This window comes from Schistocerca serialis, chromosome 2 (genome assembly GCF_023864345.2).
Source record: "Schistocerca serialis cubense isolate TAMUIC-IGC-003099 chromosome 2, iqSchSeri2.2, whole genome shotgun sequence".
NCBI classification, from domain to species: Eukaryota; Metazoa; Arthropoda; class Insecta; order Orthoptera; family Acrididae; genus Schistocerca; species Schistocerca serialis.
Genome location: NC_064639.1, coordinates 148,468,712 through 148,540,800, shown reverse-complemented (window position 1 = coordinate 148,540,800; position 72,089 = coordinate 148,468,712).

Sequence of the window (72,089 nt, the reverse complement as noted above, 5' to 3'; positions counted from 1 at the left end):
CACACGCACTGAAAAAATTCTTTAGCATTTTCAGAACAAATAAATAGAATGGCAAAAAATCATGTTGACAAGTGACATGAGTGCACATGCACTGCAGTTCAGAACATATCAGCAAATGAGGAAATGTATATACAATGAGTAACAAATGACATAAGTGCAAACGCACTGAAGTATTGAACATATCAGGAAATCACAAAAAGCATACAGAATGAGTACAAATCATAATGAAAAATGAGAAAAGTGCACAGGCACTGTAGTACAGAACACATCAGAAAACCACAAGATATATACGTAATGAGTACAAATGGCATGAAGTGCAATGCACTGAAAAACTCTCTAATATTTTGACGACAAATAAACCTAATGAGTACAAATTATATTGACAAATGACAAAAGTGCACATGGACTGTAGTACTCTCTAGTATTTTTCTACAACAAACAAACAAATCAAGGAGTGTAATAAAGTGCACATGCACTATAGAAGTCTTTAGCAATTTCAGGATAACTGATCTTATTAACAAAAGAAAGGAAGTGCACACGCACTGTATATGACTTTTTCATTTTACAAGAATTAGGGAAGGAATAGAAAGGATTGCATCATGGTTGTAGCACTTAGGTTGCGCGCAGCTGCACTTAAAGTCCATATCTATCCACAGAAATACAACACCAAGTGAGACAATTTGCAGTTCTTTTCCCAGAAGTATTTATCAGCGTATCCAAGACACTGAAATATCGTAGTAATGTTCCCTGTTATCATTTTGGCAGTACATCAGGTACACCAAACAGTGGGACCATAATAACGTCTCCATCGCTCATGGTGGTGGACAGCATGTCGTGTCAACACCACGCTCTTACAAGGCACACCAACGTAGAATTAGTGCAAAACCAAATATAGTGCTCCATGATTATGAGGATGACAAATGGATATTACAGTAGTTCCATGTAGTTAGGTCAGAAGGTGAAGGACATTAAGTCACAGACTAGTCTTGATTACATTAGTAGTTTGCGGCATTCATAGCCCAGTTATTGAACATTTCTGTACCATGTATTTAGTATTACAGAATAATGTTCATAAAATTAAATTATTGGCATCATGGGTAATTGTATTACAATAAACAGTGGCAGTCTTTGGCCAGTCACTAAGCATATTTAGTATGACAGAATAATGTTCATCAAAAGTCATCATTGAAAAGGAGAGTCAATTATTGGCATAGCATTAACATAATTCATTGAGTTATACAAATTATTGGCACTCATTGGCCAGTTACCAAAACATGAAAAGCCATCATTGAAAACAGGAGCTAATTAATGGCATAATTAATAACATAATTCATTTAGTTACATTAATTATTGGCACTCAGTGGCCAGTTACCAAAACATGAAAAGTCATCATTGAAAACAGTAGCTAATTAATGGCATAATTAATAACATAATTCATTTAGTTACATTAATTATTGGCACTCAGTGGCCAGTTACCAAAACATGAAAAGTCATCATTGAAAACAGGAGCTAATTAATGGCATAATTAATAACATAATTCATTTAGTTACATTAATTATTGGCACTCAGTGGCCAGTTACCAAAACATGAAAAGTCATCATTGAAAACAGGAGCTAATTAATGGCATAATTAATAACATAATTCATTTAGTTACATTAATTATTGGCACTCAGTGGCCAGTTACCAAAACATGAAAAGTCATCATTGAAAACAGGAGCTAATTGTCGGCATAATTAATAACATAATTCATTTAGTGACATTAATTATCGGCACTTAATGGCCAGCAAGTATTGAATAGTATAAAACATTGTTCATCATTCAGTATTATTCAGAACTCTCTTAAATGGGTAGCATTATTTGGAACTGGTGATTGTTTGTTAGCAATGCATTGCTTTGGGTAATTATAACGGAAAGCAAGAAGAGAAAAAGAAAAAAATTGCTTCTGGGTTGTTCCTGTAAATGAAAAATGTGTGAAGTCATTCGTCATGAGTCAGCTGCAGCAAAGTTATGTAACAAGGCAGTATATGTGATCACATTTATAAATGATAGACACAAATGGGTAAAAAATAAAAATGCAAGGACTAGTATAGGTTTAATAAGTAACAAGTTTAGTAAGTATCATGAAAGGCTTCTCCTGAAAAAAAAATACAAAATGGATTATTGAGCTGAAAGAGGAAACGCAGACTATGCTGAAAAGTAGTGAACTTCGAATTAACAGGTAGTGAAATGTGTATAAAAAATGTGTTCCACAGCTGTCCTTTCCAAAACGTTCAGTCATCATACCATACGCTATAAAACATACTGTCAAAACAAACTGCAACAAATAGTTAAATAACTACATAGCATAAATACATAAACTTCAACATCATCCTCATCTGTAAAGAAAAACTTCATTATCCATATTATCTTAACTTCATTATTATCATCACCTGTAAAGAAAAACTTCATTATTCATAGTAGCATATTCTTCACCATTACTCTTCATCAGCATTCATTATCATCTGCAAAAAAATCACTTCATTATTCATTACACAACTATTCCTTATCTCTAGCATATTTCATCACTAAAACTAAGATGTGTAGTTCTGTCTGACAGCCTGCATCAATCGCCTTGTATTCTGAAAGAAAAAATTAGTTAAGACTGCTATTCTACGATGTGCATAGTATATTCTTGTTAATGGTTGTTAAATCTGATCCATTTACTCTTCCTCATAAGGTTTTTTGCAACTTCTTTCGTTTATTCCGTATGTGAAATTCCCATTTCTGTTTAATTTATTTCCTTTACGTATCATTTCTTTCTGAAATTGATGAACAAAGATTAATGCCTTGCATTTAAATCATATACCCATTAAATAATGACTGGTTAATGGTGACACAATTAAGCATACAGCATATCATGACAGAAAACGTAATATGTCAAAAGCATAGACAGTGTCCAAAGGCAAAAATGTACAGAGAATATCACAATGCAGCAGCAAAAAAATGTAAAACAGTCACGATGTTGAGATATCATAGGGCAAAAAATGTCAAAATCAACCGGTGTGTTATACCTTAACTATTTCACAGTGCACACAAACAAAACATGAAAATAATCGTACATACATAAAAAAAAATGGAAAATGTGCACGGTCTGATGTGTAACGACAAGAAGAAGCGACCTGCTAACCTTACCTTGCCGGGCACTTGCCAAGAAAAATACGATGTTGTTGTTGTGGTCTTCAGTCCTGAGACTGGTTTGATGCAGCTCTCCATGCTACCTTATCCTGTGCAAGCTTCTTCATCTCCCAGTACCTACTGCAACCTACATCCTTCTGAATCTGCTTAGTGTATTGATCTCTTGGTCTCCCTCTACGATTTTTACCCTTCACGCTGCCCTCCAATGCTAAATTTGTGATCCCTTGATGCCTCAAAACATGTCCTACCAACCGATCCCTTCTTCTAGTCAAGTTGTGCCACAAACTTCTCTTCTCCCCAATCCTATTCAATAACCTCCTCATTAGTTACGTGATCTACCCACCTTATCTTCAGCATTCTTCTGTAGCACCACATTTCTAAAGCTTCTATTCTCTTCTTGTCCAAACTGGTTATCGTCCATGTTTCACTTCCATACATGGCTACACTCCATACAAATACTTTCAGAAACGACTTCCTGACACTTAAATCTATACTCGATGTTAACAAATTTCTCTTCTTCAGAAACAATTTCCTTGCCATTGCCAGTCTACATTTTATATCCTCTCTACTTCGACCATCATCAGTTATTTTACTCCCTAAATAGCAAAACTCTTTTACTACTTTAAGTGTCTCATTTCCTAATCTAATTCCCTCAGAATCACGCGATTTAATTTGACTACATTCCATTATCCTCGTTTTGCTTTTGTTGATATTCATCTTATATCCTCGTTTCAAGACAATGTCCATTCCGTTCAACTGCTCATCCAAGTCCTTTGCTGTCTCTGACAGAATTACAATGTCATCGGCGAACCTCAAAGTTTTTATTTCTTTTCCATGGATTTTAATACCTACTCCGAATTTTTCTTTTGTTTCCTTTACTGCTTGCTCAATATACAGATTGAATAACATCGGGGAGAGGCTACAACCCTGTATCACTCCTTTCCCAACCACTGCTTCCCTTTCATGCCCCTCGACTCTTATAACTGCCATCTGGTTTCTGTACAAATTGTAAATAGCCTTTCGCTCCCTGTATTTTACCCCTGCCACCTTCAGAATTTGAAAGAGAGTATTCCAGTTAACGTTGTCAAAAGCTTTCTCTAAGTCTACAAATGCTAGAAATGTAGGTTTGCCTTTCCTTAATCTTTCTTCTAAGGTAAGTCGTAAGGTTAATATTGCCTCACGTGTTCCAACATTTCTACGGAATCCAAACTGATCTTCCCCGAGGTTGGCTTCTACCAGTTTTTCCATTCGTCTGTAAAGAATTCGCGTTAGTATTTTGCAGCTGTGACTTATCAAACTGATAGTTCGGTAATTTTCACATCTTTCAACAGCTGCTTTCTTTGGGATTATTATATTCTTCTTGAAGTCTGTGGGTATTTCGCCTGTCTCATACATCTTGCTCACCAGATGGTAGAGTTTTGTCATGACTGGCTCTCCCAAGGCCATCAGTAGTTCTAATGGAATGTTGTCTACTCCCGGGGCCTTGTTTCGACTCAGGTCTTTCAGTGCTCTGTCAAACTCTTCACACAGTATCTTATCTCCCATTTCATCTTCATCTACATCCTCTTCCATTTCCATAATATTGTCCTCAAGTACATCGCCCTTGTATAAACCCTCTATATACTCCTTCCACCTTTCTGCCTTCCCTTCTTTGCTTAGAACTGGGTTGCCATCTGAGCTCTTGATATTCATACAAGTGGATCTCTTCTCTCCAAAGGTCTCTTTAATTTTCCTGTAGGCAGTATCTATCTTACCCCTAGTGAGACAAGCCTCTACATGCTTACATTTGTCCTCTAGCCATCCCTGCTTAGCCATTTTGCACTTCCTGTCGATCTCATTTTTGAGACGTTTGTATTCCTTTTTGCCTGCTTCATTTACTGCATTTTTATATTTTCTCCTTTCATCAATTAAATTCAATATTTCTTCTGTTACCCAAGGATTTCTATTAGCCCTCGTCTTTTTACCTACTTGATCCTCTGCTGCCTTCACTACTTCATCCTTCAGAGCTACCCATTCTTCTTCTACTGTATTTCTTTGCCCCATTCCTGTCAATTGTTCCCTTATGCTCTCCCTGAAACTCTGTACAACCTCTGGTTCTTTCAGTTTATCCGGGTCCCATCTCCTTAAATTCCCGCCTTTTTGCAGTTTCTTCAGTTTCAATCTGCAGTTCATAACCAATAGATTGTGGTCAGAGTCCACATCTGCCCCTGGAAATGTCTTACAGTTTAAAACCTGGTTCCTAAATCTCTGTCCTACCATTATGTAATCTATCTGATACCTTTTAGTATCTCCAGGATTCTTCCAGGTATACAACCTTCTTTCATGATTCTTGAACCAAGTGTTAGCTATGATTAAGTTACGCTCTGTGCAAAATTCTACAAGGCGGCTTCCTCTTTCATTTCTTCCCCCCAATCCATATTCACCTACTATGTTTCCTTCTCTCCCTTTTCCTACTGACGAATTCCAGTCACCCATGACTATTAAATTTTCGTCTCCCTTCACTACCTGAATAATTTCTTTTATCTCGTCATACATTTCATCAATTTCTTCATCATCTGCAGAGCTAGTTGGCATATAAACTTGTAGTACTGTAGTAGGCATGGGCTTTGTGTCTATCTTGGCCACAATAATACGTTCACTATGCTGTTTGTAGTAGCTAACCCGCACTCCTATTTTTTTATTCATTATTAAACCTACTCCTGCATTACCCCTATTTGATTTCGTATTTATAACCCTGTAATCACCTGACCAAAAGTCTTGTTCCTCCTGCCACCGAACTTCACTAATTCCCACTATATCTAACTTTAACCTATCCATTTCCCTTTTTAAATTTTCTAACCTACCTGCCCGATTAAGGGATCTGACATTCCACGCTCCGATCCGTAGAATGCCAGTTTTCTTTCTCCTGAATACGATATTCATCAGTAATTAGTCATATGAATGTAATTGCATAAGTGGTCATAAAGATTAGTAAATGGCATCATAGCATGTTACATCATAAAGTGGTTTCATTCAATAAAGGGTTTAATATTGGATAAGTGTTGGTTTCCTTTCGATTTTATGGTTCTCAGAGTTTCGACGTGCACAACATTGGGGTGAGGAATGCTGCGAATCCGATATGGACCTGCGTATAGAAGTTCAAATTTACTGCACTTACCTTTTATTCTGATGGATAAATGGTGTGTACGTACTAATATCTTCTGTCCCACGTGAAAGTCTCGGCGTGTACAAACCTGTTTTTGCTGTCTTCTCCGGCGCTCTGCGGCACGTTTGATGTTGTTCAGCGCAATGTCAATTATTTCACGGTGTCGTAGTTGACGAGATGTAGGAAAGTTTACTAATTCTTTAATTTTGTTTGGTGGTTCAACGTTTTTCAGTATAACAGACGGAGATAGAATAGTGGAATCGTTTGGAATGGAGTTAATTACATCTTGGAATGAGAATATGTGTGTGTCCCAATCAATATGTCTTTTGTGGCAGTATATTCTACACAGTTTACCAATTTCTTTCATTAATCGTTCACAGGGGTTCGAAGAAGCATGGTACTTGGATATATAGATCGGAGAAATGTTTCTAGCTCGTAACATGCGTGTCCATATAGCAGAACGAAATTGTGATCCATTATCGGAAATTACTCTCATCACATGCCCTACATGAAATAGAAAATGTTTTACAAATGCTTTCGAAACAGTTTTAGCAGTAGTTTTGCGTAACGGAGTGAAAGTAACAAATTTTGAAGTGAGTTCAACAGCGACAAAGATGTAGCAATAACCTCTATTAGTTCTCGGAATTGGACCAAAAATGTCTACTGCGGCCATATGTCTTAATTTAACAGGTATAATGGGATATAATGGAGGAATATGTGAAGTGTTGTCTGACTTAGCTTTCTGGCAAATTTTACATGACGCTAAAACTCGTCGTATACGTTTCTCCATGTTGGCAAAATAACAGTTCTGTCTCAGTATAAGAAAACATTTTCTGGTTCCGTAATGTGCATAACTTAAATGAGTATACCATATTAATTTGTTAACCAGTTCGTCAGGAATGCATAATAACCAATTGTTGCTGTCTGGATGAGAGCGGCGAAACAGAATGTCATTGCGTACAGTGTAGTGGTTCCTAATCGTAACATTATTCTTATCTTGCCAAAGGTGTTTAATTTCTTTCCACACATTGTCTTTGCTTTGCTCTCGTGCTATGTCCTGTAATGACGAGGAAATAAAATTTTCAAATGCTACTTGCTGAATGTACATAACGCTGAAATTTGCTTTGCAGAAGTTGGTTGCGACGTCTTGCTGATTGTTGCTGATAGAACGAAATAATGCGTCTGCTACAACATTTTGTGTTCCGGGAATGTGAACTATTGTAAAATTAAATTCCTGTAAATATAGCTTCCATCTGCTTAATCTGTCATGAGTGAATTTAGCCGAAAGTAAAAATTGTATCGCTCTGTGATCTGTGTAAACGGTGGTATGTCTGCCATAAAGAAAATGCCTGAATCTCATAAATGCCCAAACAACACACAATGTTTCAAGTTCTGTAACGGAATAATTTCGTTCAGCAGGTGACAAAATGCGACTTGCAAATGCGATGTTTTTAATTACTGTTGAGCCACCTTCTTCAATTTCCTGGAAAATATGTACGCCTAAAGCGGTGTTAGAACTGTCGGTGGCAGTGGAAAAATTTCTGGTAAGATCTGGGTGCGATAAAAGTGGAGCATTCAACAAGGCGTCTTTCAAGTTCACAAATTCCGAATGTGCTTGCTTATCCCATGACCAAATAGTGTTTTTACCTGTTAATTGGCATAATCTAGGTGTGTCTAAAGCAGAGTGATGAATAAATTTGCGAAAAAAGTTAATTAAGCCCAAAAAACAGCGTAATTGTTTCTTCGTCGTAGGAACAGTAATGTCACGTAGAGCTTGAAGTTTTTCCGGGTCAGGCGCAATCCCTTCTGCTGAAATTATGTGTCCAGGAAATTTTATAGAAGTTTTCCCAAAGTGCGATTTTCTGAGATTAACCGTGAGTCCTTGTGCATGAAAAGTTTGTAACAGTTGTTCAAGAATCAGATTGTGTTCAGTCCAGTTAGCTTCTGCGATAAGAATGTCGTCTACGTACGTCGTAATTCTGTCCTTAAGTTCTGTCGGAAGTATTGTGTTCAAACCGCGAATAAAAGCTGCAGAGGAAATAGTTAACCCGAATGGTAATTTGCAAAATTGATAACAGTCACCAAAACAGAGAAAAGCTGTATATTTTCTGCAATTCGGATGAAGTTGAACTTGCCAAAATCCCGATTTCAAATCTAATGTAGAATAAATAGCCGTACCATGAAATTTCTGTTGCAGTTCCTCTAATGTCTGTGGTCGATCTGTTTCATTAATAATAATGTCATTAATGTGACGTGAATCAAGTACGAGGCGAAGTGAGCCATCTTTTTTCTTAACAATATGTAGCGGGTTTATGTACGGACTAACTGCCGGTTCAATAATTCCTTGGTCGAGCATATCCTGCAATTCTTTTTTAACTTGTTCTCTATGAATATACGGAATAGGATAATGCTTAGCTTTAAATGTGTCGTGGTGTTTGACTTGAAATTCATACATAAATCCGGACATAGTACCAGGAATGTTGTCAAAAACTGGAGCATGCTGTAAAAGAATTTTGTGTAATTGCGTTCGTTCGTCGTCTGTATTTGCACTGCTTTGTTTAACTTTATCGGAAATCATCTGTATTACGTCGTAGTCAGCTTCGTCTGGAGTGTTATAGTTATGTATGTACGTGTCTGTGAACAATGTGGAATTACAGTCTATGTTACGTGTTGCGGAAATGACCTCTGTGCGATTAATTGTTGGTTCTTCTGCCGATAATGACTGCTGAAATTCTAAAGCCAATTGCACATTTTCATCCTTCAACATTAAATAGGAATTCTGAAAATCAACCACTGCGTCGTGTTGTACGAGAAAATTAGTACCTAAAATAACGTCTGTTGTCAATAAAGGAACAATCCAAAAATTTGAGTGAAAAGTATGACCTGCAATACAAAATGATAAATGCGTCTGTAATTTAACGTCTACTCCTTTACTCGATACTGCTCCTTTCACTTTCGTTTTGCCTAATGGTAATGTAGGATATGTATTCTCTTTGTTACACTCGTTAAAAGTTTCCTCATTTATAACTGACATAGGTGATCCAGAATCGATTACTGCTGAAAATTTCGATGAACCAATGTTAATTTCGATGACAGGATGTGAAATGGTTTTCTGAACAACTGGTCTTTCCTGTAAAATACTGTCTCTGATATCGTCAAAAGTAATTACATTTTCGTGAACAATATTCTGTCTGTCAAAGGTAGTGCTTGTGTTATTGAAAGACGCGACCTGTACAGTATCTAGTCAAATTCTATCTGACGTATTATTATTGTCAGGACGATTCTGTGCCATTTCGACTATTTGAACTGTTCTACTATTTCTTCCAGACGTATTACGTTCTGGATGATACCTACTGTCGGGTTCACTCATGAGAATATGTTGTTCCTGATCATTTTGCTGCTCGTAAGACCTACTGTTATTATATGTACGCTGATAATTGTGCTCATCGTTTTTACGTCTGTCGTGATAGTCATTCCTATACGGTGCATTGCGATAGGAATTGAAATACTGTCTTCTCTGTACGTAGTTATTTCCTTGCTGCCGTGCGTTACTATTTGTTGGATCTGGGACTATACGTGCACGCGGCGAAACATTAAAGTCTTGTCGACCTTGTGCATTACATTGTTGGTTAGGTATGCTAACCGGATGACTTTCATGCTGTTGCGGTGGAAAACGTCTATTGTTACCAAAATGTGATTCCTATTGCTCAAAATTTTGACGATATTGATAATTAGTATTTTGTCTGTTATTAAAGTTTTGGTGGTTGTCATTCCCAAAGCGTCTGTTGCCTTTCCTATTAAAATTACGTGTCTGATCATAATTGCTGTATGTTTGTTGGCCTTGGTTATTACACGAAAAATTTTCAAAGGAATAATCTGATTGCTGCACTTCTAAAAGCTGCAGCAGATCCCTAAATGCCGAAATGTTTTCTTTTTGCTGACCCGTCAGAAGTGACTCTTAATGACCGTGGTAATTTAGATATGCATAATTGTATGAGTGCAGATTCACTGTACGGTTCACTTAAGTACTGGTTTTGTTGCACCATGTGCTCAAAAAATTCCGTCACACTGGGAAAATTGGAGTTCTCATAATTTGGCAAACTAATTAATTGATCTTTAATTCCGCGCTGTGTCGTCTTCGACCAATACGCTGACAGAAAAGCATTCTGAAACTCTTCTACTGAATAGCATTGCCTCGCGATCGGTCTCATACGAGTTGCCGGTTCCCCTTCCAAAAAACTCCAAATAAATTCAAGTTTGTTTGTTACGGGCCAAGTCGGTGGAAAGGCAAAGCTAAATTGTTGTATCCAATCTAGCGAATGAATCTGTGTTCTGTCATTCCTAAACACTTTAAATTTTCTAACTGACAGAAAATGTTTGTAATCAAAATTATCGTCTCTGTGTGATGTAACAGGTTCAGGATTGTAAGAGAATCTGTTGAACTGTGGTTGTTCGGAATCTAAGTCCCGTACTCTCTGTAGATTACTCAAATTATACGCACTGCGTGAGTCTGACAAATGTTCGCAAAGTGGCGTCTGCTGTGATGTGCCATTAACTGAAATACTTTTTATCTCTGCTACCTCTTGCTGTAAACTTGATAATTTTCTATGCAAGGTGTTATTAGACGAATCGATCTCATTAATCGTCTGCTGTAGATTTTGATATTCAGGTGTTTGATTAAATGAAACCGGTGAAGTATCGTCTGATTTGCTGTCATTATTACTTTCAATAACGTCAATACGACTGGCCAGTTCATCACATTTTTCAGTCAGTATTTTTACCTGATCATCGGTTTTAGTGTCAGTAGTATTAATCTGTTTTTGTAATTTACGTGTGGTTTCGTTCAATTTTTTAACGTCAGCTTTCACGACATCGGAATCCTGTGTTAGTTCTAATTGTTCAAATCTGTCTGTCACTATCTGAATATCTGCTGTGTGTGTATCTGTTTTTGATTTAAGGTCAGAAATCTCATCACGTAATTCCGCGTTCAACTGTTCGATGGTATTAATTTTGTCCGATACCGTAGCAATATTGTTGTCTACATATGTTTTTGCCTTCGCAAACATTTTACGTTTGTCTTCCTGTCTCTGTGCTGTGATTGTTTCCATTACTTGTTTTACTTTATTTTGATCCTGTATGAATTTTGCGGAAACGCGTATCACTGTTTTGTATGTGAACACTAAGACGTTCGTTAATTTGAGAGTTCTGTTGGTCGAATTTCGCGTCAATCTTTTCATCCATTGTGCGCGAAAGTTCTGCTGTCATTGCTTTAAACTCGTCGCGTAATTGTGTAGCCTTTTCAGAGCATTGTTTAGCGACTCCGCTAATTTCGTTTCTAAGTGTTTCTGTTGTAGCTGTTTGCATTTCCCTTAATTCTTGAGCAACAGACCTAATTTCTTCGCTACTTTTTCTTGAACAAGCCTCAATTTCCTCGCGTAACTGTTCCTTAGTATCATGACACTGCGCGGCAACGGCTGTAATTTGCTCGCTAAGCTGTCTAGAATTGTTGTCTAATTTTTCATTTAACTGTTTGTTCTGTTCACTAAGTTCCTTGTGATTTTTGTCTTGTCTTTCATTCTGTTGTTTGAATTCTTCCCTAAATTGTAGCAGTATTGCCATAATTGGATTCGAGCCAAAATTAGCATTTCTATTATCTGTGCTGTTTGATGGTGTATCTGCAATTGTCACGTTTTGTGTATCCATTTGGATATTCTGTGACTCACAAAAAGGTCTGCTTATCGAATCTCCAATGTGCGTCGCTATTTCGGAATTAAATGTATCCTTCGTACTTTCAGTACACTGTCCATTTTCGTTAGAGAAATTTGTCTGTACGTTACTTGAATTTTTCAAACCGGTTGTGTTAAGCTGGGCAGCGCTCATTACAATAGGGCGCCCCGCGTCATCGATTGTCGTCAAATCAACAGAAGACATAACCGAGTTCGTTTGTTCATCATTAAGGTCTACATCATTATTAATGGTTGGAACGCACTGACTGTTAGTGAACGCAGGACTGTCATCATTACTCTGCGTGTCACAAGTATTATCGGTGAAGTTGTTTAAGTCGGTAATTTCATTCATAATACCTCGCGATATACTGTTCATAGTCTTTCGCGGCATTTTTGCAATAGTCACAATTATTCACAACAAATAAGCACAATGAAAAAGCAACACACAAATACAATAGAGCAACAATTTGCCGATGACCTGAGGAAAGAAAGCCACAAAATTAGTAAAAGCGTTGCGCCAAATGCTAGTTATATTAAATAAATAAGAGCAGATATCTGGCTACGTTTCAGAAGATTCTCAAGGAAATACGATCCTGGACTGGATGTCGCCAAGTGTAACCTCCCCGCAAATATTTGAAAAAGTCAAAAATTTAAATGTTAACGACAATACAACCTAGTGTAACCTCCCAGAAAAATAAAATAATTTATTGACAATGGCAATTAAACAAAAATTAGCAATCTGACCCAAATGTAAGCTGCCCACAAAAATGTAAGTCAATTCAATAAAAAAAATGAAATCTCAGTGACAATGAAAACGCAAATAGACCGAAATGTCGATCTTAGGCCCTGATTAAACTCAAATTCTTACCTCAGTGAAACTGCATCTGCTCTTATTTTTCGCCATAGCTTGGAGGAAATGCATCGCAAAATATTTTTTTTTTAAGTTAAAGGGAACTTTTCTTTATGGAAATGTAAGGCAAATATTCTTTCAAAAAAGGATTCTTTGTTAAAAATGGTTGGTTTAAAAAAGAAAATTATTATTGGGACGATTCTTGAACAAATTAGTTACAGTTAATTTACATTACATTATCAAATGTGCGCAATGCTGCTTCATTACCTTATTTAAAAATATACCTCGTCCCGAATCTTGACCAGAGTGCCATGTCGACGCCCGCCGACTCCTCACACAACAGCTAACTCCCTACATGCAACTGAACTCTACTGCGACTCGACCGCAACTGCCTCGCAACTGAACTCTCGCGCGGTCAAGCGCACACTAGGAACGACAAATAGCTCTCTGGTCAGAGACTCTGCATAGCCTCGCCATCGCCGCCACACAACATACGTGTTTCAAAATGTAGAAACTCGCCTACCGGCTTTCGTTTGTCACAGAACTCCTTCTAGCGATTTTTTTCCGTGTACAGACTCGCTAAATGCCACATAAAGTACCTCGAAAACTTTGGCCGTCGTTTTCTCATAAAGGGCCATGTATCCACGTATGAGGCGTGACACGTGTTCGGATATTTTGACCCCTCTTACATTGAGTGTTGTTAGGTGTGTGTGTGTGTGTGTGTGTGTGTGTGTGTGCGCACTACCTCGCTGAGTAGCGAACTGACTGCCGTTATGGCGCGTGTGTGAGTGGGAGTCGCCGGGCTTGTAGTGTGCTGACAGCTAGCACCCCTGGGAAAAGCGATCGGCTGATTCAGTTAGCGACGTCCAGCGGTTGCCTGGCATTCAGACGGCGTTCTGGCCCGAGGCAGAAGGGGAGCCAGCGCGGCCAAATGTCAGCCGTAATCCCGCGCAGCACGGCGCGGTCGAGCCGTCGCTACCCCAGCAGCAGTAGCTGCTGACCTTCAGGCCCGCCCCCGCCGCTACTCACTCACGGCCGTTCACGCAATCGGCTCTGGCACCTCTCCCAAAAGGCAACGCCAGCCGGTCGCCGCACTTCATTTCGGATGTCTGCACTCTGTGCCGTTAACGTCACACACTGCTGGTCTGCACCAAGAAGCACAGCATCTCTGTTTCCTGTTCACACAGCACGTTATTTGCTGCACTGTTCTTTAGGCACAACAGGCTTACAAAGCGTGGCCGTGGTTTTTGCTTTTTTGTTTGTTTGTTTTCATTCTCTAGGCCTAAAAGTAAAGTGGGATGTTCGAGCCCCATTTATTCAGGAGCGCTAGTCACACAGGGTCTGCAGAAGATCGATGAGTATGAAAGCTATGAGAGAGATACCGACGGAAGTAAATCTGTGTTGATGGGTCGTGAGTAGTGCCTGGACGGTTCAGTCATTGAAGCATTTGATCACGAAAAGCAAAGGTCGTTGGTTCGAGTCCGAGTCCGAGTCCGACTTTGGCACTTCCATCTTTACTTCTCATAATTGGTCTGGAATAATTCGTCTGCAGTAAAACAAGCATATTTTGCCCAAGTCAGTCAGCATATAATATGTACACAGTTTCCAGGAAATGTAGGATAGACCAGGGTGCTGTAAATGTTTGAGTGGGTGTGAGAGGGAGAGGTACACGTGAACGGTAATTAGCGTACAGCAGCGAAACTTGGTACTTACCCTAATGTGTTATTGTGGAACAGATTTATGCTGGAGAAAAGTTAGTTCCAATTTTGGCCACCAGTTGCAAATCTGGCTCTGTGAATGCAAAAAAGGCGTATTGAAAAGTTTCACATGTGATGGAATAGAAACAGAACATGGGCAGTAAAGGTCAAATAAATATAATACGTATATGGTCCTGGAGGGAGAGATGTTCATAATGAAAATCACTACCAATTTCTTTACAAAGTGAGATGCTCGCAGTGGTAAGACACTAGACATTGGGGACCTGGTGGTTAATATTCAATATTCCCATCTGGCCAACCCAGCAGTTTCCCGAAGACCCCTCTTGCTCCATCTCAACAATTTCACCTCCAGATCAGCACTACTTTGCACCAACTTTGTAAAAACTCCTGTAAGTAAAACCATTTGAACATTCCACGCCTGAGACCTCAATCTTAAAAACCAATCATCTCCTTCAAGTAACAAACACACTAAAATACCCAGGCCTCATATTTTAACGAAAAATAACATCGAATCTGCGTCTATTAACTATCCATAAATATAGACCAAAACTAAAAATCGGTCTAACAAAAGGACTAAAGCTCATCAACACCAACCATAAATACAAAATCTTTAACCAGCCCTCCATCCAACCTAATCAAATGTTTCATGGATTTCCTTCCCTCCCAAGTTTTATTGCTCCCTCGAAATCCTAGAATGGTATGCCCTCCACCTCGCTTTCCAGATCTATCATCTCCCTCTCACACCTACTCAAACGTTTACAGTACCTTCGTCTGTCCTAGAGTTCCTGTAAAGTTATGTCCTAACGCTGTACTATATCTTCTGTCCATGCGAGCTCTGGCCAGTTACCACACCTCTTTCAACATAGTTTGACGTAAACTACCAGGGGTTTCATTGTCTCTTATAAGTGGCAGCCTATTGCAATACAAATGGAGTTGCTTCGTGAGAACTGTACTCGGCATAACTGCGCAGCATTTTACATGATGTCGGAACCACTTCTCATGAGACTTGAAACTGAATGCGAGATAACCACGAAGTGATGTCGTAAATAATACAGGTGGTAATGTAACGAAACATGTTTTCCATGTCATATCAGCGGACACGTCGAACTGAATCGCTTGAGAGAGCGTCGCAAAATATGTAGTATTGGGAAACATGGAGTAAACCAATTTTTTCTACACTATTAATGATTACCACCGAGAATGCAGCACACAAGCTAGCTATTTAATATTGACCAGATGGAAAAGTTCAAGGGAAATACAGTAATGAGCCTCAACAACACAATCACTTACCACCTAGAGACTGAGTGTCGTCTGGTGGCGCCACAGGCGCTTGACGCGATGAGGAAAGTACCACTTGGTTATACACTCCTGGAAATGGAAAAAAGAACACATTGACACCGGTGTGTCAGACCCACCATACTTGCTCCGGACACTGCGAGAGGGCTGTACAAGCAATGATCACACGCACGGCACAGCGGACACACCAGGAACCGCGGTGTTGGCCGTCGAATGGCGCTAGCTGCGCAGCATTTGTGCACCGCCGCCGTCAGTGTCAGCCAGTTTGCCGTGGCATACGGAGCTCCATCGCAGTCTTTAACACTGGTAGCATGCCGCGACAGCGTGGACGTGAACCGTATGTGCAGCTGACGGACTTTGAGCGAGGGCGTATAGTGGGCATGCGGGAGGCCGGGTGGACGTACCGCCGAATTGCTCAACACGTGGGGCGTGAGGTCTCCACAGTACATCGATGTTGTCGCCAGTGGTCGGCGGAAGGTGCACGTGCCCGTCGACCTGGGACCGGACCGCAGCGACGCACGGATGCACGCCAAGACCGTAGGATCCTACGCAGTGCCGTAGGGGACCGCACCGCCACTTCCCAGCAAATTAGGGACACTGTTGCTCCTGGGGTATCGGCGAGGACCATTCGCAACCGTCTCCATGAAGCTGGGCTACGGTCCCGCACACCGTTAGGCCCGCTCACGCCCCAACGTCGTGCAGCCCGCCTCCAGTGGTGTCGCGACAGGCGTGAATGGAGGGACGAATGGAGACGTGTCGTCTTCAGCGATGAGAGTTGCTTCTGCCTTGGTGCCAATGATGGTCGTATGCGTGTTTGGCGCCGTGCAGGTGAGCGCCACAATCAGGACTGCATACGACCGAGGCACACAGGGCCAACACCCGGCATCATGGTGTGGGGAGCGATCTCCTACACTGGCCGTACACCACTGGTGATCGTCGAGGGGACACTGAATAGTGCACGGTACATCCAAACCGTCATCGAACCCATCGTTCTACCATTCCTAGACCGGCAAGGGAACTTGCTGTTCCAACAGGACAATGCACGTCCGCATGTATCCCGTGCCACCCAACGTGCTCTGGATGAAGCGTCGTCTCACGCGGTCTGCACGTCCAGCACGAACGCTGGTCCAACTGAGGCGCCAGGTGGAAATGGCATGGCAAGCCGTTCCACAGGACTACATGCAGCATCTCTACGATCGTCTCCATGGGAGAATAGCAGCCTGCATTGCTGCGAAAGGTGGATATACACTGTACTAGTGCCGACATTGTGCATGCTCTGTTGCCTGTGTCTATGTGCCTGTGGTTCTGTCAGTGTGATCATGTGATGTATCTGACCCCAGGAATGTGTCAATAAAGTTTCCCCTTCCTGGGACAATGAATTCACGGTGTTCTTATTTCAATTTCCAGGAGTGTAATTAAAGTACACGTACTCCCAGAGGTCCAACAGGAACTGTGATTATCGTATGGCAGCGAAACTTGTAGACATGCTAATGTGTTACTGTGGAGATGGTTTACACTGTAAAAATATTAGTTCCAATTTGGGCCACCAGGTGCATATCTGGCGCTTTGAATACAAAAAAAGGTATATAGAAACGTTTCCATACGTGATGGAGTAGGAATGGGACATGGGCAGCAAAGGTCAAACAAGTGAGAACGGCATAATGTTGGTAGGTTCATCGATTTGGGAGAGGGGACCAACAGCGAGGTCCAGAATGAGATTTTCACTCTGCAGCGGACTGTGCGCTGATATGAAACTTCCTGGCAGATTTCATATCAGCGCACACTCCGCTGCAGATTGAAAATCTCATTCTGGAAACATCCCCCAGGCTGTGGCTAAGCCATGTCTCCGCAATAGCCTTTCTTTCAGGAGTGCTAGTTCTGCGAGTTTCGCAGGAGAGCTTCTGTAAATTTTGGAAGGTAGGAGACGAGGCACTGGCAGAAGTAAAGCAGTGAGGACGGGGCGTGAGTCGTGTTTGGATAGCTCAGATGGTGGAGCACTTGCCCATGAAAGGCAAAGGTCCCGAGTTCGAGTCTCAGTCCGGCACACAGTTTTAATTTTCCAGGAAATTTCAATAGCAAGGTCATCGGTCCTATAGGATTAGGGAGGTATGGGGAAGAAAGTCGTCCTGCTCTCTCAAAAGAATCATCCCGGCATTTGCCTGAAGCGATTGAGAGAAATCACGGAACACCTAAACCAGGATGTCTGTAGGCGGGTTTGAACCGTCGTCCTGAATGCGAGTCCAGTGTGCTAACCACTGCGCCACCTCGTTCGGTGGCATAATGTTGATGTTTTCATTAACCGTCAGTTACAGAAATTGTTCAACATGGGCACCGATAATAATGAGATCCTGTACAGCGCCAGATTTGCACCTGTTGACCAAAATTGGACTAATTTTTTTCCAGCGTAAATCGATTCCGCATTGATGCATTGGAATATCTACCAAGTGTTGCTACCGTACAGTAATTATAACGCTCACTACACCTCTGTGAATAGCTACAGTTCTATTATAGCTGCCCATATAAACGGAGTGAAGACTAATGGGGAATTATCCCAGCAGGGATATGGGTCCCAGAGCCGGGAAATCCAATGACATTTGCGCTCTGACAAAGGGTAGACTGTTGCGTCCTGACGCTTGGGAATGAGCATCTCAGAAACAGCGAGGCTGGTCGGCTGTTCGTTGTATACTATAGGGAGCACTTACGAAAAATTCATCAGGTTACCTTCCATTCGGAACGTGGGTGCACTAAGCGACTGTTATGTGACTTATAAATTATAGAGTGCAGCAATCAGTCGTCCTTTTTTTTTAGATTTTATTACGCAAATCCAGATTTCGGCTAGTGGCTAGTGGCTCAATGCACTATTTCCTATTCTCAGCGCATGTAAGTCCCTGTTGTTCGGGCTTCAATCACAGTTCTTTGAATACTATTCAAATAACTGTGACTGACGCCGTTTCAAGAGTCGTTTAGCAGTGACTACAGTAATGTGTGCCTTATAAGGAGCTGCTCGGACATTGTACCCCATTCTTTTTAACTCCATATGCACGATCATTGAACTAGCTGGATCACTGGTAGCACTTTGGAACTCATAAATGAAACATTCTGCAGATTTCATGGGATTTTTACAATCAACCTTGACAATGCTTGATGGTCGGTGATCATCTTCGTTTAGCTGTGGTTGTTCCTTCGCGTTTTCACTTTACAATCACATCATCAATTTTCTACTTGGGCAGCTTTAAAAGGGGTCAAATGACCCTGGTGGATCTGGTACTCAAGTGACATCCAGTGACTACCGTACATGGTCAGGTCGATATCAGAAGCTCAGGTGGGTGTCTGAGGGTTTCTCCTGCACGAGAATGTTAGGATTCGGCCGAACATGGGTTTTATTCTCAAGAACTACCAAGAAGGGGTACAATATTTACAGGAACTAGCTACGGCCACGGAGTGAACAGTACATGGTCCAGAAAAGCATTTCACCCTCGGCAGGGACACGTCTACAAGGTAAGGAAGCTGGCAGGCAAGAGAGCAACTCGCTGTCGCGGCTGCTGCTTCGCCGACCCTCTTGCGTACATGACCGCACTCAGTCCTCCCATTGGCAGGTTTGTGGCAGAAAGCTGGCGTCCTTCGCTCAGCAACACCTTGGTGGCGTCCCGAGCTGAGCGTAATAGCGCGTGGGAGCCGGCCAAAAGTACTGGGCAGTAGTTTACTTACCTGCTCACGCCACCGCCTAAGGCTAAGATAAAATGATGGAAATAGAATACAACAAAAATTTGTAATATTACTACCTGTTTCCATGTACACGAGTCCATGTTCGTAGTCACAGAGCTCTCTCCACTTACCCATTCTAGACTGTTACACTGTGTCGGCGATTGCTGCACAAACACTGTCTCCACATATGCGTACACCATAGTTACTCTACCACGCCAAAATTTGGGGTTACACTCGTGTGGTATGAGATGTTCCCGGAACCGAACCGCACAATAACGGTAGGGTGAGTGGACTGCTATAGCCTGTTGTTGGATTGTGAACCACTGAGGGCTACGGCACTGACAAAGCCTCTCCGTCGTTTCTGGGTCCCCATGTCATTACACTATACACAATACACACCCATTCTAAACCTACTGCCTCTTTACTGACAAGACTCTTCGAGTCCCTTTGTACTGACGGTTACACCTCTCGCGTCATCTAATGGTCGACTGGGCATTATACAGGGTGAGTCACCTAACGTTACCGCTGGATGTATTTCGTAAGCCACATCCAATACTGACGAACCGATTCCACAGACCGAACGTGAGGAGAGGGGCTAGTGTAATTGTTTAATACAAACCATACAGAAATGCACGGAAGTATGTTTTTTAACTCAAACCTACGTTATTTAAATGGAACCACGTTAGTTTTGTTAGCACATCTGAACATATAAACAAATACGTGCCGTTTGTTGCATTGTAAAATGTTAATTACATCCGGAGATATCGTAACTTAAAGTTGACGCTTGAAACCTCCGACGTTCAGTTGCGTGTTGTAACAAACACGGGCCACGGAGGACGCATAAATTGGCCAGCCCGTTCTCCTGATCTTACACTTCCGGACTTCTTTCTGTGGGGTACGTTAAAGGAGAATGTGTACCGTGATGTGCCTACAACCCCAGAGGATATGAAACAACGTATTGTGGCAGCCTGCGGCGACATTACACCAGATGTACTGCGGCGTGTACGACATTCATTACGCCAGAGATTGCAATTGTGTGCAGCAAATGATGACCACCGCATTGAACATCTATTGGCCTGACATGTCGGGACACACTCTATTCCACTCCGTAATTGAAAACGGAAACCACGCGTGTACGTGTACCTCACCCCTCATTGTAATGTACATGTGCGTCAGTGAAAAAGACCAATAAAAAGGTGTTAGCATGTGGACGTAATGTGCTGTTCCAGTCTCTTCTGTACCTAAGGTCTATCACCGTTCCCTTTGGATCCCTACGTAATTCGGTGCTCTCCGATACACACGATCGAACAGCGGAGGAGTGCTGCTCAAGCGTCAACTTTAGGTTACAATATCTTCGGATGTAATTAACATTTTACAATGCAACAAACGGCACTGATTACGTATTTGTCTATATGTTCAGATGTGCTAACAAAACTAACGTGGTTCCATTTAAAAAAACGCAGGTTTGTGTTGAAAAACATACTTCCGTGCATTTTTTTATGGTTTGTATTAACCAATTACACTAGCCCCTCTCCTCACGTTCGGTCTGAGGATTCGATTCGTCAGTATTTGATGTGGTTTACGAAATATATCCAGCGGCAATGTTAGGTGACTCACCCTGTATAGTGGTATCCGGATACTTTTGATGAGGTAGTACAGTAGAAGTGAACAAGAATTTCAGGATCTGCTGAATGGAATGAACAGCCTAATTGAGACGTGGCCGGCTCGCGTTGATGCCGTTTCTTCTTTGCCAGTTTCTCACAAACCGGTGGCGTCTTATTGGTCCCTGAGTTACTACCGTAACGAGTTGCTGATTTGCCTCCGTCAGTGACAGCAGCAGCGCTTATTGATACTAGTACTGCTGTACAATCTTCGGTGTGACCGCTATATTTCCGTCTGGTGGTGTGGTGAGGCAGTCGGGTGGTTGCGACACAGCAGCGAGGAAGTCTCCGTGGCACCAGGTCAGGCCAGGGCCGTTGGCAGCGTGCACGCGCGGTCAGATTTGTGAGGCAGTAGCTGCGAGAGCTGCAGAGTTCGTCGCCCACCGAACCTGGATACTGGAGTTGAGCAATCAGTTAACCTTTTACGAAACCTCAACTGCCGTGACATCTCTTCGTTCATTGACGGTTGTTGCTTCCTGGGCCGTTCCCGCAAGCAGCAACTTCTGCTGTGCTGGAGTCAGCAAAATTTTTCACCCATCTTCCTTTTTGGTATTTAACTATTGAATTGACTGTAACTTATTAGTGAAGTGCACCAGCGGCATCTTCTGCCTTATGGCCGTTAACGTTCTGGTTACTTGAACTGTGTAGTTTTCTGGCGCCGTGTTTTCCTCGCCGTGTTGATGCTGTCCAGCACGGCATGTAGTTCGACAGCCTTGGTGTTGTTCTTTTTTTTTTTTTTTTGAGTGGTTATTGTGCCTTGATTGTACTTAGACGCCAATTCTCGAGACGTAGTGCTGCTGGTATCTTCGTCTTAGCTGATATTTTCGGTTGTCGTGCTGTTGGTTGGGTGGAAGGAAACTGATTAGGTTGTTGGTTGGTTCTTCAGCCGTCCCTAGGTCGTGTTGCCATCCGATTATTTAGTATTACGCTTTGCTGCCTGTCTCACCTAAACTTATGTTAGAGTTTCCTCCCCAGGCCGACCTTTAGAACACTTCTGAGTGCCACTGTTCTGTTGCTTTGGATTTTGATTTTCTTATAGTCTCAAGTATTGTGCGAGGCCTTGAGCCGTGTATTAATTTAGTTTGTTTTAATGTTCAGTAGGTGACCTTCAGCCGAACTGCTACGTGAACTATTTTAAGATAAGACCTTCAGCAGTCTTAAATTAAAATTTGAAAAATCATTTGAAAATTCAGCCTAACTTAATGTGAAATACTTTAAGGTAAGGCCTTCAGCCGTCTTAAATTAAAATTTGAAAGGTTATTCGTTTAAAACATTTTAAAATTTTCTTACTGAGATTCTTGTTATCCAGGCCTTAAGCCCTCAGTTCTTCTATTTTGTAACTAAGGCCTTCAGCCGAGTGTATTCCCTAAGGCAATTTTAATAACTTGTGATCTGGCCTTCAGGCGTATTGTTTCAAAAATGGTTCAAATGGCTCTGAGCACTATGGGACTTAACATCTGTGGTCATCAGTCCCCTAGAACTTAGAACTACTTAAACCTAACTACCCTACGGACACCACACACATCCATGCCCGAGGCAGGATTCGAACCTGCGACCGTAGCAGCCGCGCGGTGCGTATTGTTTCTGAATCCTTTTAAGGGCATGTGTGAATAAGTGTTTTAGCAAAATATAGTTTGTATGTTTGTGCAATTAACAGCAACTGATTTGGGCCATGATCCTCCCTGTCAGTGAAACCAGATTTCACTAATCATTATAGAATATGGACGAAGAATAAGCCGAAAAAAGGTAAAAGTAATGAGAGATAGCAGAGAAATGAACTTAACATCAAATTTGGTGAGTTTGAGTAGTTAAGGGATTCTCCTACGTTGAGACAAAGACAAAATAACACATGGTGGACGACGCAGGGAGGACATAAAAAGCAGACTAAATCAAACTGGGGAGGGCGGCGGGGGGGTATTCCTGGCCAACAGAATTCTGTTCTTCTCAAAAACAGGCATAATGTGAGGAATAAATTTCTCAGAACGTATATCTTGGTGCACAGCGTTGTACTGTACGTTAGTGAATGATGGACAGAAGAAAAACCGGAACTGAAAAGAATTGAAGCATTTGAGATGTGATGGTACAGAAGAATGTTGTACATTAGGAGGACTGATAAGGTAAGGAATGAGGAGGTTCTCTGTAGAATCGGAGGGCAACGTTGACAAGAAGACGTGACAGAATGATTGGACATTTGTTAAGACATTAGTGAATAACCTCCATGGTACTAGATGGAAATGTAGAGGGTAACAACTATAGAGTAAGAAAGATATTGGAGTACCTCCAACAAATAATTGAGCAGGTAGGTTGCAAGTGCTACTCTGAGATGAAAAGGTTGGCACAGGAGAGGACCTGGTGATGGGCAGCATCAAACCAATCAGAAGACTGATGACTCAAACAAAACAAAACAAAAAGGAAGAAAGGAAGACTATAGTAGCATACTGCATTGAACTGACAGTGATTTAAATCCAGAATGTGAAAGCGCTTAACTGTTATGCGAGGATTTTTAAAAGGAAAATTACACTACAGTTCAGATGTGCATACAACAGTCACAAACATCAGAGATAAAGAAAAAAAAATAGCCTTGCCGTCCCTATTACAGACAGTACGATCTCTCAAAAACAACTCTATGGAAAGGTTGAGTCATTGACGTACTGTCTCGGCACACAGCCTTTGCTCCCTGTGACGGCTTCCTCGTTAGGCGAGACACATAACAACACTCGCCGTGACGTGGAGGCGGGTTCGGCGCGGCTGGCACCTTTTCTCGGTCGGTGGGACCAATAAGACAGCGCCCTGACGCGGAGCCCCGCGCCTCCAGAAGCAATCTCCGCCCGCGACCGGCAAACAGTGGCGTCGCGGCCGCGACACAAAAAGGCGGACAAACATTTGCCGCGCCGCCAGTTCCGGGAAAATGGAATCCTTAAGACTGGCGCTGCGTCGCGGGAGCACCTCTCCGGAGCTCCGCTCGCGTCAAGTTCTCTCAGTGCCAGCTTAGTTTAGTTTAGCGGAGCGTTCGTCCGACTCGTCCTTATGATGTGGGACGAGTGCGCCTCCTATTCAGTACAATATAATACTCCAATTTTTTTGTTTTCTAACACAGGAAATGAACTGAACACCCTGTTCCTGGTTGTAGACTATACTTCGTGAGATTCCTCACATATGAAATGTTGCCATGACCAAGAAAACTAATTAAGAGTCAGATGCGCCTTTAAGATCTAAAGCATAATATAGTGTGTACAACGTTAATGGACACACGTTTACAAACACACACACACACACACACACACACACACACACACACATACACACAGTGTCCGAACAGGTCTTGAACGCCCAACGGTACCGACCAGCCGCCAGGTCATCCTCAGACCTTAGGCGTCACTGGATGTGGATACGGAACGGCATGTGGTCAGCACACCGCTCTCTCAGTCACTGTCATTTTTCGTGACCGATGCCACTACTTCTCAGTCAGGTAGCTCCTCAATTGGCCTCAGAAGGGCTGAGTGCACCCCACTTTCCAACAGCACTCGGCAGACCCAGACGGTGATCCATCCAAGTGCTAGCCGAACCTGACAGCGCTTAGCTACTGTGATGTGGGGAGAACTGGCGTTACCACTGTGGCAAGGTCGTTGGTCCACGTTAGTGAATAATGTGAATGCTTTGAGGCTCTAGCTGTGGTGTCACCGCCAGACACCACACTTGCTAGGTGGTAGCCTTTAAATCGGCCGCGGTCCGTTAGTATACGTCGGACCCGCGTGTCGCCACTATCAGTGATTGCAGACCGAGCGCCGCCACACGGCGGGTCTAGTCTAGAGAGACTCCCTAACACGCCCCCCAGTTGTACAGCCGACTTTGCTAGCGATGGTTCACTGCCTACATACGCTCTCATTTGCAGTCTCATTTGCAGAGACGACAGTTTGGCATAGCCTTCAGCTACGTCATTTGCTACGACCTAGCAAGGCGCCATATTTAGTTACTATCGATATTGATATTGTGAATCATGTGCCGTCAAGAGCGACGTTCATCATTAATGGATTAAAGTTAAGTATCAAACTAATTACGTCGGCTTTCTGAATTCTAATTCCTTGTCATGTTCCAGACCTCACGTCAGTATAGTCCTTCCCTCCTCACACCAGCCTGCGTGAGCTAAAACGCGTGTCTTTCGGCCTCCACTCGTAACACGGTGTTGGCTCTTCTGCCAACACTACACTAGTTATATGTCCTGAAGTGGAGGTTTGCAAAGAGAAAATATTTAATGAATGTTTTGACTAACACAGTAATTTATTCAATTAACACATACTTATTCTAAGCAAACCATGAATGTACGAAGGTTGAATGAAAAGTATTACTTCCACCTTCGTTAATTGGGTTTGGATGGGAATATTTTAATAAATCAAACGCAGAAATAATACTTAGATGTGATCTTTAATTACCGATATTCACTTTTCCACATAATCACCAGCCAATTGGATACATTTCTTCCAAAGATGAACAAGTTTTCTGAAGCCGTCACGGAAGAAGTCGACACTCTGTGTCCGCAACCATAGTCTCACAGTTCTCTCAACGTCTTCATCAGAAGCGTAACGATGTCCCCGCAGATCGTCACCTTCATTCTTATAACGCGAGAGGAGTTCCTGGCAAATTTCATTTCAGGAATCAGCATCCGGCGTACATATCGTGCACAGATCTTCCGATAGCCAAGCAAAGCAATAATGTGACCCACACGTTCTTGTGAAATGCCGATTGTGTTTGCAATTTCTCTCTGAGTGATACGACGATCGTCCTGAATCAGTCTATCAACATTTTGCTTGTGAAACTCGGTGGTTGCTGTCACGGGACTTCCAAATCTTTGTTTGTCATGCATGTCAGATGTTCCCGCCTCAGCATCTTTAAACTTACTTGCCGAACGACGCACGATACTCACATCAACACAATCACCATAAACTGCTTTCATTCTCTGATGAATCTCCTTTGGGTTGACACCTTCTGTCGTCAAGAATTCAGTGACTTCAGTTGCTTAAATCGCATTGATCGACCGTCTGCGCAGGGGTCCGTACTTCACATTATAATGACACAACCGTCTAAAGCTAGGGCTTCCCGCCAACAGGAGCTGTAGAGAAGACGCTACGGAACAAGCCAGTGCCTGCCGCATACCAATGCTGCCAACTGTTCAAGAGTTACGAAGGTGGAGGCACTACTTTTCAATCAACCCTCGTATAAGAAATGTTTCATTAACTCTATTGCAAACTCTAACTAGTGGATTTGTTGATTTAAAGCGTTAATTTAACGAACCAAAAATATGCGCTTCTGAAGCTAATGTCGGACTGGAAATTGTCCTCGAATCTCGTTATACCCAACAAAACCCAGTAATTCTGCCCCTGATAGTTTAGGAGAAACTCATACATTCACTACAGCTATGCTGTGATTGTACTCATTTCTGCAAGTACAGATCAAGAACAGCCCTATCACACCGATGCTGCTAAATTTGCTCACCTATTTTTTCACCTACTACTGTGCAGAATGGCGTTGTCATGTGAATGGGCCGGCCGGAGTGGCCGAGCGGTTCTAGACGCTACAGTCTGGCACCGCGCCGCCGCTACGGTCGCAGGTTCGAATCCTGCCTCGGGCATGGATGTGTGTGATGTCCTGAGGTTAGTTAGGTTTAAGTAGTTCTAAGTTCTAGGGGACTGATGACCTCAGAAGTCTCATAGCGCTCACAAGGGAACCTCCCCATCGCACCCCCCTCAGATTTAGTTATAAATTGACACAGTGGATAGGCCTTCAAAAACTGAACGCAGATAAATCGAGAAAACAGGAAGAAGTAGTGTGGAACTATGAAAAAATAAGCAAAATATGCAAACTGAGTAGTCCATGTCTAAGATATGCAACATCAAGGAGACTGAGAGCCGAGGAGCGCTGTGGTCCCGTGGTTAGAGTGAGCAGCTGCGGAACGAGACGTTATTGGTTCGAGTCTTCCCTCAAGTGAAAATTTTACTTTCTTTATTTTCGCAAAGTTACGACCTGTCCGTTCATTCATTGACGTCTCTGTTCACTGTAGTAAGTTTAGTGTCTGTGTTTTGCGACCGCACCGCAAAACCGTGCGATTAGTAGACGAAAGTACGTGCCTCTCCAGTAGGAACCGAAAATAATTGATGGCAAGGTCATAGGTCAACACAGGAAAACACGTCTGATATATTCTATACGACACTGGTGACGGCATGTGCGTCTCATGACAGGAATATGTTGTCGACCAACCTAACTTGCACACCTGGCGAATGGGTAAAAAAATCCTTCTACCGTGCCCAATTTAGGTTTTCTTGTGGATGTGATAATCACTCCCAAAAAAGTGATGAAAACATAAGAGTTTGTCACATAAACTGCAACAAATTAATGCAAGAGTTTCGCAGTCGCACAGTTTTCCCTGTGCTCTGTCAAAACATACGTTTTTTTACGTTTTCAAATGTTTCCGTGTGTAGACCGTCAAATCCTGCATATGTCCAAGCAAATCTGAACATGTCCTGGAATTTTGGAGAGCAAAGTTGATTATGTGTGAGTGCCTGAACTTCGATAATTGTCTGCAAATAAAAAATTAGATTTTTTACTCGAGGGAAGACTTGAACCAAGGACCTCTCGTTCCGCAGCTGCTCGCGCTAACCAAGGGACCACGGGGCTTATAAGCCCACATTCTCCTTGATGTTGCGTACATTGCGCATGGACTACTCAGTTTGTATATTTTGCTTGTTTTTTTCATAGTTCCACGCAACTTCATCCTGTTTTCTCTATTGATCTGTGTTCAGTTTTTCAAGGCCTATCCCTGTACCAACTTATAACTAAATCTGAGGGGGGTGCGATGCGGAGGTTCCCTTGTCAGAGCCATTTGAACCACGTGAATGGCCCTGGGGTAGAGGACGAGAGCCATGCTGTCATCGTAACAACTGTGGACACCTCTCGTCTACCAAGATCTACACCATTGTCCATCTCCATAACATACACTTCACTTGCACAAGATGTATATAGCTTTGCGTCTAGCCACCCAATCTGATAATCAGATATGCACAAGATGCACAGTCCTCCACGTCTCTCTGGCATTATGCCCGGCTATTTCTTCCCACGATACAGGACTTGCCGGCTAGCGGCCAGTAGTGCAAAACAAATTCACGACAACCCAATTGCGAGGTTCCTTCAAGCACACGAAATCCCACCAAGATAATGTGTCATAATAAAACGCAAACCACGTTACGATGTGCCCTTTTGCTTCTAAAAAAAACTGTCACTTCAACTCTATCTTCGTGACACCACTCAGACATTCAACAATGGCACGTTTTCGGGCCCAGTAACTAGCATCGCATCAGAGGTCCTTTAAAATTAGAAAGCTGTTCGCAAGGCTAGGCCATTATTTTCTGCAAGCCTTGTTTCTTTTGAAAAGTGTACGATTGTTAGCTTCAAAGGACTCACTCCAAAACATGAGGAAACGCCACTCTTCTGGTGCTTGCGTTGCCTCCCAGTCTCTTTTCGGCTACTGAGGAGGGCTGAGTTGTAAAACTGGACAATAGCCTATTGCCCTCCATGGCTATCTTCGATGTCGCAGCTTCCATAGAGGCAGCACCCGGAGCTCCAGTGTAGGCTGATGGCAAGGCGCTACATTTTCCGCTGCATTCTCTACCCTGACTGTCCCAAATCCAGTACGCTGAGCCTTTCCACACACACACACACACACACACACACACACACACAGATATCATCCAGGAACCAAGGGAGTCCAGCACTATGCAAAATGTAAAGAAACAAAGCTAGAGAGAGCTCAGTATTTACAGTCACTGTAATCCAATAAACTTTAATAAAAACACTGAAACATTGACACTGAAATCTGCACAGTTATCACGCTCAGATTGCTGAATCACTTTCATTTCAAATAAAAACGCCTGCAAAATTGATTACCAAGTTTCAATTTATACCACGGCTTTCAGTGCATCACTTGTTTTCGTTTCTGCACATTCCCAGTGTGTTTTGCAGCATCTGGATAAAAAAGAGTTGTTCATTGCTGTCTCAGCATGTCTTTGAGAAATAAAAGTAGTTTCTTTGTTTTTGATTATTTTGCACAAGAATGTGTTTAGAACGTGCTGTAATTTGCTAATGTACCTTACACTGTCGAATAAGTGATTGTTTATTACATTACAACAAAACAGCGATATAATTTTTTCGATGTAGCACGCTGACTACATTTGGCAACAACCAGTGGCATTGTTTTCATAATCTTTCACTGTTTAATATTGAGTTTTCTGAGTACTGCATATATTTCAGTTATTTTTTTGCACAAATAATATTCACTTTGAACATGTTCCAAAAATTTTGGTTACTTTTTTTTTAAATCCAGTATTTTGATCTTATTTTTTTCCTGAACAATGCATTGGTAACCCATACAAACTTTTCGTTCATAAAATCAAAGCTCAGGACCGATGAGGATATACAATAGCATTACCACACTGTTAAAACGCCACATCTAACCAGAAGCACCAAGAAGACAGAGCCATCTACAGCACAGCCATAAAACACACTTATACACATTTGTTCGTGGAGATGACACAGGTACGACTGTGTGCGATAACATTGCATCTGTCAGTCAGAGTAAAGGTACGAACAGTCTTTAATATTGATGGGATTTCGGAGTATATCTTTGTCTTGTACTAATAGGCATATGGAAGGCACGAGAACGTATCATCTTAATATCTAAGAATCGGTGCCGCATCTATGTCTTTCCATTCTGGCCATCAGAGACAACTTAAAAATTACTAAAAGCAAGCTTTTTTCCATCTTTGTCTAAGTCCCATGTCGTTTTCGTACAGGGCATCGATCATTTGCTCTAGTATTCTATCTGCTTTTCTTCATTCAGAAGTTGTTTTCCGTTTTTTTTCTTCTTGAAACCATTTAGATTGTATATCTAGTTTCTAAACGTATTTTTTCTATCATTGCATTGTGTCTTTCTTAACTCCTGGTATCCACTGGATCTCACTTTTACTCTTGCAAACATTATCTAATTTCGTTTGGTGAATATATTGTTGTTCGTTCTTACTGGACAGCTAGTAACATTAGTGCATTCGATATTGATTAACGTCCTTTGTTCATCAAGAGTCCGGAATTTTACTTATGTCTAATTTCACCTTCCTCGGTCATTACAGGCTCCAGATTTTACTATAAAATTGCGTTTCTCTTTTTTATATTTCTCCTTGTGTTAATAATACATTAGATACCACAAAAATACATTGTTGTGTATATGGCAATGTAGGAAGTATTGTTTGTCAATTGATCGAGATTATTTATATTGTAGGTATCTTCAGTTCATTTTCAATTCACATAAAAATTGGTTTTCTTGTCTAAAATACTGATTTCTGTGATTTCACTTAAACATTTAAAGACATAAACTTTATCTTTTTTTTTACTTTTTCTCTTGTTGATAATTTAGGTGTTTGAGGAAGGTAACTGAAGTTAAGCTATCTGTGTGATTTGTACGAAAATGAATTCTTGCTACTTAAAAAGGTAAAAATGTGAAAGCAAAACTGAAGCGGTTTATACCCATACCCTTGATTTAGACCCTAATTTATGCTCACAATTGTATATGTTATCACGTTCCACACTTTCTTTACTCCTGTAGATGTTTTAACCTTCTTTGTGACTTAATTTCTGTCGTTCTGTTCTTATTGGCTCCCAAGTTTCCCTTCCCAGACTCTTCCTTGTTTCTCTAGATGATAATGACAGAGAATGAAAACAGTCCACATCTATGTAACACCCACCCCGTTTTCCAAATAAAACGTTGCGAGTGTATATGGCAACGAGAAAAAATTAAATATTGTTGATAGGGCAAAAAAAAAACATCAAAAAAAATTTCTTAGATACCACACATCGTCGACGAATTACCGACTACTTTAAACTCTAAGAGATCCGAATACCGAAGCCTGTAACAGTCATGATTATAATGAGAGGGATAAGTTATTTTGGAGAGTGTTTATCAAATTGTTCTCCGACAAGTTACTTCCGTCAGCAGGTCTTCTAACAAATGATATATCTGCTTCTTCCAAGTTTCCCGTAAATTGTTATTAGATTTTCGATATCTTCGTTTTGCGTAGCTCTTCATGAAACTGTTCCATAGAAATAATCATGGCACATCGCTTTTGCTCTTTTGCCCCATGTTATCGTTATTTTTTTCGTTCGACAAATTAAGGCCTATGTTTGGTACTAGTAGACTTCTCTCGGCCAGTGATGATCTTTCTGCTAGTCTGCTTTTTAAGTCCTCCTTGCTCCGAGGGTGACGGGTTAATTTGCTGTCCAGTTATCAGAATTCCTTGACTTCGTGCTCACCAATCCTGATGTTTAGCTTCTCGCTGTTCTCATTTCTGCTACCTCTCATTACTTTCGTCTTTCTTCGTTGCTGGTAGTTGGGAGCTCCAACATTAGGCGCGTAATGGGTCCCCTTAGGTACATGGCTGCCAAGGAGGGAAGGAAGCCAGTGTGTACTCCGTGTGCATAACGGGGGGGGGGGGGGGGGGGAGGGAGGAGTCAGTCCGTATGTGGAAAGGGTGCTTCCGGATGCCATGGAGAGTACAAGTTGCAGCAAACTGCAGATGGTGGCTCATGTCGGTACCGATGACGTGTGTCGCTTTGGATCGGAGGAGGTTCTCTCTGGTTTCGGGCAGCTAGCGGAAATGGTAAAAACTGCCAGTCTTGCTTGCGAGATTAAGGCGGAGCTCACCATCTGCAGCATCGTCGACAGAACCGACTGTGGTCCTTTGGTGCACAGCCAAGTGGAGGGTCTGAATCAGAGGCTCAGGCGGTTCTGTGATCGCGTAAGCTGCTGATTCCTTGATTTGTGCCATCGGGTGGTGGGTTTCGGGGTTCCTCTTAATAGGTCAGGAGTCCATTACACACAGGAAGCGACAACACAGGTAGCGGGGGCTGTGTGGAAGGGACTGGGCGATCTTTTAAGTTAGAAGGTCTCAGGAAACCACAGAAAGGGCGCCAGTATAAAAGGGGGCAGGTGAAACACAATAAGGTAGTTGTAGAAACGATCTGTATTGCAGTTGTAAATTGTCGTATCTGTGTTGGGAAAGAACCACGGCTCCAAGCCCTAATAGAAAAAATTGAAGCTCAAATAGTTATAGGTACGGAAAGATGGATAAAACCGGAAATAAGTCATCAGAATTTTTTTCAAACGACCTAACAGTGTTCAGAAACGATAGATTAAATACAGTTGGTGGTGGAGTATTTATTGCTGTCAGAAGTAGTTTACCTTGCAGTAAAGTTGAATTAGATAGTTCCTGCGAAATAGTAGAGGTAGAGGTTATACTTGACAATCGGACTAAGCTATTAATTGGATGGTTTTGTCGACTCCCCGACTCAGAAGATATAGTTTCTGAACAGTTCAAAGAAAACTTGAGTCTAGTTCCAAATAGGTACCCCACTCACAATTATAGTCGGTGGCGTCTTCAGTTTACCCTCGGTATGGTGGAAAAATTATACGTTTAAAGCCGGCGGCAGGCATAAAACGTCATCCGAAATTGTACTGGATGCGTTCTCAAAATGGTTCAAATGGCTCTGAGCACTATGGGACTCAACTGCTGAGGTCATTAGTCCCCTAGAACTTAGAACTAGTTAAACCTAACTAACCTAAGGACATCACAAACATCCATGCCCGAGGCAGGATTCGAACCTGCGACCGTAGCGGTCTTGCGGTTCCAGACTGCAGCGCCTTTAACCGAACGGCCACTTCGGCCGGCGATGCGTTCTCAGAAAATTATTTTGAACAGTTATTTCATGAGCCCACTCGAAACGTAAATGGTTGCGAAAGCATACTTGACCTCTTAGAAACAAATAATCCTGGACAAATAGGGTCTCCACTCCTTCCGATCTGATCACGTAAGCGTAGAAAAGATGTGGAATGATTTCAAAGAGATAGTATCGACGGCACTTGAGAGATATATACCACATAAATTAATAAGTGATGGTACTGATCCCACACGGTACACAAAACTGGTCAGATCGCTGTTGCAGAAGCAACGATAAAAGCGAGTCAAATTTGAAAGAACGCTAAGTCCCCAAGATTGGCAAAGTTTCTGAGAAGTTCGAATTATAGCGCGTGCTCCAATGCGAGATGCTTTTAATACCTTCCGCAGCGAAACTCTGTCTCGGAATCTGGCAGAGAAACCAAAGAGATTCTGGTCATACAAAAAGGACACCAGTGGCAAGACGCAATCAATACCTTCACTGCGCGATAACAACGGTGAAGTCACTAATGACAGTGCCACTAAAGCAGAGTTATTAAACACAATTTTCCGAAACTCCTTCACCGAAGAAGACGATGTAAATATTCCTGAATTCCAATTAAGAACAACTGCCAAGAACAGAAACATAGAACTAGATATCCTCGGTGTAGCAAAGCATCTTAAATCACTTAATAAAGGAAAGGCCTCCGGTCCATATTTTATACCAGTCAAGTTCCTTTCAGAGTATGCCGATGCAATACCTCCATATTTAGCAATTATATGCAACCGATCGCTCACAGAAACTTCCGTACCTAAAGACTGGAAAATTGCTCAAGTCAGACCAATACCCAAAAAGGGAAACAGGAGTAATCCGCTGAATTACAGGCCCATATCACTAAAGTCGATTTGCAATAGGGTTTTGGAACGTATACTGTAATCGAACATCATGAATTACCTCGATGAAAATGATTTTTTGACACGTAGTCAGCACGGATTCAGAAAATATCGTTCTTGGGATCCACAACTAGCTCTTTATACTCATGAAGTAATGAGTGCTATCGACAGAGGATGTCAAATTGATTCCACATTTCTAGATTTCCAGAAGGCTTTCGACACCGTTCCTCACAAGCGTCTTCTAACCAAACAGCGTGCCTATAGAATATCGCCTCAGTTGTGCGACTGGATTCGTGACTTCCTGTCAGAATGATCACAGTTGGTAGTAATAGACGGAAAATCATTGAGTAAAACAGAAGTTCCCCAACGAAGTGTTATAGGCCCTCTATTGTTCCTTATATATATTAACAACATAGGAAACATTCTGAGTAACTCTCTTACATTATTTGCAGATGATGCTGTCATTTACCGTCTTGTAAAGTCATCAGATGACCAAAACGAATTGCAAAATCATTTAGATATCTGTGTGGCGTTAAAAGTGGCAATTGACCCTGTATAAAGAAAAGTGTGAAGTTATTCACATGAGTACTAAAAGAAATCCGCTAAATTTCCATTGCACGATGTCACACAAATCGGAAGGTTGTAAATTCAGCTAAATAATTAGGAACTACAATTTGAAGTAACCTAAATTGGAACTATCACATAAATAATGTTGAGGGTAGAGCAAATCAAGGACTGCGATTCATTGGCAGAATATTTAAAAGGTGCAACAGATGTACTAAAGAGACTGCTTACACCACACTTGTCCGCCCTATTCTGGAGTATTTGCTGTGCGGTGTGGGTGCATGAGCTGTTAAGCTGATTGTGCGATACTTCCCGCACTTGTCAGCTCTTGCTATCTTCGGAACTGTGACGATGATGTTTTTTACCAAAAGTAAGACGGTATTCGTCACACCAACATGGACCGTCGTTTCGTTGGTACTTCCCTCAATGGTTTTAGAAATTCAGATCGAATGTTAGCAATTACTTCTGCCATATTTGATCTTCAGGCGTCCAAAGTTCTTTTAAATTCTGATTCTAATACTGGATCCCCTATCTCTTACCTGTCGACTCCTGTTTCTTCTATCACGTTGACAAGTCATTCCCCTCATAGAGGTCTTCGATGTACTCTCTCCATCTGTCCGCCAACGCCTCTGCATTTAACAGTGAGATTTCCAATGCGCTCTTAATGTTACTGTTCTTGCTTTTAATTTGGTGGAAATTTTTTTAACTTTTCTGTGTGTTCATTCTTTCCGACAACCATTTATATTTGAACTTCTTCACATTTTTCTTCCACCCATTTCATCTTAGCTTCCCTGGACTTCCTACTTATTTCACTCCTGATTTATTTGTATTTCTGTCTTTCCCTGAACATTTTTGTATTTCCTTCTTTTGTAGATAAACTGGAGTATTTTTGTGTTACCCATGGTTTCTTCACAGCTACCTTCCTTGTACCTGTATTTTTCTTCACAACTTCTACGACTGGCCTTTCTAGAGATGCCCATTCCTCCTTAAGTGAAGTGCCTACTGAGCTAGTCATTATCGCAGTATCTACCGCCTCAGAGAACTTCAAGAGAACCTCTCAGTTCCTTAGCGATTCCGTATCCCAGATCTTCGCTCACTGATTCTTCCTGACTAGTCCCTGAAACTTCAGCCTGCTCTTTATAATTACTACATTGTGATGTGAATTTAATTGCTGCACCTGGGTACGCCGTACAATCCAATATCTGATTGCGGAATCTCTGCCTGAGCATGATGTAATTTAGCTGGAGTCCTCCCGTATTCCCCTGCCTTTTTGCTCCGCTTGTGATTCTTGAACAGAATATTCGCTATTACTGACTGATATGTATTTCAGACCTCAGTCTATCTCCTCTCTCATTTCTCCTATCAATCTCATGTTCTCCTGTGACCCTTTCTTCTACTCCCTCCCCTATACCTGCACTCCAAACCCATATTATACAATAATTACCGGTATGCGGTGCCACGATACACATGCCAATGCTCCCACATCTCAGCCGCCTGCAAACTCGCTACTGGTGGTAGCAGATTATGACTGCTGACTCACTGCTGTCTCACACGCACTGTGCGAGCGACAAAGATGAATCACCAAACATTGTCGCGCGCTAAGGTAACAGCCTATCTCTGGGCGTAGTTTGGCCAGCTGTGCCGCTTGGTTACCTATTCATCTCGATACACATAACTCTACAAAATAATCCAGAAATCAACTAATATACGTGTGATAATGAAAGATTCTCACGTTTTGCTGTCGAATACTGACCACCCCTCTCTTTTTATATAATCATTAGCCGTACTGGCAGATTATTTCTGCGTTACGGCTTTATATAAAAGTATACATTTATGTACAGCGGTTAGTCCCAATGTTTATAATTATTAATATCATGACAACCATCTATCAGTGATGCGTTGCGAGCTTCTAGCGCTCATCATCAGACATCAAGGAACACAAATTACTAACGTTTTATGTATGGTACTAATACTGTTAACTAAGATCTGGGGCACAGCTACTTCAGCTGCTATTTTACATTTTGAGAAAGAACGTCGGAAACTGGAAAATGAGAAACGTCAGGAATACAAACTTCACGAGGCCCAGCCACACCCACCGCCCTCTATCATATACAATCTGTGTGGCTGTATGTTTCATGCCAGGATTGGTCCGATAAGCCAGCAAAGGCGTCTCCAGACCAGAAATGTGATATAATAAAGGAAATGAAACTCAAAACTGAAAACTTGGATGCGACTTTCAGCCGACCAGTATTAACTAGATTATCGGTAATTTCTCCAGTCGCCGGATCCATATGGGTCATGCATCTATGTACATTGACCACTGCAGTGGTCGAGTATCGTTCATCGTTTCTGTGTCATGTTTTGCAGACGCTTTTCATCTTCCTCGGTGTTTTTGAAATGGGACTAACACAGCACACCGTACCAAAGTGCCTCCTAGGCCGCCGTTAATAGCACAGTATTTCGTACTGTGCAATATTATTGACTGTCTAGGGATTATATTGTTGTGCTGTATATTGCACGCTATATTGACGGGTTTATTGCAATTAGATTTTTACTGCACAAACTAGTTATAGCGTACAGTCTCCGGCTGATACCGCGTTCTTTGCCAGGTCAGTCCCATATGCCAAACTGTTTATTTTGCGTGACCTGTTGTGTTGTGTAAACCTAATTGTGGAAATGGCTTCGAAATCTGCGCAACACACATTCAAGTTAGATTAATGGGAAGTCTATAGTTGTTCTGCCAGCCTTATGTTGTTTAAAATCATGCGAGTATATTTGAAGCAATAGGGAATTCGTTGGTGAGTGGAAAACTACCGGGAGCACAAAATAAAATTTACTAGAACAGCAATTTATTACACCTTTTACAATACGAAAGAAGTACAGTTAAACACAACCCTTGAAATGTGAGATCAGAGAGTAAGATGATACACACTAATAGGCGCCGGCCAGTGTGGCCGAGCGCTTTTAGGCGCTTCAGTCTGGAACCGCGCGACCGCTACGATCGCAGGTTCGAATCCTGCCTCGGGCATGGATGTGTGTGAGGTCCTTAGGTTAGTTGGGTTTAAGTAGTTCTAAGCTCTAGGGGACTGATGACCTCAGATGTTAAGTCCCATAGTGCTCAGAGCCATTTGAACACTGATAAGCGAAAACATTAAGACCACTGCCGACGTCGAAGTTGGATGCCGCCTGGTGCCTTTGCGGACACGTGACGCGGTAACAAAAGTGTGTAGGAGGAGCAGACACGGTCGGGTGAATAACCTAGAGAAGATATGGGCTACAAATGGGGAAATTCATTGAGATAAGAGATCGTTTCAAATTGCATCGAGCGGATGGACGTGTACGGGTATGGAGACAACCTCATGAATCCATGGACACTGCATCTCAGCAGGGGACTGTACAACCTGGTGGAGGCTCTTTAATGGTGTGGGGCGTGTGCAGTTGATGTGATATGGGATCCCTGATACGTTTACATACATCTCGGACAAGTGACACCTATGTAATCATCCTGTTTGATCACTTGCATCCATTCATGTCCATTGTGCCTCATGACGGACTTTGGCAATTCAGCCGGACAATGCGACACCCCACACGTCCAGAATTGCTACAGCGTGCCTCCAGGAACACTGTTCTGAGTTGGAACACTTCCGCCGGCCACCTACCTCCCCAGACATGTACATTATCGAGCATCTCTGGAATGCTTTGCGACGCGCTGTTCAGAAGTCATCTGCACCCCCTCGTACTGTTACAGATTTATGGACAGTTCTGCAGGATTCATGGTGTCAATTCCCTCCACTACTATTTCAGATATTAGTCGAATCCATTCCACGTCGTGCTGCGGCACTTCTGCGTGCTCGAGGGGGTCCTACATGCCATTAGGCAGGTGCACCAGTTTTTTTGACTCTTCAGTGCAGAATAAGGGACTAGATATTCTTCGCGTCACCGTAGGGGTCACGCAAAAGTGTTTTGATTTGAAAACGTAAGTTAACGTAAAACTTATTATGGTTGCATGTCTGAGTCTGTAAAAACAGAACTCATGGAGGATCGTTTTGTTGTCCGTCCGTCTATCAGTCTGTCTGTCCGACTGTTAAGAAACCTTTTTCTCAGGAACGGGTAACGTATCAAGTTCAAATTTATGTCTCATACTACGGTGAAAAGGTATAAAAATTTTAAGCTTCATAGTCATTTCAATCAAAAATACGGCCATTTATTTCACATACTCTTGTACTTGAAAACTTACTCATCGAAACCTGTAGGTGCTTACCGTTGATCTAGAATCACGAAATTTGGAAATAAGCTAGGTTTCACAGTACAAGTGAAGCAAAAAGTCGGAATTAGTCGACACGAAAAAATATTTTTGTCATTTTTTAACCATCGGTTTGTCTGTTCGTCTGCTAACGCGCTTATTCTCTGGAACAGTGTGCGGTATCAGGTTCAAATGACACATGCTAAGGTCTATGGTCCTTTGGCGGTATAAAAATTGTAAGCTTTTAAGTCAATGCAAGCAAAACATGCGGCCACTTCTGTCACATATTTTGACGCTCGCAAACTTCGTCATAAAAACCCATAGAGTTGACTAGAAACATGAAATTCACAGTACCAGTAAAGGGAAAACATCTGCTAACTGACCATTTTTTATTATTTTCTTTTATTTTTAGTCATCAGTTTTCTGGCTGGTTTGATGCGGCCCGCCAGGAATTCCTCTCCTGTGCCAATCTCTTCATCTCTGAGTAGAACTTGCAACCTACGTCCTCAACTATTTGCTGGGTGTATTCCAATCTCTGTCTTCCCCTACAGCTCCCTCTAGTACCATGGAAGTTATTCTCTGGTGTCTTAACATATGTCCTCTTATCCTTTCTCTTCTTGTCAGTGTTTTCCACATATTCCTTTGCTCTCCGATTCTACGCAGGACCTCCTCATTCCTTATGAGTCGTCCTACTTTTCAGCATTCGATTGCAGCACGTCTCAAATGCTTCGATTCTCCTCTGTTGCAGTTTACCCACGGTGTTGTTATTACTCGTATAACACATGAAAAAAAAGTTTTTTGTCTTTTGTTGTCCACCTGCTGTCTATCCGTCCGTTAAGACAATTTTTCTTGTCAACAGTTAGGCGTATCAGCTTCAAATTCATCTAACATACTAATGTCTATGATCCCTTGACGGTGTAAAAAATGTAAGCTTCTACGTCAGTGGAATCTAAAGATTCGGTCATTTGTGTGATATATTTTGATACTCTCAAATTCATTCATCAAAGCCTATAGGATGCTTCCCTTTGACGCAGAGCAATGAAATTCGGTAGAAAGCAAGGTTTGACAATACAAGTTAAGAAAAACAGCTGGAAATTGTTAATTAGTAATTATATCAGACACAAAAAAAAATTGTCACTTTCTTCCGTTTATCTGTCTAGCCGTCTCTTAAGACCCTTTTTTCTCTGGAACAGGTTGGTGTCACTGGCGATGTACAAATTAGAAGCTTCTAAGTCAATGGAATGGAAGGATTCGGCCACTTATGGCTTATATTTTGATACTCGCAAACTCATTCATCAAAACCCATAGGGTACTTCACGTTGACCTAGAATCATTAAATTCGGCAGGTTGCAAGGTTTCACTCTACAAGTAAATTTAAAAAATTCGAAAACTGTTACGCTCTAATTATATCAGATACAAACTTTTTTTTTTTTTTTTTACATCGCATTCATCGTCCGTCAGAAGTATAATAGACGAGCATTATCCGTGCAAACATATAGTGTAAGTTGTTGTCTTGTTTTAGTAAGCAAATAAAAAATATTTTGTTAAGATTTTTGTTTGTACACATATAAACAGAAGTCCGCTACTCGCTTCTTTTTGTATGTCCAGGCTAGTGAGACGAACTACTTAGTGATTCTGATATGGCCTTGGAACTCTCGGAACCGCTGTCTTGCCAGTATGTATATCGATAACAGACAAAGATCGTTGAGATTCTTGATTCCCATTGAGGCGTGGCGCCTTATATGGCTCCTGTCTAGCGCCTGTGTATCGGGAGAATGACTCATACCTACTCAGTGACAGATGGTCTGAAGCGCGTTCAGTCGAGGACCTATTTCTAATTTTCATCTGGTAGAGGACAGTAGTACGCAGAGACATTCAAGAAACAGGTCAAGAGAATGTTTTTTTGAATTGTTCTGTTTATTTCTTGAAGGCTATTTTGTTTATTTATGTTTTTACATTTTCGTATATGCTTTTAGTAGAGTGAATGATGCGTGAATGTGGTCTAAAGTAAATACGTAGATCATTGTTCTACTGATGAATCTTGTACGATGGGGAATTTTGTATCATAATATGTTAAGTAAGTTTATGGTAAAAGGAAAGCTAATTCGAGTGCAAATGAAAATGGTTAATAACGTAATGTATAAACAAAATATTAGTATGTTATATATTTATTTCGGGAAAAGGTACAGTTCGAAAGTGTGTTATTTGTTGATTGGTTAGCCATGAAAAGCGCGGACTAACGCGGGAGAATAATGTTTTCCTATTGGCCTTAAAGAAAACTGACCAATCAGAACGGAATATTCTTCTCGTGTCTTTTCTCTTGGAGATACAGAACGCTTACAACAACGTAAGAAGTCGGAGCCCAGCCTTTCAATGGTACGGTCGTGTGTAGTACGAGCTGCTAAGGAAGTTATAACTTGGCGGTTCAGTTGTGCTACATGTTTCAGAAGTGTTTTAAAGTGAAGGCATATTTATTCCGGTGTGTTTTTTAGAAAGTACGGATTTTTAAGTAATTTTGTGTGTGAGAAAAGATAGTAATTCAGCGTGGCATATTGAACAGATCGGTGGCTAAAAACTTGAGCGCATTAGATACTGATAAACTTAATAGTATTGCGAGCATTTTCATTTAAGAACAATCCGTACTTAGTAGCTGTTCATATTTCGGGAAATACGTTGCCACAATCACGCTAACGTGAATGAATGGGTTTGTGCATGACTGTTTTAAGATTAGTACAACTTGGCAGTGAACGTGTACATTATCAAGGTTCATAATATACCGAGGTTTTGCCAGCAATTCCATCTTTCATTCAAAATTAAGACCTTTTCCCGATTCTTAGAATAGTTAAGTTGTATGCAGCCTGGTGCGAGTTGCATGCAGTACGGTAGGTTTCTGCTCGGCTTTCCGACCGGCAAGCATCGCGGGGTAGCCGAGCGACCGATGACCTCAGCAGTTTGGTCCCATTAGACCTCACCACAAATTTCCAAAAAAAAATTTCCTACATGCGATCTGCTGCAACGAGTTCAGAGGTAGGTACAGGTAAAGGACGAAAGTAACCACCCCGCCGCACCAGGATGGATGAGCTATACATATACATGATTAAGTCCTATTTGCACACGGCCTTTTCTATTTCATTCAATTTTTTTGGGAGGGGGGTGCTAACAAACTTGAAATAACGCATTTCGGGATAGACACCCTTTATAGAAATGAAATGATCGTGTGGTTCGGTCGGCCGCTGCGTGCAAGTCTTGTTTCACGTGACGCCACACTGGACGACTTTCGCGTTGTTGATGGTGGAGTGATTATGAGGACAACATAACTTGCGCTAAGGTTGGGAATCGAACCCGAGTCTCCTGCTCACAAGGCTGGTCCGTTACCCACTAAGCCACCTTTTCACAGCGGTTCACACAACTGCACAGATTACCCTCGATCCAAATTCTCACTGCCGTTCCAGACTTAAATTCCCCACAGAACTAAATTGCAAACAGAATTGCCGAGGCTCTCCATGTTGTGGAATAGCACCTCAGCATCGAATGCAAATGAGGAAGGAGGCGTACCAGGGTAATCGGTGCAGTTGTGTGAACCTCTGTGTCAAGGTGGTATAGTGGCTAGCGCACCTGCCTAGTAAACAGGAGACCTGGTTCAATTCCTGACTTTAGCACAAATTTTCACTCTCCGCTTCAGTCTACATACATAAAATCATATCTGTATAAAACCAGTGAAGTCTCTGAAACTATGTCACTTCACCTTATGGAAGTGTCCAACATAAATGACAGTCCTGTGGCCGTTGACTACATAATTACTCGATGTACGCAAGTTCACTGTGGGCGATTAAAGCGCTACCACAGTATCTGACGGTTGCTCCGTCGGGTCTATCGAACGCCTCGCTGTCCTTCCCCCCGCACTTTGCACTCATTTCTCGCGTAATTGCTTATTCCGCTACCGGCCTACGTGGCTCTCCGACCGGGCCAACACACAGAGGTAGCGCCGGCAAAATACGGGCTGACCACCAGCGGGCCGGAAGCGGGCGAGTGCAGCGCGCCGCATTATACCACACATTACGCTGAGACAGGGATTAATACAACAACAACAAAGTTCCGCCGGGCCGGCCAAACAAACAGAAACTGCGCGCCGACCGTTTCCGGACCGCAGTGTCTACGTGCGCCTGCGCCCTACCTCTCCGTTCCTCTGCGAAATGCGGGCTGACGGTAGCCGGTGGCTAGTAGTCCACTGAGCGACCGCTGGCCAGCGCTTCACTGTCGGCTTTATTATCATCAGCGGCAGCTTGTTCCGAAATCTTCAAATTGATACGGTTACCACAAAGCAACGTCGAGGTTCTGCTGTAAATACGGTCAAGTTCATAAAAAACAGAGCAGAGTGGTCGACTAGAGATAGGACGTTCAATATTAGTATGTTCTGCAGAAATGGTTAGCATTTCAGCCACCTCGGTTGAGCATCCGTCCTGCTGCCTAGTAGGCACAGTGTCCGCTATGGGCCCTGATAACTTTTGATAGCATCGACGCGTATAAGGCGTGAATGTACTCCTGTGTTAATAGCCATCCATATTGCATTTACCTGGTTCCGAAGTTCATCTGTGGTGGTTAGCATTGGGTCACGGCGATGCACCTGTCGTTTCACGATATATCTCCCACATTTTCGACTTGCGACAAGTCTGGTGATGTGGCGGGCCAGGGCAAATGGCTGACATCCTGTGACACGAAGTAGGCACGTGTTCGTGCAGCAACGTGTGGTCGTGCATTGTTTTGCTGAAAAATGGCGTCTGGGGTGTTGTGCAGAAATGGTGGGGTTGTAGGTGACGTAGATCACACTGGTCTCACAAGGGGAGGCCGCGACGTTTGGAACACGGATTTACTGCAAACTTCGTACAATCATAGTACTCCATGAGGACAACAAAATGCGTAAGCCGTAGCGCGTACTTCTCAAGCGTTACCGAGAAAATCGCAAGATAATTTCGGTCATCGAATATACATATCTGTGCGTGGCCATTTCAACCATGAAGCGGCGGCAGCCAAGTGGTGCCGGCACGATGGTTCGGCGCCGGCACGGTAGCGCAGCGTGTTCGGTCAGAGGGTTAGCTGCCCTCTGTAATAAAAAAACTGAGTTAATGGATCAACGACGAACTGAAACGGGTGTCTTGCGACGTCCGCCACGAGCAGATGAAACGAAGAAAAAAAAAAAAAGCCCGCCCCCTGTAGCTCAGTGGTCAGCGCGACAGAATGTCAATCTTAAGGGCCCCGGTTCGATTCCCGGCTGGGTCGGAGATTTTAAAATAGCCGGCACGGTAGCTCAGCGTGCTCGGTCAGAGGGTTAGCCGCCCTCTGTAATAAAAAACCTGAGGTAACAAATCAACAACGAACTTAAAAGGGTGTCTTACGACGTCCGCCCCGATTATATACAACGAAAGAAAACGAACAAAATGAAATTTAAAAAAAGAAGCTTGTTCTGTCAGAGCGTTAGTTACCCTTTATAATAAAAACACTGAGCGAACGGACCATCGAACAAACTGAATGGGTGTCATCGGACGTCCGCCCTGAAGAAATTCAACGACCAATATAGAACTTTTTTTTTTTTTAAGTGTTTAGCGTTCAAGCCTCTGGATCGCTGGATCGCTGGATCGAGTTCCGTTCGTCAGTTTTTATTTTTATTTTCAACACAGTCATTTTCTTTGTTATTTATATTACAATTGATATAATGGGGAAAATACGTGTAATCGGATGAAATTTTATTAAAGTTACAATGTTATTTGGCAGTCTATTAATTTTTATTATCACAAATAATGTAATAATCATAACTATCGACTAGCAAACGACCAAATGCATAAAGTCATACTGAAAATGTATGGTTGTCCGTGATTTGAGAAATCCCTTATACCTGGAAGGAGTCCGAAACGGCTTGTTACCTCCAAGTTCTGACCGGCACAGACGGGTTTCGAAAGATGTACAATTAATCGTCGCTTTCGACATTGCGAGTACAAGTTGCAGGATGGTATTTTTCGTAAAAACATGGAAAATATAAAGTTAAACGACACCGCATACGCAAGGTCTTTTTTTTACGTTTTCTGTAGAAAAACAAACCTTGTTAACATTTTCAAAAACCTCTCTTTCAGACGATAGTTTGGAAGCAAACCATGCACAACGCAGTATTTCCTTAAAAATCGGCGCTGATGATTTGTTATGCAGTATAGAGTGTATTTTAATATGGTCTTCCGAGAAGCAATTTCTCGTTCTCTTTCGATTAAATACGAACAGTTTTGAAGACACGGACAAGCATACATTTTCAGTATCACTTTATGCGTTTGGTCGTTTACTAGTCGATAGTTATGAATATTATATTATTTGTGATAGTAAAAATTAGTAGACTGTCAAATAACATTGTAAATTTAATAAAAGTTACACATATATTTCCCATTATATCAATTGTAACATAAATAGTAAAGAAAATGACTGTGTTGAAAATAAAAAAAAAAACACTGACGAACGGAACTCGATCCAGCGATCCAGCGGCTTGAACGCCAAAAACATTTTTTTTTTTTTTAAATGTACTTTGTTCTATATTATTCGCTGAATTTGTTCAGGGCGGAGTCCGATTACACCCGTTCAGTTTATTCGTTCATCCGTTCGCTCAGTTTTTTTTTTATTAGAAAGGGAAGCTAACGCGCTGACTGAAAACGCTTTTTTTTTTTATCTCATTTTGTTCTATTTGGTCGTTGTATATGTTCGGGGCGGACGTCTCATGACACCCGTTCAGGTTGTTCGTTGATCGGTTCACTCAGTTTTTTTATTACAGAGGGTAGCTAACCCAATGACCGAACACGCTGAGCTACCGTGCCGGCTTTTTTCATTTTGTTCGTTTTCGTTCGCTATATCTGATCAGGGCGGACGTCGTAAGACACCCTTTTAAGTTCGTTGTTGATCTATTAACTCATTTTTTTTATTACAGAGGGCGGCTAACCCTCTGACCGAGCACGAACACGCTGAGCTACCGTGCCCTCACCACTGGCCTACAGCCGCTTCGTGGTTAAAATGGCCACGCGCAAATATACGAGGGCAGTTCAATAAGTAATGCAACACGTTTTTTTTCTCGGCCAATTTTGGTTGAAAAAACCGGAAATTTCTTGTGGAATATTTTCAAACATTCCCGCTTCGTCTCGTATAGTTTCATTGACTTCCGACAGGTGGCAGCGCTGTACGGAGCTGTTAAAATGGCGTCTGTAACGGATGTGCGTTGCAAACAACGAGTTTCTTTTGGCGGAAAACCAGGGCATCTCAGATATTCATAGGCGCTTGCAGACTGTCTACGGTGATCTGGCAGTGGACAAAAGCACGGTGAGTCGTTGGGCAAAGCGTGTGTCATCATCGCCGCAAGGTCAAGCAAGACTGTCTGATCTCCCGCGTGCGGGCCGGCCGTGCACGGCTGTGACTCCTGCAATGGCGAAGCGTGCGAACACACTTGTTCGAGATGATCGATGGATCACCATCAAACAACTCAGTGCTCAACTTGACATCTCTGTTGGTAGTGCTGTCACAATTGTTCACCAGTTGGGATATTCAAAGGTTTGTTCCTGCTGGGTCCCTCGTTGTCTAACCGAACACCATAAAGAGCAAAGGAGAACCATCTGTGCGGAATTGCTTGCTCGTCATGTGGCTGAGGGTGACAATTTCTTGCCAAAGATTGTTACAAGCGATGAAACATGGGTTCATCACTTCGAACTTGAAACAAAACGGCAATCAATGGAGTGGCGCCACACCCACTCCCCTACCAAGAAAAAGTTTAAAGCCATACCCTCAGCCGGTAAAGTCATGGTTACAGTCTTCTGGGACGCTGAAGGGGTTATTCTGTTCGATGTCCTTCCCCATGATCAAACGATCAACTCTGAAGTGTATTGTGCTACTCTTCAGAAATTGAAGAAACGACTTCAGCGTGTTCGTAGGCACAAAAGTCTGAACGAACTTCTCCTTCTTCATGACAAAGCAAGACCTCACACAAGTCTTCGCACCCGAGAGGAGCTCACAAAACTTCGGTGGACTGTTCTTCCTCATGCACCCTACAGCCCCGATCTCGCACCGTCGGATTTCCATAAGTTTGGCCCAATGAAGGACGCAATCCGTGGGAGGCACTACGCGGATGATAAAGAAGTTATTGATGCAGTACGACGTTGGCTCCGACATCGACCAGTGGAATGGTACCGTGCAGGCATACAGGCCCTCATTTCAAGGTGGCGTAAGGCCGTAGCATTGAATGGAGATTACGTTGAAAAATAGTGTTGTGTAACTAAAAGATTGGGGGATAACCTGGTGTATTTCAATGCCGAATAAAACAACACCTGTTTCAGAAAAAAAATGTGTTGCATTACTTATTGAACTGCCCTCGTATATTCGACGACCGAAATTATCTTGCGATTTTCTCAGTAACGCTTGAGAAGTACGCGCTACTGCTTACACATTTTGTTGTCCCCGTGGAGTACCACGAGTGTACGAAGTTTGTAGCAAATCCGAGTTCCAAACGTCGTGGCCTTCCCTTGTCAGTGCCTGGACACGCACCAACTGTGGTTCGTGGTTGTACTCAAAAGCAGCCCACATCATAAGGCCTTGAGTTGGCGAATGAAGTCGCTGTGATGCCGCTTCCCCTGTGTGCGGCGAAGCAAAATGTGGCCATTCTTTTCAAAAAACGGAACCTGTATCAGTCCGGAAACACTATCCGGTGCCATTCCTGCCCCAGTGACGTCGTTCCATACACTTTTGCCGTCTAGCATGTTTCTGCAGATTCGTCAAACATAGAAGGAGAAGTGGACGACGCGCTAGTAACCTTTTTCCATAATAAACGGCTATGGCTGTCAACCCTGATAGTGTAGATGTATTACACTATTCCACTGTTGCACCAGAGCCGAGGAGGAAGCAGATCTGTCAGCAATGTCATTCGGATGAGATGTCGATCTTCTCGGGGAGGGGGCGGGGGGGGGGGGTGTCGTCCGCATGGGGCGACCTGACCAATCTCGTCGTTTTTTCAGCATTCCGTGAACCATTCTGCACCTGTTGCACTGCCGAAACACTTGGTCCTACACGAGAGCAGCAATTTCCCGGATGCTTGCACCACGTTCTCTCATGCCAATAATGCGCCCTGTTTCAATCTCACTGATTTGACGGTACGGTTCGCGCATACGTGTCTAAGTCATCCTGAACGTCACACGCATCCATTACCTTCGATTTATAGCGACAACCGGAGTCGCAGCTGCATTTTACCGGTAGGTGGTGTCGTGACGCTATATTGATGTTGACCTTGAACCCGCGGGCCGACTTGGCTCAAATTCTAATCATTTCTGCAGTACATACTAGTGTACATGTCCAGTGAATAAGAGCGTCCTATCTCTAGTCGTTCAAGATGTTTTCTTCTAGCCGGCCGCCGTGGCCGAGCGGTTATAGGCTCTTCAATCCGGAACCGCGCTGCTGCTACGATCGCAGGTTCGAATTCTGCCTCGGGAATGGATGTGTGTGATGTCTTTAAGTTAGTTAGGTTTAAGTAGTTCTAAGTCTAGGGGACTGATGACCTCAGATTTTAAGTCTCATAGAGCTTAAGGGGCTCCGGAACGCCCTATACTTGCAATGTTAAAATAACGCTTATAAATTACATCTTTCCTCACAAAGTATTTGAGGTAGGAAGTTGAACTTTTTACAGATTATTTATTGGAATATGGGCTACAACTTAAAACAGGGATTTTACAAAATTTTAGTTCAGTTATTAAAGATGATTTTTTTTCAATTGTAATGAAAATTCACAACATTTTTTTTTGCAATTTTTTATTTATATATTCAAAAATATACAGTTTTTTGGAAAAAGGCTGTGTTAAATTATGCAGTAGCTACTGTGTAACATTTACTGAAAGTTTGAAACAAATATGTTTGGAAGATGCTTAGAAAACGTGTAATTAGTATGAGAAAATAAAAGTTTTGGGAATCGAGCGACAAAGATTGGATTAACTTTTTAGTGCATTCCAGGTCCATAGGATGGATTATCTTCATCCTCTGCAAACTCCTCCTCCAGCTTCCTCTTGTTCCTCCTCCTGTTTACTCTTGCTTGTATTTCTAGACTCTTTACAGCCCTGTCTGCAGCCCGAAGGCGTTCCTTGTCTAAAGCAAGCATCGCTCGTTGTTGTGTTCGTAGATTTTGCTACCATTTTCTTCAGTTGCAGTTACTGCAACACTGTTACAAAAGGTGGTCATGTATGAACACTTATCACATTTCAGTTGTATTTCACTAGCAAGTCCTACGTGCTTTATTATGGACAGTTCCAGACCAACTTCACTACAATGAATACATCTCACACAGTTTGAAAAAATTCCTTTGAGAACCGACATATCAAATATTTCATTCACATCTGATTCGCCCATAAAACATTCATAGTTTTCACTCATTGAACCAAGCTTCTTCTGTGAAGTATTTTCTTCCCCACTTTGACTGCTATGGGCAGGTGTACTTGAGAGGTTAGGTTCACTCACTTGGTTATCGTCTTTATTGTTTACAGTAATAACACATACCTTTGGCTTTCCAACATTTCTCCTTTTCTTAAAAGCCTTCAGAGGATTTCTAACAACTTTACTTTTACTCATTATTATACTTCAACAAAACAGAGACTCAAGAAACAGAATTAATTACGAATATTTTCGAGATAACGACAGAGTAAATAAACATGAAACAATCGACAATCACACCAGCGATATATATTGAACCATCACAGGTTAGCCACAACACATACTTTATCTCACATCACTAAAATGTACCTGATGAACACGGACATTAATAATAACACCATTTGACAGCAGTTTAACAGCGCCACAGTGGGTCACGCCCATGTAGAACACATTTCAAAAAAAAATTAAAAATAGTTGTAGTCTTCGGAATTGAATAAATTATATATCTATTAAAAGGTAATAGTCTGCAGATTCAGAAAACGCAAAAAAGTAAAAATTGAACTTTTCATGATTTTGAGCCTTTCCGGAGCCTCTTAAAGCCGTTTGAACCATTTTGTTTTCTTCTAAACATGAGCGTAATTTCGAGATACGTAAGTCAGTTACTACCGTAACTGTGGAGCGGTGCGTATACATGACACCAGAGGATACCACATTCACACAACCTCACTGCCTGCGACTGCCATTGGCCGATGCGCCCTTTTTAAGCAGCCACACTCAAGAGTGTCGCCCGTACACAGTGCAGCTTCAGACTTATATCAAGTCTAATGCAGAAGACTGCAGTGAAAAATTTCATCGATATAGTACGACACTACAGCGCGTTACTACTTGTCAACGACTTGCTGATTGAATCAGCATACAAGACTGTTTGTTACTGTCAGGAACACAACTCTTATTGTACAATGGTGGAAAAAAATCTCATCACCAAGAAAGAGTTGTGCGTCATAAACGAAAGCTGGTATGCGTGTTTCTACATCTGAAAAATAGTGTCTGCTCAAATGTCGCACCAGTCGCATTAGAGTGGCGCTTGTATGGCTCCTATGAGAATGCAAATCAGGTTGGCTTCAGATACACGCTATAATGGTCGTGAGATCTAGTTATCTTTGAGACTGGATGTACTGAGCTGCTGATAGTCTAGAATGACTTTAAGGAGAGGTTTACTATCTTTGGCCCGAAAAAAGTATTTTCTTTGAGAATTTTTTTCTCGGGATGTCTTCTAGATATCAATGTCAAATTTGGTGAAAATGTTTATTGAAATTTCCTCTACAAACAGGAATTTTTTCGACCGGAAATGTCGAGGAGCAAAGGCGGAAGTGCCGTCGGAACGAAACAAAATTTCGATGTAGACCTCCAAGCACGGTATGTCACAGGTCAGCCGGCTTGTCTGAAATAAAAACTGAGTTAACGTTAGCGAAGTATGTAAGATTCTTTAGGAGTTGTACCTTGCTTAAGTTATTTGCACCATAGGAAACAAAATGGGGGCTATTTGAAAAAATCAGAATAAAAGTGGTGCAACTCCTAGACAATTTATTTAGCTTCTTCGGAAACAAAGAATCATGCCAATCGGTTCAGTAGATTTGAAATTACTATACCATGCGATAAAACAAACCTCATTTCGAGAAAAACGCGTTTGAAGTTTTGACTACATATAAATACAATATTATGCAACGTACGTTCAATGTGATATTCCGGGTCCATAAACTAGTCCTTCCTCTTCCTCACAGAGGGCGTTTTGCTCGATTTGGGCAATCCTGCGCTGCTCCAAAGCAGCTCGTACGGCCGGTGACAAGCGGTTTTCGGCCGCTTGAATCCGGTGGTCGTCCGAATGATTGGCAAACTGCGTCGATTAGAGTCCCAGGGTGACGTCCATCGTTGTCATGGTCTTCATAATTGCTGAATACCCTTCGTTGAAGCTACTCACTGCCAGGAAAGTCGCAATCTCCACAGTCTTCGCACCAGAATGCAAATGCTTGAGTGCTAACTTCCGAACACACGCGTTCAAACTTTCATTTGAATTGTGTGTGTTTCCTCCCAAGCAGCGGTACAATAACAAGTCCTCCGAAAGAAAAAAAAACTGGTGCGTGAAAAAGGCCGATTTCAGGCAAGTGCATTTTTTTGTTCAACCGCGAATGACAAACATTTCCGTTCCGTATTCGGAAAAACCGTTTCAGGGGTGGATTCTGGACACTTTTATGGATCCAAAAATGCAATTTTAAAAAAATCGATTTTTTTGAACCAAAAGATAGTAAACTTCCCCTTAAGGCGACAAAAACGCCATCATCACACTCGACTCGCATTCGGGAGGACGACGGTTCAATCCCGCGTCCGGCCATACTTTTAGGTTTTCCGTGATTTCCCTAAATCGCTCCAGTCAAATGCCGGGATGGTTCCTTTGAAAGGGCACGGCCGACTTCCTTCCCCGTCCTTCCCTAATCCGATGAGGCCGATGACCTCGCTGTTTGGTCTCTTCCCCCAAACAACCCAACCCAACCCAACGCCATCATCAACAGCTCAACGAGATCGTATAATAGGGCTACGAGAAACTGGATGTTCCTTCTGCAATATTAGAGAAACACTTGACACGAATGTAGCAGTTGTACATGATTGCTGGCAGCTGTGGTCACGGGAACGTACCGTCGCAAGACGACAGACTCCTGAAGGCCACGTGACACTACCGAGAGGGAAGACCATCGTGTTCGGTATTGGGCTCTGGCGCAACTTACTGCATCTGTGGCAACAATTTGAACAACAGTTGGCACCACTGTAACACAACGAGCTATTACAAACCGATTACTTCGAGAAGACGTCCGAGCCAGGCACCCTGTAGCTTGCATTCCACTGGCCCCAAACCACTCCCATTTGCGACTTAAGTGGTTTCAAACCAGAGCTCATTGGAGGACAGAGTAGAGGTCTCTTGTGTTTTTCTTATGAAAGCTGGTTCTACCTCGGTAGCAGTGACGCCCGTGTGTTGGTTAGAAGGAGGTCAGTTGAGGGCCTGCAAGCAACCTATCTGCGTCCTAGGCACACTGGATCTACCTGGAGTTAGGTCTGTGGTGCGATTCCGTATGACAGCAGGAGCATTGTCTTGATTGTCTCACGCATCCTGACTGCAAATCTGTACGTCAATCTGCTGATACGAACTGCTGTGGTGCCATTCGTGAAAAGCATTCCATCTGTACCATGCCAAAAATATTCAAATTCCGCGGGGTGTTTCCAACACGATTAGGCTCGCCCAGGTACCGATGTTGCAAGCCAACATGCTCCACAGAGTGTCAACATGTTCCTACGGCCTGCTCGATTACCAGACCTGTCTCCAATCGAACACGTATGGGACATCATCTGACGACAACTGTAGAGTCAAACAGCATTAACTGTTCCTGTGTTGACCGACCGCGTGCAACAGGCATGGAACTCCACCCCACAAACTGACATCCGGCACCTATACGACACAATTCATGCACGTTTGCATGCTTGCATTCAACATTCTGGCGGTTACACGTGTTATGTGCCAGCATTTATCATTGTAATGGCTTGTTTCGCACTTACATTAACCAGTTGCGGTGTACGTACTGTAAGACCTTCAGTACACACACCATCAGATTACTTGACTTGTCGCTGTAACGAAGTAGGCGAGTGTCAGCAATACGTCTCGTCTTATTGTGGCGTGTTTATCTTCTGCCATTAGGTCAGACGATAGAAATGCCACTTGCACGCTTAGAGTATCAGACTGACGGTGACCAACTTTAAACAGAACTTGATTAATTTTCACACACATTTATTAAAATAATAACAAGCATAAAATTACTTAACTTGGTTCTGGATGCTATTTACAATTGACAATTTGAAGTTCCTTAGGTATTGGTGCGTTAATCTTATTCTCACATATACCTCTGATACTTGACAAAGTGTCTATAGCTTTGTCTTCATGGCTATGTACAGGAATATGGTAATCTTATTAGGGGCAGACTGAATCTTGACTATAGACTGGTACAGACTGGTACAGACTAATGCAGACTGGTACAGACTGGTGCAGACACATGCAGACTGACTAATCAGAGGTCTGTACACTCGTTATAATACCTCGCGCGTTCATGTATCACTGCGCGAGTGTGATCCACGAGGAGAAAAGGTTCTACATTAGCAGCAATCTCACTGGCTGCGTTACACATTAATACGCGGATCGGCGGAAGCAGAATTTGGTCCGTCTCTATGGCAGCGCCATCTCGTAGTGCGGAGACGGACGAGCGCTGCGCCTGCGCTGTTGTGCTTAGCGGGGCGCGCTCTAGTGGGAAAGTTGTGTACGCGCTGACTACGCGGAATTATGTACACAACACGAGTGATCTAGAAACAGTAATCACTTAAATATGTTCCCCAGACAATTGTATTCCCGAAATTTAACTACTCTATGTCAATTACTTTTTGGTGTTGCGACTTTTTTCAGTTAGTGTATATGGTACAAAACCGTCAAAGAACTCACAGCAATATAAAGTTGCATCTATGTCAGTCTTCAAATGTAGGTGCTGTAAATAAACTTATTAATGTGTTACCTATCTGTGGACGTCTGATTGTCTTTCTTGACCACCTCCATTACCGACAAATTGTAGAGAAGCTCTGACATCATCACCAAGTTTCATGGTAGCAGCCAGAATGTTTCGGTGTGATAATATTTCATGACTACCGCAAGCTGGGGTTACTTTCGCCTCTTGAGGGTAACTTTGGCCCACTGATCGGTTTTCCCATGAAACATATGTCATTAGCGTATGCATTCACAATGTGCAGAGAACGATGTAGAAGGATGTGGATTCCACGAAGTAACGTTGTGTTAGCAGCACAGGACTCAATATTTTGCCAGCTGTTACAGCCCAATAACTTCTGATTGGAGAGCTCACATCAGTTAAGCTAAACGTTGAGTGTAATTTTGCATTGTGCCAATATTAGGTAACAAGGTGACAAAATGTTGTTCGTGTGAAATAGAATTGAGATAATATATTTAACACTTCTGTAAAATGGTGCACATTTCTGATCGAGACCAATGTAACCCTAAAATGAAGGTTACTTTGGACATAATCATATTCTAGTACCACTTCATCCCTAAAATGAGGATGAAGTCGTGCTAGAATCTGGAGTGTAGTCTGAAAGTTTCTCTGATGTGCAGAATGATGTCCAGCAATACAAAAGTTGATAGATAAATTTACATTTGTGTAGTACGCTACACTTTAATATGGAGTTACGTCTGTGGTTAGTGGTGACGGCGTTAAAGTGAACTGTATGCAAAAGGCAAAGTCATCCTACAAATGGCCAGATAAACTATTTTATTCTTGGGAGGATTTGATAAGAATTTTCACTCCATCACGATTAACTAAACGTGGCTATTTTCAAGTACCGAAGCTTCAGTCGTCTGAGTAGTAAGCCTCATAACAGAGTCTTTAAATAGTAAAATGTCACCAATAGGAATTTTCAGTGACTTGTCGAAAGCATTTGATTGTGTGAAACATGACATTATGTTACATATATTACAATTATGTGGTATAAATGGAATAGCATATGAATGGTTTAAGTCATACCTACAGAACAGGAAGCAAAGAGATTCTTTATATGGTTTAAGTGATTTAAGGAAGTTTCCCACTTCATGTAACTAGGGTGAAATTACATTACGTGTTCCACAGGGTCCAATCATGGGTCCCCTTCTGTTCTTGATATACAAGGTGGCTGTTGTTGATACGATCCCTATATACAGGGTGGTCCATTGATAGTGACTGGGCCAAATATCTCACGAAATAAGCATCAAACGAAAAAACTACAAAGAACGAAACTCGTCTAGCCTGAAGGAGGAAACCAGATGGCGCTATGGTTGGCCCGCTAGCTGCCATAGGTCAAACGGATATCAACTGCGTTTTTCTAAAATAGGAACCCCCATTTTTATTACATATTCGTGTAGTACGTAAAGAAATATGAATGTTTTAGTTGGACCACTTTTTCGCTTTGTGATAGATGGCGCTATAATAGTCACAAACGTATAAGTACGTGGTATCACGTAACATTCCGCCAGTGCGGACGGTATTTGCTTCGTGATACACTACCCGTGTTAAAATGGATCGTTTATTAATTGCGTAAGAGGTCGATATCGTGTGGATGTATGGCTATTGTGATCAAAATGCCCAACGGGCGTGTGCTATATATGCTGCTCGGTATCCTGGACGACATCATCCAAGTGTCCGGACCGTTCGCCGAATAGTTACGTTATTTAAGGAAACAGAAAGTGTTCAGCCTCATATGAAACGTCAACCACGACCTGCAACAAATGATGATGCCCAAGTAGGTCTTTTAGCTGCTGTCGCGGCTAATCCGCACATCAGTAGCAGACAAATTGCGAGAGAATCGGGAATATCAAAAACATCGGTGTTGAGAATGCTACATCAACATCGATTGTACCCGTACCATATTTCTATGCACCAGGAATTGCATGGCGACGACTTTTAACGTCGTGTACAGTTCTGCCACTGGGCACAAGAGAAATTACGGGACAATGACAGATTTTTTGCACGCGTTTTATTTAGGGACGAAGCGTCATTCACTAACAGTGGTAACGTAAACCGGCATAATACGCACTATTGGGCAACGGAAAATTCACGATTGCTGCGACAAGTGGAACATCAGCGACCTTGGCGGGTTAATGTATGGTGCGGCATTATGGGAGGAAGGATAATTGGCCCCCATTTTATCGACGGCAATCTAAATGGTGCAATGTATGCTGATTTCCTACGTAATGTTCTATTGATGATACTACAAGATGTTTCACTGCATGAATGGCGATGTACTTCCTACATGATGGATGTCCGGCACATAGCTCGCGTGCGGTTGAAGCGGTATTGAATAGTATATTTCATGACAGGTGGATTGGTCGTCGAAGCACCATACCATGGCCCGCACGTTCACCGGATCTGACGTCCCCGGATTTCTTTCTGTGGTGAAAGTTGAAGGATATTTGCTATCGTGATCCACCGACAACGCCTGACAACATTTGTCAGTGCATTGTCAATGCATGCGAGAACATTACGGAAGGCAAACTAGTCGCTGTTGAGAGGAATGTCGTTACACGTATTGCCAAATGCACTGAGATTGACGGACGTCATTTTGAGCATTTATTGCATAAATGTGGTATTTACAGGTAATCACACTGTAACAGCATGCGTTCTCAGAAATCATAAGATCACAAAGGTACATGTATCACATTGGAACAAGTAAAATAAAATGTTCAAACGTACCTACGTTCTGTATTTTAATTTAGAAAACCTACCTGTTACCAACTGTTCGTCTAAAATTGTGAGCCATATGTTTGTGACTATTACAGCGCCATCTACCACAAAGCGAAAAAAGTGGTCCAACTAAAATATTCATATTTCTTTACGTACTACACGAATATGTAATAAAAAATGGGGGTTCCTATTTTAAAAAAACGCAGTTGATATCCGTTTGACCTATGGCAGCGCCATCTAGCGGGCCAACCATAGCGCCATCTGGTTTCCCCCTTCAAGCTAGACGAGTTTCGTTCCTTGTAGTTTTTTCGTTTGACGCTTATTTCGTGAGATATTTGGCCTGGTCACGATCAATTGACCACCCTGTATGTGAATGACCTCCCTTCTTATCTGAAACAAGAAACTAAACTGACACTGTTTGCTAATGATACACCCACCATTATTAATCCAGTAAATGAAACTCCCACAGCAACTGATACAAATAATGTCTTTGGAAAAGTTGTTAATTGGTTTTCTGCGAATTGGCTTGCTCTGACCTCTGAAAAAACACAGTACATCCAATTTTCTGCTGCAAGGAGTACAGTTCCTTCAATAAATGTAAGACGTTAACAGAAGTCAGTAGCCAGTGTAGAGCATACTAAGTTTTTGGGTGTACGTATAGATGAGAATCTTAATTGGGACATTCAGATGTTGAATCTCCTAAAGCAACTAGGTTCAACAACTTCTGCAATCAGAATAATTGCCAATTATATGCATTTAGACATTAGTAACCTAACATACTTTGCATACTTTCACTTTCTGACGTCATATGGATTAATATTTTGGGGTAACTCAACAACATGGACCAGTTTAAAAACAACAGTGACATTCATGATTATAATATCAGAAGAAAGAAAGACTTACACGATCCTATCTTTGGCACAGAAGAGGGTAAAAAAATGCTGTTGTAAAACTTTTAGATAAATTACCAGATGAAATAAAATGTCTGACAGACAGCAGTAATGTTTCCAAGATAAATTGAAATCATATCTCCTTGACAACTCCTTGTATACCATAGATACCGAGCGAGGTGGCGCAGTGGTTAGCACACTGGACTCGCATTCGGGAGGACGACGGTTCAATCCCGTCTCCAGCCATCCTGATTTAGGTTTTCCGTGATTTCCCTACATCGTTTCAGGCAAATGCCGGGATGGTTCCTTTGAAAGGGCACGGCCGATTTCCTTCCCAATCCTTCCCTAACCCGAGCTTGCGCTCCGTCTCTAATGACCTCGTTGTCGACGGGACGTTAAACACTAACCACCAGCACCACCTATACCATAGATGAATTCTTGAATAGGAATAAATAAATCTATAGGTATAATATATGCATTTTGCGCCATTTAAGAGAATGGGGTAGGTAATGAATATTTTAAGCTTAAAAAAAAGCCTTGGTTTATGTGTGTATTTCTTATACACTTGACACGCTCCACATCATAACGGTTACCGTGAGATCGATCAATGGAACATGTAGCTAACTTACGAACTATCCATACCGTACAAGTAACCTTAACATACGACATATTCTCTTTCCAGGTAGTTACCACAGTGTAGCGTGTAACTTGAAATGAATTAGTTGATTGCTGAAATACAGTACATTTGCATATTTAGTGTAGCACTTATTCAATAAAATTCAGTATTTCCTGTTTTCGTCTTCAACATTTAGTGTTTTATTTGTTCATCATGCTCCCGTATGACCATTCTAGAGATATTTATTTAGTTTGCTTTGCCGCAGTATTTTATCACCACTATTTCATGAAGAAATGACTGAGTAGGTCAAAGCAGCCCCAAGTGCAGGTAACATTGACCCACTATTTTCTTTATGCAACATAGCAATAGAACTAATGTATTTTGCTTAATATTTTTTAATCGATGGCACAAGTTTTGACACCACCAGGAAAATGTATTTGAAATTTCTCTCTGCACTATCCTTTCTTTCTTGCCACATACGAAAATCAGACTAAAATTGGGCCAAAGTAAATCCAGTTTACGGTAGCTTTCATATTTCATCAGCATGGCTAACTCTCGGCCGATTTATCGTAATATCGATGTAGCGATACTTCAGAAATTTTGACATGTCTGAAGAGAGTGGCCCCATTGGAGATACATAGGTAGTCAAATGAAAACAGAACACATGCCACAACAGGACCGTAGAATGGTTCCACTCAAAAATAATCACCATGCGCATTAAGACATTTATCCCAAAGGGAAACGAGACGATCAGCTCCTGTTCCATAGAACGAGGATGGCCGCTGACGGATCCACAAGCACACTCACTCTTGCATTTCCTCGTCCGACCGAAACCAACATCCACGGATGTCTTTCTTCATGTCACCAAGGATTTAAAAATCACATGGTGGAAAATCCTGGCTGCGCAGAGGACACTGCAGTGTTTCCCAACCAAGCTAGCCTTCGTCCGATTGGCAGTGTGGGGTCGGGCATAATCATGCGAAAGAATGATTCCGTCTGACAGCAATTCTGGGTGTTCTGACTTTATCTAGTGTTACAGTTTCTGCAAAGTGTACTCGTAGGGTTACGTATTGATTGTGGTTCCACGCTCGAGGAATTTGACGAGCAGAGGACCTCTGCATTCGAAGAAGAAGGTCATCATGATGGTTCCGGCCTCTTTGTACTCTTATTAAGGGTCACCAAACGAGCCTGTCTTTGATCTCACAATAGCAGAAGGTGGAGAGTCATTCGGAAACTGGGAATTTCGGACGGAGTTGAGAAAGTATCACAGTAAATAAGCAAATGTATTGTATTTCAGCAATCAACTAATTCATTTTCAAGTTACACGTTACACTATGGTAACTATCTGCAAAGAGAATATGCCGTATGTTAGGAATACTTGTACGGTATGGACAGTCTGTAATATCTGCAGCGTCGGCCTGTAGAGTTTCAGTTGATTTTTCAGCCGCCTACAGTTCGAACTGAGGTTTCCCAGAAGTAGCATCCGTACAACCAGTTTGCCTCCTCAGGTTCAAATGGTTCAAATGGCTCTGAGCACTATGAGACTCAGCATCTGAGGTCACAAGTCCCCTAGAACTTAGAACTACCTAAACCTAACCAACCTAAGGACATCACACACATCCACGCCCGAGGCAGGATTCGAACCTGCGACCGTAGCGGTCGCGCGGTTCCAGACTGAAGCGCCTAGAACCGCTCGGCCACTACGGCCGGCACTTTTGAATGGACCCCTTCAGTGGTCCCGCTCTGATGTGTGCTCGATTGTCATTTGATTGTCCCTCGTACTTTGGTCAGGACCGCACCTAGAGTGGGCGCTAAACTGCTCTGCCAGAGATGCCCGCCTCGTCCCGGACCCGGATCCGCAGCTATGCCGGAAACGCACCTCCGCTCGTCCAAGGCCGGCGGGCTCCAGAAAACCGGCGCGGCGCCGGCACGCGAAACTTGCCGCTCTGCGCTCACCGCCAGCACTGTGTGTGTGCGGTATGCGCCGCGATCGATAGCTTGCCGCGAATACCACAGGGGCGAGCGCGCCGGCTCTGTTTCCCGTGTTTTACATCGCGGGCCATTTCTCCCGCTCGCATATGTATACATAAACGGCTGGTGTTTGTAGCTTAATTTCCTGCAGACGCGGCCGTAACCGGTCCCACATCGATCGTTTGCGAATCCGCGGAAAAGAACGCGTCGTAGCGGACCAGGGTCTGTCACCGCCCATTTTTACAGCAGATATTTAGGACCGTGTCACCGTGATCGGTGAGCACCGACACAGGTATAGTGTGCGTGTCGATCAAGTCACTGATTTTATTCTGAATTCACATAATCAAGTACACTTCCACATTCACTAAGCTTTCCATCTTCTCCGTAGGAGACACATCGGCCCAATATTGAATCAAAAATAGTCCTTATGCTGCAGTTATGGCAAGTTTCCCTTGGTTGTAAGACAAATTCCGGTACTTGAAATCCCCTCCCAAATATTCTCAATTGGGACTTCCTACAGCAAGCTTGCCTGGTACATGGAAGCAAATCCCCTGACTCCATATGAGAAGCTGTGGACCGTGGTACCACCCAATTCTTTAGAAAATTCAAATTTACAATCTCACCACATATATTTCAAGGGCACAGGAAGCCCAGGATCACTGGTGATGGACAAGCTTGTGGTTGTTTTACAATTTTAATTTCACTCAAAATAGACTTTATTATAAACTTCAATTCGGACATTTGCCCTCTTACTGATGCAATATACAAATCTTCACTTTGATTGAATTACATAAACACGGATAAGAATCATATTATTTTGCGCCCGCAACCGAGATCATTGATAGTAGGCACGGTGAATAATCAATCACAATCGTTCTTGTTTAACAGTATCTCAAGAGACTAATAACACAGTACACTTCCAACAAAAGTTACACAGCCCCATAATACAACAAAGAAATCTTAAAGCTTAATAAAACTGAACTGGCCACATGAAGGTGCACACTGAAACATGCTTATACTAAAAATACAAAGTGGGCCAACCAAGGTCGCAAAACTTGCACACAGGAATAACAAGTTGCACGTTCATTAAAGATACATAAATGAATAACATAAGTGTTAAATAAGAGCTAGTCATAACTCAACCAATGAAATGACTTACAGAAACGCTAATATCAACAAGGTGGTCTCACTTAACTAACAGACGTAATGACTCAGAATGATTCCCAAATTGCACTTAATGGTTCAAATGGCTCTGAGCACTATGGGACTTTACATCTATGGTCATCAGTCCCCTAGAGCTTAGAACTACTTAAACCTAACTAACCTAAGGACATCACACAACACCCAGCCATCACGAGGCAGAGGAAATCCCTGACCCCGCCGGGAATCGAACCCGGGAACCCGGGCGCGGGAAGCGAGAACGCTACCGCACGACCACGAGCTGCGGGCCAAATTGCACTTAACTTTAGAGAACAGCGTTAAGGCCCATAGCAGTGTTTGGAAGCAATAACGCTACGGCCGGCAGGCAATACGAGCGTTCACTCCCCACGGCTTGTGCACAGGCTCACATAGCAGGCGGTATATACACTCCTGGAAATGGAAAAAAGAACACATTGACACCGGTGTGTCAGACCCACCATACTTGCTCCGGACACTGCGAGAGGGCTGTACAAGCAATGATCACACGCACGGCACAGCGGACACACCAGGAACCGCGGTGTTGGCCGTCGAATGGCGCTAGCTGCGCAGCATTTGTGCACCGCCGCCGTCAGTGTCAGCCAGTTTGCCGTGGCATACGGAGCTCCATCGCAGTCTTTAACACTGGTAGCACGCCGCGACAGCGTGGACGTGAACCGTATGTGCAGTTGACGGACTTTGAGCGAGGGCGTATAGTGGGCATGCGGGAGGCCGGGTGGACGTACCGCCGAATTGCTCAACACGTGGGGCTTGAGGTCTCCACAGTACATCGATGTTGTCGCCAGTGGTCGGCGGAAGGTGCACGTGCCCGTCGACCTGGGACCGGACCGCAGCGACGCACGGATGCACGCCAAGACCGTAGGATCCTAGGCAGTGCCGTAGGGGACCGCACCGCCACTTCCCAGCAAATTAGGGACACTGTTGCTCCTGGGGTATCGGCGAGGACCATTCGCAACCGTCTCCATGAAGCTGGGCTACGGTCCCGCACACCGTTAGGCCGTCTTCCGCTCACGCCCCAACATCGTGCAGCCCGCCTCCAGTGGTGTCGCGACAGGCTTGAATGGAGGGACTGCATACGACCGAGGCACACAGGGCCAACACCCGGCATCATGGTGTGGGGAGCGATTTCCTACACTGGCCGTACACCACTGGTGATCGTCGAGGGGACACTGAATAGTGCACGGTACATCCAAACCGTCATCGAACCCATCGCTCTACCATTCCTAGACCGGCAAGGGAACTTGCTGTTCCAACAGGACAATGCACATCCGCACGTATCCCGTGCCACCCAACGTGCTCTAGAAGGTGTAAGTCAACTACCCTGGCCAGCAAGATCTCCGGATCTGTCCCCCATTGAGCATGTTTGGGACTGGATGAAGCGTCGTCTCACGCGGTCTGCACGTCCAGCACGAACGGTGGTCCAACTGAGGCGCCAGGTGGAAATGGCATGGCAAGCCATGCCACAGGACTACATCCAGCATTTCTACGATCGTCTCCATGGGAGAATAGCAGCCTGCATTGCTGCGAAAGGTGGATATACACTGTACTAGTGCCGACATTGTGCATGCTCTGTTGCCTGTGTCTATGTGCCTGTGGTTCTGTCACTGTGACCATGTGATGTATCTGACCCCAGGAATGTGTCAATAAAGTTTCCCCTTCCTGGGACAATGAATTCACGGTGATCTTATTTCAATTTCCAGGAGTGTATTTATATATAGGCCGACCGGCCCCACAATGAGCGGTCCTGACAAGAATCCATAACCGCGCCGACGCCAGGGAACGAGCACTCTTAACAAATGGCCTGTAGTACAAATAGATTGCAATGAAAACAAGGTCAAATCACAGCCACGCTGGAATATATAATAAGCACGCCCCCAAATTCTTAAGGAGCAATACCCTCACATTACCCGTCTCCCAGTAAATTAGCAGGAAACTTAGAGATCACTTCCAGCTGCCTTAAGACACTTTCAACATTAAATAAACATACCAAATGATGCCGTGACAAATGATTAAACCATTAACTCTACGGCTGCCGGGCACGTACACAACCGCAGCCAGTCTCAAAGCGGACAATATGTCCTAAAACAAGTTAAAATTTGCATGAAAACCACTTAAAACACACACTCCACGGATGATCAAAAACGGAATGAGGAACATCAATCAGCCCCCTTAAAATAGTCACTGTGGACTCAACTTCAGAACAATATGCGGCAGCTACCCATGCCACAATAAGTATCAACAAGCTTCTTAGTTAAACACAGAATAAAACTCATACGTATCTGTGAGCTTGCAGATTGCGAGCTGGGAAGCTGTTCAGCCTGAGACGACGAACCCACCACAATTCTGCACCGTGCATCCGGCGCGCGCCAAAAGACAAGGGCGGCGAGCACGGCGAGGCCCATGCACTACCGTTGGGGACGCGGGCTTGTTTTCAACACAAGTTGGCTCTTTGAAAGCCGACCGGAGACGCACTCGTCACTCGTTCACCCGGAAAACCCGCCGGGGGAGCAGTCAAAGATAGCAGGACAGCCGAATATCGATATCAGCGATGCAAGTCGAACACCCTAGCGCCAGCTGCCGCGGCTCAAGCTCATTTCCAAGAGATACCAAACCCCCCCACACATTGAAAAATAAGATAACAGGTGCCAGCACTACTTAGAACCATTACCTATGTAATAAGAACTGTATCGTGTGCCAAAAAGTACCATATCCGTTGTACATATCCCCTTCACAATTGCCGCTCATGTCGAAGAGTACCAAATGGAGTCTTATTTCGCTTCTAAGAAGTACCAAATCCCGGGAGCCAATCGTTGCTCTTCTTTATAATGTCACACACAACATGGTCGACATTAGTTTACATGACATTGTTTTAAAGACGTATCTGACGTTCCTTTTGTAGTGGGACGCGAAATTGAAGCGTCACCCATCCACCAGTGTCAGCCCAGTTTGCAGGTGAATATAAGTTTAATTTAGTTTTGTTTATGTATTTTTGTAACATTTGTAATGGTTGTGAATTGTCTAAAGTTTTGTATTTATTTTTTATGTTTCATGTACGGAGAGGGCGGCGCAACGAACGGAGACAGCATCTTCGCTGCCGGGACCAGAGAGATAATTGCTGGCCACTATACGTCGCGGGTCGACAGCCAAAGAGCAACAGAAGATCCTGAAACCGAGTTGTTGCGTCGTACTTCTAAAAATCAAATAATCGAGAATTTGTAATGTTTTGTACAACAATGATATCATAGGAAGTTTAATCTTATTGAAAATGTTAGTTTTGTCTCGTCAAGGCTCAGGTTTTGTATGTAGGAAGATAATAAACAAGTGGATGCTACTAAAGTTGAAATACGTGATCCGAGGATTTATTTATGAAGAATTATGTGAATGAATTAATAATATATTTGACAAGATTATTGAATTTTGACAGCGTTCATCGGGACTTTGAATCTCAAAAGTTTATTCAATGTGGTGCTAATATCGATTAAATAAGATAACGTGTATCAATATAATTTCTGAGGAGAAACAAACGACATCTAAAATTGAAAAAGTTTACGCAAACCAATTGGCCCGAGTGACGTAATTCTGCGCATACGACTCAAATGATGTTTTACGGTGAAAGGTGGCTACACTGAGCCACAGCGCCAGAGATTGCGCCAAAGAGTATTATTCAGCCGCCTCCACTGGCAGTGCTTGGGGAGAACTCGTAGTAGTCAGTGCTTGTTGAGATGTGCTAGTGAGAAGTGCTTGCTGAGATGTGATACTTAAAAGTTCTTGTTGAGATGTGATAGTAACGAGTCGGTGTGGAAATATTGTAATGATTAGAGTGCTTTTCGTCAATATATGAAGGTAAAAGAAAAAAAATTTTTTCCTTTTCTTTTTATTATCTCAATGTCTTAAATAATGCGTCATTACAGGTTCAGTCAACAAAGCATCTGGCTTGTGTTCTTGTATTACGGTGTAATTCTGCTTTCCTTACGCAATTATAGTATTTCTAATTTTTTTTATCACGTCAGTATAAATGGTATTTAAAATTTCTTGTCTTATTGAAGAAGAACCATGCCAGATGTGTACGTTGAGTCATACTTCCACACACAGAACAGTTATACTTGTGCTTTGGTTTCGTAGGTTTTATAGTTGCTGGGGACTTAATTAATTAATTGTGTTAACGAAAATTTTCATTTCATTCTTTGTTGTTGTTCTATGCAGTCAGATTGCGTAATAATACTAGTCAGGTCCAACCGTTTACGAGACACAGCGTAATCGGACATACAGCTACCAAAATTAAAAATGATTTTCAAATTTAATAATAATTAAGCCCCCATGCAACAGTTTCGTTCAAGAACCATTCTGAGACAATTTAAAAAGAGTATAAATAATTTTGAAGTGGGTTGTAACTGACGTAGGTGACGAAGTCTACACATGGTCATATGTCAAATGAAAATCCTTTAAACAAATCTATACGTCGTTGCACTACACTTTGTGAGTTTTTATTTAAATTATGGAGTCTGATATATAGATGAGTAGGCCTGCCGGCGAATCACCAACAGAAACGGAAAAGCCAAGGAAAATGGTATCTAGACGGAGTGGAAGAAAAGTGTCGCAAAACAAAATTTTAAAAACTCAGTTAAACATGAACACATTATGGCAAGTATTAGGGAACTTAGTGCTGAAAGCCATGTATAACGTGGAAAAAAGAGTGACGTTGTAAGGTGTCAGGCAAACCAACACCTTCCATGAAATCCCTGACATGATAAGCAAATCCAGTAGTATGTCACATAGCTCCGAATAAATCGTGACATTAAATTAGCCAAAGTAATACGAGTAACGAGTGAGCAAATGGAATACCACAGACTAACACAAGAATGCCTAAATGCATGTCAAACCTTCCCACCGTGAGACAGATGCAGTTCCGAGGGGAGAAACGAGAACAGAAGCCGAGAGCAGAACCGTGTTAAGCTAGAAGGCCCTACGATAAGGGACGGACACCCACGTCGCCAGCTAACCGCTAGGACCACCCCCAAGCCCATGTTAAAAGCTAGAGCCCTCCAGAAGAACAGTATAGATCTTACGATAACACTAAAAGGACCACACCAGCTGCAAGTTTTAGCGTGAGACTTTTTCGCGTCTCTGTTACGTTGCAAACTTTAAAAACATTGCCCCACCACGAAAAGTATAACGTTTCTCATTGGAGTTTTTGTAGGCAGAGCTTAAGGTTAATATTGAGACCCTGATTGGTCAGATGAAAACACAGCCAGATAGTTTTTTTAAACCAACTTCGGTAAATTGTAGTATGGAGAGGTTAGAGAGAGTTGCTTCCGAGTCGGCGAGGTGTGTGGAGCTGCGCCGCCCGCCGTCCCCTGATGCTGACTAACCACCGAAAAGGTAATGAACGCACGCGATTCCGCATTTTTGAGCGCATAAGGCTTCACTCAGAACTGGAGAAGTCTCATCTGTTACACCCCCTTTTTACGTAATACTAGTGTCGATCGTCAATTAAAGCTCATGGTGTTCACATTTGCCACTTGAAGTAAAAATCTGAAACGCGATGATTTTTCTGTTATATAGTTATTGAGAAGCCACATAAGCCACTGTAATTAACGACAAGTTAGATAAGTAATTAAAGATAATTGTGGGTCACTGTAGACCATTATGATAATTTGCTTTTTTGTGAAACTTAATTTAATTTATAGATGTGATATGGCATAGGTCATCCTTCGATCCATTGTAGAACTTGGAAACCCATTCAGGGAATATTCGTTCACATTTTTGTTGAACGCAGTTGGTTTTTACCATCCTGTATTAAAACATTTCCTTTATCAATAGTGCAATTTATAAACAATGTTTTGTGAGTAGAATAAAATTTCCAATGGTAAACTTAAGTGCTTTTTCGACGTTATTTTACCAGCTAACTAAAAATAGGAAAGCCTTGAACCCCTTCCCCTAAATTTAGTTAGTATTAAGATTCTTTTACGTGGAGTACAGTGGAGCTGACGCTGAAATCATTAAGTATTTGGTTATATCATCGCTAGTCTCACTGAACTCTTCTGAACTCTACATGTCATGTGTGGTCTGACGTCTCCTTACCAGCAACAGGTCCCAGGTTCAAACTAATCAATTCCCTAAAAAACACGCTCAGAGCGTCGTTGCGCGAAAGTGGTAGGGAGACACGTTATAGAACAACAGACACCACGGAGAATGTTAGAACGTAATTAAACTTATTGGGGACGTCGGATATTCAGTAGGGGATTTGGATGAAGCTAACAGTACAGAATCTTCCAATGATGACAATGACGTGGATAATGAAGGCAATCTGTAGCCAAATCAAGGTGTTCTTTTTTTTTTTTTTTTTTTTTTTTTTTTTTTTTTTTTTTTTTTTTTTTTTTTGAAGCGTGTTTATTTTTATGTTTATTATTCAAAAATGGTTCAAATGGCTCTGAGCACTATTGTACTAAACATCTGAGGTCATCAGTCCCCAAGAACTTAGACCTACCTAAACCTAACTAACCTAAGGACAACACACACATCCATGCCCGAGGCAGGATTCGAACCTGCAACCATAGCAGTCGCGCGGTTCCGGACTGAAGCGTCAAGAACCGCTCGGCTACCGCGGCATTTTACCAGTTGTAGTAATATAATGTAACTCCAGAGTAGCAGTCACCAAGCTTAATACAATTTTCTCCCAGAAGGTAGAAAGTCAATTTTTATTCATGCAATGACAATTGGACAAATAGACCTTTGACAGAGATACTTGGCGTAATGTGTCTCAACATGTCTGAATATAGCAACAAAGCTACAAAACATATTCTGATGTTAATGTGGTTTTAAAAAGTTTTTTGTCTCTCCTGTTAAATCAGATTTTATGGTTTTCTTGGAAATAAGGTTCTGGTATGGGTCACACTGCTTCCCACAGCTGCCCATGTTTTGTTATGATGAGTATGTCGAGTGTACAAGATACTGTACTTGCAATAACGTCAGCTACCCTCAGACGTCTGCCTACCTGTTCGGGCATCATAGCACACACACCGAGTTCCGCAACACACCACACAGCAGCACATGGCGATATCGCAGCTGAGAGGTGTCTGCAGAGGGGTGCGGGCAGGATGCACGCCTCTGCATTGCTTTATTAGCAGACATACATTGTACAAAGGTGTACAATGTGAAACAAATGTAATAATTTTATAACGTGGATTACATTCATTGATGTAAGAAAAAATATGTCATTACCTATTTTACTGTCTTAGGGATAGTTTTTTTTTTTTTTTTTTTTTTTTTTTTTTTTTTTTTTTTTTTTTTTTTTTTGTAGCCCGCATCTCGTGGTCGTGCGGTAGCGTTCTCGCTTCCCACGCCCGGGTTCCCGGGTTCGATTCCCGGCGGGCTCAGGGATTTTCTCTGCCTCGTGATGGCTGGGTGTTGTGTACTGTCCTTTGCTTAGTTAGGTTTAAGTAGTTCTAAGTTCTAGGGGACTGATGACCATAGATGTTAAGTCCCATAGTGCTCAGAGCCATTTGAACCATTTGAACCTTTCTTTGGTAGCCTATGTTCTTCCTCCAGCTTGAAGCTACCTCCATACCAAATTTCATCGAAATCAGTTCAGTGGTTTAGTCATGGAAACGTAGCAGACAAAGATACTTTTGCATTAATAATAGTAAGAGGGCGTGCTAAAAAGTAATGCCTGTGATTTTTTATATCGGTTCAGGTATTACAAGTCATGCTTATTACTCAGTCGATTTTCCACTTCGCTGACACAAGATGCAACTCTCCGCCGTTGGAGGGCCCCGTCCAACGTGGTGGTGTGCAACGTAACAACATGGGTGCGTGAGAAACAGCGTACTGTAATCGCATTTCTAACCGGAGAAAACGAGCCTCCAGTTGAAATACATAGAAGAATGAAAGCTGTGTACGTTGATGACTGTATCAACATCAGTAACAGTAACATGCGACGTTAAGTCGTTCGTGCTCGTAATGGAGGAAACAATGGTGATCCCAAGAACAAGAGATCACTAATGGAATTGCACCACAAATGGTCAACGACACCAAAAAAGTTCAGCCCCATGCCATCAGCAAGCAAAGTAATGAATGAAATTTTCACTCTGCAGCGGAGTGTGCACTGATATGAAACTTCCTGGAAGATTAAAACTGTGTGCCGGGCCGAGACTGAACTCGGGACCTGTGCCTTTCTACCAACTGAGCTACCCAAGCACGACTTACGCTCCCTCCTCACAGCTTCAGTTGCGCCAGCACCTCGTGTCCTACCTCCGAAACTTCATAGAAGCTTTCCTGCGTACCTTGCAGAACCTGCACTCTTTTCTTCCAGGAGTGCTGCTTCTGCAAGGTATGCAAGAGAGTTTCTGTGAAGTTTGGAAGGTTGGAGAAGAGGTTTTCATAGGGAGCACTCTCTCCTTCAGCATGACAAGAACAGACGACACACGAGCGCTGCGGCACCTGCAACAATCCCATACCTTTGATTCACTGTTATCGATCGTCCTCCATACAGTCCTGACTTGGTCCCAACCAACTTTCATCTGTTTCCAAAATTTAAAGAACATCTTCGAGAAATGAAGCGTAGCACGCACAATTGACATTGTGAAACTTCCTGGCAGATTAAAACTGTGTACTGGACCGAGGCTCGAACTCGGGACCTTTGCCTTTCGTGGGCAAGTGCTCTACCATCTGAGCTACCCAATCACGACTCACGACCCGTCCCCACAGCTTCAATTCTGTCACTACCTCGTCTGCTACCTTCCAAACTTCACAGAAGCTCTTCTGCGAACCTTGCAGAACTAGCACTCAGCCCTGGCACACAGTTTTAATCTGCCAGGAAGTTTCATATCAGCGACACTCCGCTGCAGAGTGAAAACCTCATTCTAACTGAGGTTGTGCCCCAGTCAACAAAGTTAAACTTTTTTGTTTATTTTTTTCCGACATGCTCCATTATAATATTTGTAATACTGCATTTATGTATTCTGTGTGGGGGGGGGGGGGGGGGGGGGGGGGGGCGCGCGCCCGCGCGCGCGATGATGAGAGAAAGGAGAGGGTGAAACGCGGTGCCGGCACAACATAGCCTACTCCTCGTGAATCGCACCAATGGGGCCACCATGTTCAACGTCCCCATCCAACAGACGGATTGGCATCAACAGTGCCACATGCCCTCACTTCGTGAGAGACTGCAGAGAGGTTTGGAATTTAGTCCAGGACGTTGGCGCAAAGTCTGGTGCCCAGAAGCTCAACGCCACCACCTCTCCTCCCAGAAGAATACTGGCAGTGAAAAAGTCAAACATCTTATGGTGACGGTGTGGCGAGGTATCGGCGACAAGGAACAACAGTCGGGGAACCGACGCCAATAGAGAGATGATCTGCAGGAATTTGGATTTTAGATTATCCTTAGTTTTTCTAGTTACTGAGATTCGACACTGATCTCTTGTATAAAAGTTAAAATGAAGTATCTTGCATCGTTACCGTTAATCACGCTCCTTACTTTTGGGTAAAACGAATAACTACACTGGTAATCCCGAATTTCGGAGATTAATTCGTCCGCGTCGCAGACGCAGTGCACTTGTTGGCGTGTCAACATGAGCTTGGACAAGAGGAACAGGAAATTATTGGTGAAGCTCTATTATCAAAACAACAGTACTGCTGCAGCTGCGCTTCTAGAATATCGCCGGCTGGAAGGATTACGGAAGGGTCCTCTTTCTCCATCTGCTGTGCGCGGCATGGTAAAGAAGTTCGAATCAATTGCAGGACTGAGCATCGCTCCGGGAAGAGGCCGACGACAGGTTGCACCACAGGTGATTGATGAAATCGCTGTTGCTATGGCAGACAACAATGCGCGGAATTTCCGATCGTCAGGCAGTGCGCGTGCTGTGTCACGACAGTTGAACATCCCGTAGTCCAATGTACGGAAGGTGCTTCTAACTATTCTCATATGGTATACGTACAAGAACCATATCGTACAGCAGCTTGCACCACAGAATGCACAACGACGTGTTGAGTTCGCTCTCCACTTTCTCGCAAGGACTCAAATTGACGAGGGCTGGTCCTGGATCATCCTATGGATAGACGATGCCCATTTTTCTCTGCGGGTGAGGTGAACACAGAGAATTGCCGAGTGTGGGGATCTTCACCTCCAGTCACTGTGCTTGAAGTTCCTCTCTATGACGGATGTGTCACCGTATGGTGTGGCTTCACGGCTGGGTTCAACACTGGCCCATTCTTTTCTGAGCGGGTTGATGCTCAAGGACCAAAGAAGTGCAGTGTGACTGACTGCCCAGCGTTACTGCGATATGCTTCGCTGCCATGTCATACCCGCCCTATAGAGAGAGAGACGTATTGAACTCAACGGTTTTCGTGCACACGGGGTCCCACCGCATATCGCTCGTGAAGTTCACCTGCTTCTCCTAAGCAGATTTGGAAACGATCGAATTATTGTCTGATCGTTTCCAAATGCTTGGCCAGCACGATCGCCTCATCTCACTCCGTGTGATTTCTTGTTGTGGGACTATCTGAATAACAGTGTTTACATTTACACATGTGCTGATCTGAAGCACAGCATATCAAGAGGGGTAGCCAGCATACCTATGGACATGATTCGTTCTGCTATGCAGAATGCAATCCTGCGCTTGCAAACTCTTTTGGACACTGGTGGGCACCATACTGAACCCCTTTTGTAACAGTAATGGTACCGCTATGTAATGGTTTGATGTACCGTGGCAGCGCATTAAAAGGGTTTCAGTTGAATTCATTCTGCATTATTTCTCTTCCCCATGTTCTTGACGTAAATGCTACTAAGCATCGTTTTCCTACGATAATTAGTTTCCGTGTAATAACGTGTTAAATAGGGGAAATTCGATTACAAGCACATGGTATATACAGGGTGTTTCAAAAATGACCGGTATATTTGAAACGGCAATACAAACTAAACGAGCAGCGATAGAAATACACCGTTTGTTGCAATATG